The 72,089-nt window shown below is 43.2% G+C and overlaps 1 long non-coding RNA gene across 1 annotated transcript; it reads right to left on the reverse strand.

Annotated features, from left to right (window-relative positions):
* Positions 1-9,110: 9,110 nt before the first annotated feature.
* Positions 9,111-55,740, reverse strand: LOC103887275. Its single transcript, XR_002524166.2, has 3 exons — positions 53,510-55,740; positions 11,610-11,690; positions 9,111-9,417 (listed from the first exon to the last, which is right to left on the reverse strand). It is a non-coding gene; the product is annotated as an uncharacterized LOC103887275 (long non-coding RNA).
* Positions 55,741-72,089: the final 16,349 nt, after the last annotated feature.

Raw genomic sequence — 72,089 nt, forward strand, 5'->3', positions numbered from 1 at the left:
ATGGAGGGTTGAGGGCAGGTGAATTGGGAGTGGTGAGAAGTGCAGCTCTTGGGGAATCCACAGGAGCATCTCCATTTCAATTTAACTGGCCCTTTGGGGGACAAGGAGGCACTTCTGCTAATACAAATTGTTTGTTTTATGACTTCATTAATCTCTAAAAACCCAAGTCAAGACATCATTTTGCTGCCAGATAGTCCTTGTTTCCTGTTTGATTTCCATTTTCGCAACACAATCTGGTTCACTCTGTTTACAGATTTTTTTCTTAACTCCACAATCTGAAAAATGGATCCAGATGCTAAACTGCCTCCGTTTTCAGGAATTATGCAAAAGATTCTGCAACCAACTGACCTTGCGGGATGCCCTACGTAAACGGCTTCACAGCAGAACTGGCTTCCTGGGGTCTGATTTTCCTCCTAAACAGCTGCTTCATCTGCAAAAGTACTGCTTCTCAGTGAAGGAACACAGTGGTGGAACAGGTTTTAGAGCCAAAATGAACTTCAAAAGGCCCTCCTACCTTTTTTAAAAATGCAGGTGGGGGCATTCTTAAATCACCCTCCCCACGATTCTGGTTCCAAGCCTACTACACCATGTCCCTGCGTTACCTCTTTGCCATTAAAAGGGAAGTTTAATCATCTTTCACCAAATTTGTTTTCCAAAGCCAGAGGATTTCACAGATAAGAAACGATCAATCTTGAGCAGCATAGACTCCTAACAGATGGTAGTAAACGGGTTTGAAAATATTTCAAAACCTGCCCTAATTTCCATTCCCCAAATGTTTCTCCCGCTCAGCTTTTTTTTTTTTTTCATAATAGCAGTTTCCTTCATTGTCTCCAGTGGTCTCATTTTGGTTATAATTTATGCTTCCTTATGCTCTACGACTGGATCCAAATTACCCACTAAACATGGGCGACTCCAGAAAGAAAACTTGCTGCATTTCAAAATGTTTCCATTCATCCTATTGGTTGAATATTCCATTGAAGACAAAGAGAAGTGGCATGCTGCTTTTATGCACATTTCTCGGTAGAAGAGAAAATGCTTGTATCAGAGAGAAGGTTTGTGCTTTAAAGGGTAAAAGTCCACCTCATTCAAAGAAAGAGTGTTTTGTTTTTGCCTCAGACACAAAACAAATTAACAGCATCTCACAGAAAAGAGGCATTATATAGCAATAAACATTCCATACCTTCATGGACATCCTCTCAGGATAATACTATAATGTAGTGGAAATAATTTGGGTCCATTAATCTCAGTGCTATCTACCATTGCAGTACTTCAGTGCTCCTCTCTCGTAACAGAGGCATGATTTTAAATGTATAAAGTGTATAATCATGTCCATATGGTTAATGTTTATAAAAACCCCTTGCCTTTACTTTCTCCTTTGAGCCTAACAACACCCCCATGATAATGAATGGATCCATGACCTTGTTCCCATTTTACAGATGAGGCAACAGAGAGAGGACAGAGGTATCAGGCAGCTAGTTCAAGGTCACACATCTGGGGCCAAGACAGCCAGGACGGGAACTCTTATATTTAACAAACGTCCTTTATCTTTTTTTTTTTTTTTTTTTTTTTTTGAGACAGAGTCTTGCTCTGTCGCCCAGGCTGGGGTGCAGTGGCCGGATCTCAGCTCACTGCAAGCTCCGCCTCCCAGGTTTAGACCATTCTCCTGCCTCAGCCTCCAAGTAGCTGGGACTACAGGCGCCCGCCACCTCGCCTGGCTAGTTTTTTGTATTTTTTAGTAGAGACGGGGTTTCACCGTGTTAGCCAGGATGGTCTCGATCTCCTGACCTCGTGATCCGCCCGTCTCGGCCTCCCAAAGTGCTGGGATTACAGGCTTGAGCCACCGCGCCCAGCCACGTCCTTTATCTTTACAACATTTGTCTTCTTTTGGATTGTGAATTCATATATATTTGTAATAAAAATTGTCAGGAAATTCGGAAAGGTGAGGGGAAAACCTTTGAAGCTTTACATAGTTTTACCACCAAAAGAAAATCATTAACGTTTTGCTTTGCTTGAGCCTGTATCTACTATTTGTTATTACAAAACTCAGATGATACTGTTTTGTAACTACTGTCTTTTTCACTTAATGTCTACATGATAATCCATCAAAATGGCTTGACCATAATTAATTTAATCAATTCCCTTTAGAGGTTTTTCCCCCATTTTCTCCTGTTTCAAGCATACTTGTCATCAATTAAGACAGGGATACTTAGGGAGAATAGATTCTTGATGATTTCCAGAAGATACATTCCTAGAAGGGAATCTGCTAGGGTAAAGGGCATCAACCATTCTAAGACTTTAAGTCCACACTGACAAAATGACCCATCACCACATTTATTACTGGAGATCCTGCAATCAGTAGGGTCTCGGACCCATTTCCTGGGAACTGTCTCAGCTTACTTGCTCTTTCTCTGGGCTTGACACCACTATAAGTAACATTTTTCACCTGTAAGTGGAAGACATAACAAGCTGATAGATGTGTGAACCTCTTTGAGAATAACACTACTCAGTAATGTCCAAGGCCAAACTCTTCTGGCCACTAGAATGGCTCACTTGGGCTAGAGGAGAGAAGGGAACTCTCCTAGAACTAACATGTTAGTGAGGAAGACACAGTAAACAAATCAGTAAACAAAATATGATGTAATCAATGTCATAGGGTAGCAAGCACAACAGAGAAAAATTGAGCAGGGTAAGAGGAGAGAGTGTCATCCTATTAGCCCAAAGAGGTTAGGAGGGAGCATGACAGCTCAGAACATATGGACTGAAAGAAGTGACAGATCACCTGGCCCCATCCACCAATGCCAAAGACAGAGACCAAGGTCCAGATGAAACAGGAGAGTTCCCAGGCCCCCTTCTCAGGGCATACAACAGGGTGCAGCTCTCTGTTTGACCACCATGAGCTCAAACCCCTTGCAGGAGGGGGAGCATGCAGACAGGCAGGTGCAGGAGCTGGGGCGAGCTCTTTGGGCTTTGACTCTGCAGTAGTGTCTAGGGGTGGGTGCCTACAACTCCAGTGTTACAATGCTCTTTTAGCTCTGCCATGCACAGACAGCTTAAGTGTTAACCAGCTCAGTGCCCACTCTGCCTTTCTGCAAGGGCAGAGGGCCAGTGGAACAGCTTTCTGTATCCTGAGCTCTTGTCCAGTGTTCCAGGAGAATCAGGTCACACATGGACTCAAAGGATGAATGTGGGGTATTGGGGGAACCCACCCCCAGTATTTCAACATAGGTTCTTTCTATTTTCCATAATTGTTGGCCAGCTGAGAAATAAAGAGAGAGAGTACAAGAGAGGAATTTTACAGCTGGGCCACCGGGAGTGACATCACATATTGGTTGAGTCTCAGACCAGCAAGTTTTTATTAAGGGTTTCAAAAGGGGAGGAGTGTAAGAACAGGGAGTAGGTACAAAGATCACACACTTCAAAGGACAAAAAGCAGAACTACTAATAAGGGTCTAACAAAGATCACATGCTTCTGAGGTAACAGGACAAAGGGCAAAAGCAGAACTACTGATAAGGATCCAACAAAGATCACAAGGCAGAGGGCAAAAGCAGAACTACTGATTAGGGTCTATGTTCAGCTGTGCACGTATTGTCTTGATAAACATCTTAAACAACAGAAAACAGGGTTCTAGAGCAGAGAATCGGTCTAACCACAAATTTACCAGGGCGGACATTTTACCCACCCTAGTAAGCCTGAGGGTACTGCAGGAGACAAGGGCGTATGTCAGTCCTTATCTCAACCACATAAGACAGACATTCCCAAAGTGGCCGTTTAGAGACCTCCCCCCAGGAATGCATTCCTTTCCCAGGGTATTAATATTAATAGTCCTTGCTAGGAAAATAATTTAGCAATATCTTTCCTACTTGCACCTCCATTTATAGGCTCTCTGCAAGAAGAAAAAATATGGCTCTTTTTGCCCGACCCTGCAGGCAGTCAGACCTTATGGTTATCTTCCCTTGTTCCCTAAAAATCACTATTATTCTGTTCTTGTTCAAGGTGCACTGAATTCATATTGTTCAAACACACATGTTTTACAATCAATTTGTACAGTAACACAATTATCCCAGTGGTCCTGAGGTGACATACATCCTCAGCTTATGAAGATAATAGGATTAAGAGATTAAAGTAAAGACAGGCATAAGAAATTATAAAAATATTATTTGGGGCCAGGCACAGTGGCTCATGCCTATAATCCCAGCACTTTGGGAGGCCAAGGCGGGCAGATCACAAGGTCAGGAGGTTGAGACCATGGTGAAACCCCGTCTCTACTAAAAATACAAAAAATTAGCCGGGTGTGGTGGCAGGCACCTGTAGTCCCAGCTACTCAGGAGGCTGAGGCAGGAAAATGGCATGAACCCAGGAGGTAGAGCTTGCAGTGAGCTGAGATTGCGCCACTGCACTCCAGCCTGGGGGACAGAGAGAGACTCCATCTCAAAAAAGAAAAAAAAAGAAAAAAGTATTATTTGGGAACTGATAAATGTCCATAAAATCTTCACAATTTACGTTCCTCTGCCACGGCTCCAGCCGGTCCCTGCATCGGGGTCCTTGACTTCCCACAACAGTGGGATTTTATTGAGTCTTGGAGGAGGCTCTCAGTGAGATGAATGGGGAGCTGGAAGGGGGATGAAGTGGGAAGGTGATTTTCCCTTGGAGTTTGGCCAGCTGAATGCCTCTCAGCATTCAGACATTCCATCTCTTCTCTCTTTCTCTGCTGTGCCATTTGACTGCTTATGTCCTGGTCTCCTCATCTGCTTATCTGCTTCTGGAGCCTGGGGTTCAGGGTTTATATGGGTACAGGATAGGAGACATGACTGGCCAAAAGGCAACTTTCTGGACATGAAAACAGGAATGCCTGTCCCCATTTAGGTTCACAAGTCTCCAGGCCTGAGGGTGGGACCTTTGTTGGGGAACTATCCTCTTCTCTCCAGTGCTGCCCTGTCTCCTGTTTGTATCATAGAGAGTCTAGTTGCTCTTGCTGCCATGACTTGGCTGAGAGCATTCAACACCTTATTCATCTTTTCATGGTGCCTCCACTGCACTGTGCCACGCCATCCTGACTTGTCTCCCAGGAGTGTTCAGCATTAAGAATAGGCCTGGGATTTTGGAATATCCTTGTTTCTTCAATATTTCCAATCCCCCAAATAGCCTGGAACCAACCCTGATATCATAATCATGTGTAATGTGCCTTCCGTCATGGGCTACACTCTCAGCATTAGTACATTAGTATATTAACTCCTTTCAATTAACAAATGTCCTCTTTTTAAAGTAAACATGTCTAGGAAGGATAGAATATTAAGCTGTTAATAAGCCATTAACAATAGTATGAGTTATTTTACCCTGTAGTTTTCCTATTGATTAGTAACTGAGATCCTGGTACTTGGAGGATGAGAGTTTCAAAGAAAGAAGAAAAAACAGCAACGTGATTCGGAGCACAAGGATATAACTGCTCAATGCCTGTCGACCCAATGCCATGGTGCATGCTGCGGAACATCGGGGTCAGAATTTGGGCTTAAGTAGCTGAGAGGTAGGGGTTTGAAGGGAACAGATGCAAGGTCCACTTTGTGGTTGGACCGCAGGATAGGGTTCATTGTTATCTTGATCTACTTTGTTTTTATTGCAAAGTGACTAGCACAGACCCTTGTACATTCTACATACCCAGTAAATGTTAGTCACTGTTTTTGTTATCTTAAGTTTTTTTCACTATACCCACTGGCCTTGTTTCCTCTGGAAATAGAAAACAGGGATTAGGAGCAATTGACCAGAAAGTTGGAACTAAGGGAAGCTTATGGATATGGTGTATGTTCATAGGAAGAAAGGAACATGGGTTTGGAGACTACCACACAGTCCCTGCCAAATCTCTCTGATGACTCTTCAGGTTGGGAGGCTCAAGAGGTCCTCTCTCCCAGCTCCAAACTTGAAGAAAAGTGAGTAACCTTTCTCCATTTCACAACTCAGCAGTGAGATCCAAATAGGTCAACCACTTCTCTAAGGTCTCATCAAAAAAGTCAAGATGACCAGAGTTGAAGATAAAGGGTGGGGGTTCAGTATCCAGAACACAGACTTTCTGCCATCAACGTATGAGGATGGATACACATAAGTTAACCTCGCAGCAAGCCTAGGATGTGTGTAACACAGTGCTCATGTAATGAGTCCATGGCAATGGCAGTATGATACCGCATGGTGGTTGAGAACTTGTGCTTTGGAGTTAAAGAGGTGGGGATGTAAAATCCAGCTTTGCCACTTTCTAGCTGTGTGATCTTGTGCAAGTTACTTAAATTCTCTGAGCCTCCATTTCCTGTCCATTGAATAGAAAACATCACGTCTACTTTGAGGATTGTTACGAGGATTAAATGAATGTAAAGGAACATAAAGTAATACAAAATGCTCAACAAATGGGAGCTCTTATTACACTTTAATGATAATTATATTACCATTAATCAAACTGTAATTTAATTCAATTGGGCAGATAATGCTTCTGTGATATTCTCAAGATCAGAAAATCAGAAAATGGCAAGAGCCAGACTGAAAGCCTAACTCCCTTGGTCCTGGAACGATGCTCGCATGAGTAGGGAGGTATTAATTCCTTTCCAGTACAGATTCTAGCCAAGTTTAAGTATCCTTATTAAAAATAATTCATTCTTCCTTATGAAAACTTGATCAATCTTCTGAGCCTAGAACAAATCATTGTTCTGAACCCAGATGTTCTTGGTGGTGTATTCACTGTCCATTTTCATTTTTGATACAAGGGTTTGGGGAATTTCCCTAAACCACGTGTCACATTGGGAAGAAGTAGTACCATGGTCCAGCTTCCCTTAGGTGCACCTTGGCACATTTGTAACTCCTGATGTCTGTCACCTACCAGATACAAAGAAGAGCAATATGCTTTGAGGGAAAGAAGGGGACAGGTCCTGGCCTGTGGCTCTGTCCTTCTCTGTGTCTGAATAAAGTATTGCTTTATCTCCCTGGGTCCCAGTGCTGCTCTGCAGTAGGTGAGGTTGGACAGGGCATCGCTAATCTGTGGGACTACCCGGGCCCTGCCACCATGGGTCTCTGAAAACAGGAAACTTTTTGCCCATAGACCTACAACCTCTGTTTTGTGTTCTTTTTGTCCCAGTCTCAACACAATGCAGTCTGAGGTGCCAGAGTTTCCCTACCCAGCAATTCCAAGTCTTCTATGAAAACTCCTAACTCCCCTCTGCCATCCAAAGCAGACCTGACCACATGGGCAGGTGGCCTCAGAGACCAAGTCTAAGTGTCACCTGTATATGTATCATCTGATGTCTTTAGTGCCAGAAAGGACCAAAGACTCCAAACCTTTGACTTCATAATTGAGGGGACTAGAGTCCCAAGAGGGAGTGAAGTGACTTATACATCTTCACTCACATTACTGACAAAACAGGAGAAGCATGAGTGTGCCCTCTTCTCATCAGATATTTCTTTTAAAATCCACACAGAAGTACTGGAGCCATCCAGATACTTTGAAACATTTTTGTCCCCAGGACTTTTTGCACTAATTCAAAATGAGAGGCTGTGACATCAGGCCCACCTTAAGTGACTTGCATCAAGTCCTACTAATACAAACAGGAGGCAGGAAAACACTGGGTAGAAGAGGGAAGTTCCCTGGCAAAGGCCCCACTCTCAAGTCTGGAAAGCAGCATCCCTAAATGGGAACAGGCATTCCTGGTTTGGGGCCCAAATGTTGCCTTTTTGCCATCAGAACTCCCTATCCTATACCCATATAAAGCCCAGGCTCCACAAGCAGACGAGCAGATGAACAGAAGAGCAGAGGAGCAAACGAGCAGTGCAGCAGAGAAGGAGAGAAAAGAAGGAGTACCTGAACGTTGAGAGGAGTTTGACTGGGGGTGCTCAGAGAGATCAGCTGTGGCACAGCCAATCATTGGACCTTCCTTGATGAGAAGATCATTTTCCCACTCCATCCCTTTCCAGCTCCCCATCCATCCCACTGAGAGCCACCTCCATCACCCAGTAAAATTCTCTCATTCACCATCCTTCGAGTGGGTGTGTGTGTGACCTGATTCTTCCTGGATGCCAGACAAGAACCCGGGTAACAAGAGGGCATTGAGCTGGTTAACACTTAAGCTATCTTTGGAGGGCAAAGCTAAAAAAAGCACTATAGCACAGCCACTGGGGCTTTGAGAATTGAAGACACCCACTACTAGACACTACCATGGGGTTGGAACCCAAAAGCCCTTGCCCGGTTCCTGCACCTGCCCATCTGCATGCTCCCCTTCCCATAAGGGGTTTGAGTGCACACAGTGGCCGAACAGATGAGCCACACCCCTGTCGCACATCCTGCGATGGGGGTCAGGGAACTCTCCCATTTCACTACGTCATTTTAGAAAATGTTCGGGACTTACAAAGTCAGACGGGTCTCTGGTGCTTCCCTGGTCACCCACCTGTTGTCCTTCTACCCGAGTAGACTGCAGGCTCTTTGGGGGCAGCGTCCAGGAAGCTCCCAGGAGCTATACCCCCTCTGGAGTCTGCCTGCAGCAGCTGATCACTCACTTCCTTGCAGGTGAAGGATTTCATTTGCCATTAGACCCTGAAGAACAGAAATCCCAGAGGCTTTGTGAGCTAGGGGCAAACCCAAACACTTCCTCTTGGAAACATTTGCATTTCATGAGTTCCATAAAACATGTTCTTCCCTTGTCCCTCCACACCCCCACACTCCCAAAACTGTTCTTTCCCACTGCATTTCCATTAATAATTCCACATGTGAACTTTAATGAAAATGCATTCCATATGTTTCTGATGGATTTATATGTAACACAGAAAATTATTATGTAAGTTCCATTGAAGTCCAGGCAGTCTTCTGAACCTTTCTTCATGCCTCCTTCTCCTTCTTTAAAACAAGAAATTCAATGGTTGCCAAGATTACATTAAAGAATGAGTCCATGAAAAAGAACACATTAATGGCATTCACAGCAACCTGGATGGAACTGGAGACTATTATTTTAAGTGAAGTCACTCAGGAATGGAAAACCAAACATCATGTGTTCTCACTCATAAGTGGAAGCTAAGCTATGAGGATGAAAAGGCATAAGAATGATATAATGAACTTTGGGGACTTGGGGGAAAGGGTGGGGGGGGTGAGTGATAAAAGACTACACACAGGGTTCAGTGTATACTGCTCGGGTGATGGGTGCACAAAATTTCACAAATTACAACTAAAAGAACTTACTTACGTAACCAAATACCACCTGTTCCCCCAAAACATATGGAAATAATTTTTTTTAAATGACCCCAGTTTCCAAGTGGGCTTCCAAATGGGTCGGTTTACTTGCACCATCTCTGCTCCCACTCTGCAAGGAAATTGTGAACATGGTGCAATGCAGCTCTTTCATTGTGGGTTCCCTTTTACTCTGCGACTTCTCTGTCAGCGCTGTGCAGCTGTGTTTCTGTGAAAACAAGGGCACCAGAAAAGGAGAAAAACACTGTTTATGAGGCTGCTTAGATTGGTGAGTCACAGCATTTCAACAGCCCTGAGATATACACAGCTGACTACTTATGCAAATTTCAGACATCATGTTTGAACAAAAGGTTACATGGTAACATAACCTAGAGCCTTTATTACTAATAAGGCACTTATTTCCATTTGAATACAGAAATGTGTATTTTTTTTTTACTTTCTGTGGCTTCTCATAATTGTGTCTAATAATATAAAAAAAATTGGGTCTTTATCTCCACGAGGCATAGGCATCAGGCAGATTTCATGTTATTCCAGGCATTAGGAGAACATGCATCATTCTGATTTCTCCCCACTTTTCAGTGCCGTTCCAAGACGCTAAGCCTCAGGTGCGTTTTTGAAATGAGAAATTTCATTAACTTTTTTCACTTCCGAGGGCTGGCTGTTCTGTAGGCATGGTTTTCAAATGTATAGTAATAATAATAGTAAAGGAAGATGATTTTTAAAACTTAGCCATGTTCGGTTTTATTATGAATTATGTAAGACAAATTTGGCAAGATTAATAGCAGCTTTCTACCTGCTAGAGTGGTTTGTATTTTGGCACAACACAGAAAGTTAGAATTGACAAGAGGGGGAGTTTCTTAATGAGATCTGTATTTCCAGATGTGGGCCTTAATGCTACAGTGAATTCTGTTTTAATAAATAAGATAAATGAAAAAGACAGTTGAATATATAAATATGAAGACAAGTGACTTGAGTAAACCATAAGAATCAGTGAAAACTTGAGTTCGCACCAGTATGTTTACACACACACACACACACACACACACACACACCTTCTCTTATTTGAATTAACCACTTCAAAGACTGAGATCGAATTTCAAACAATGGAGCCCAAGCCCAGACCCCTTCTTTCAAATCTAAATTTAGCAAGTATCTGTCAATATTACACTTTTCTCCTTTGAAACTTGAAGACTTTGGGCATTTAAAAATCAACGTTTCAGCTGCAATGCTTCTGGGACGGAGGGGGTTTTTAAAGAGCATTTGTCAGCCCAGGAGTGAGTGAGTTAATCCATCCACCTGCCCCGACTGAGAGCAGAAGACACTGTTTATAGGACTGAAGCCAGTGGTGCTGGGTGCAAGCACTGAGACTGAGAATGGAAATGGGAGGACCAGGATTCAGGGGTGAAGTGGTGGGTTTGGACCCAGTAAAAAAAAAGTTAGAGGTCCCTCCAAAAATGCAGATGGGCCGAAAGTCTTCAGAGAGCATTGCCTGGAACCTCCTCCTGCACCGTCAGCCCTGGCAGTCCTAGTGACCTGGCTGTCTTCTCAGCGACCCACTAGGCTCTCAGGAAGGCTCTGGTTTAGAGTTTATGAGCACTTCAGCATCCCCCATCCTGACCCCGGCTTCCACAATTCTTGTCCTAGAAGGAGATGGGAGAAAGAGCTCAGCCTCTGTCTGGCTCATTGATTTGAGCATGAGTGCTGTGATAGTCTATTGTACGCATCAACTTGTCTGGGTCATGGGTGCCCAGATATTTGGTCAAACATTATATGAGTGTGTCCCTAAGGGCGTTTGCAATGAAATTAACATTTGAATCAGTAGACTGAGTAAGGTGATTGCCCTCCCAGTCTGGGTGATCCTCATCCAATCAGATGAAGGTCTAACTAGAACAACAGGCTGAATAGGAAAGAATTCTGTCTCTGCCCTTGAACTGGGGCAACAGATTTTTCCTGCTTTGGGATTCAAACAGATACAGCAGGTCTTCTTGGGTCTCAAGCCTGACAGCCTTCAGATTGAAACCACACATCAGTTCTCCTGGCTCTCCACCATGCCAACTGCAGATCTTGGACTTGGCCTCCATAATCATGTGAGCCAATTCCTTATGAATACATGTATTTACATGCACGTACACACACATGTGCACACACACGCACACATAAACATGTACACATATATACACATCATGCACGCATACGTGCACACATAAAAACATGTATACACACATATGCACATACATGCACGCACACATACATGCACACACACACATACATGCAGACATATACGTCCTATTAGTTCTATTTTCCTGGAGAATTCTAATCAATACAGGTGTCCAAAAGACAAAAAACAAAAAACATGTGATCTTTACTACTAGAAAAATGGAAGTCATTTATGTAACTTACAGAAACCAAGTCCTTGTTCTCAGCCTTTAGGATCAGGCAGTCAGCTCCAACGTGAATAAAAGGAAGCAGAGCTATGGAAACCTGACACAGTGGGAAAAGATTTAGAGAGTAACACCACATTTTCCCTCTCCAGAGACCCACTGCAGAGAGGCCTCCCCTCTAAGCCTTTCACACGGTGTCACTTTAATGTTCCTGAACAGGCGGAATAATGAGGATGATGTGGGCGGTCACTTCCCAAAGCAGGGACACCTGCGAGCGGCCCTGGCCGCCAGGGCTGAAACCGGACCTTCCACGCAGGCAGAAGCGCCCGGCTCAGAGACAGCCTAGTCCTCTGGCCAGGGCGTGTGTCAAGGTGAGGACTCACCCCCTTTCATTGATTTGATCAAAAGGAGACATGCACACATCTCTGACCAGGTGATTTCCAAAGTAGATGCTGGCAGAGATATCATTTGGCTATCATGCAATGATTTGATTTTCAGTAGAAAGAAAGAATGATGGAAGGTAGGGAGGGAAAGAAGGAAGGAAGGAAGAAAGAAAGGGACAGCAGGAGGGGGAGAAGAAAAGGAGGGAAGGAGACTATTTCTAAATGTAAATGCACAAAGACATACCAATCTCTCACATATACTTGTTTTGTTTTGTTTTTTGCAGAGAGGATCTCTCTGTCACTGGAGCTAAAGTGCGGTGGTGCGATCACGGCTCACTGTAGCCTCAACTTGCCGGGTCAAGCCGTTTTCCCACCTCAGCCTCCCAAATAGCTGGGACTACAGTCACGTGCCACCATGCCTGGCTGATTTTTAAATTCTTTTGTACACACAGGGTCTCACTGTGTTGCCCAGGCTGGTCTTGAACTCCTGGGCTGAAGTGATCCTCTTGCTTCAGCCTTCCAAAGTGCTGGGATTACAGGCATGAGCCACCACACCAGGCTATCTCAGATATTCTTAAATTGCATTTCTCAAAGATTAGTTAAGACGAGAAACACTGGCGTGTTATCCTTATGTTATCCTCAGTCAAACGTCACATATATGTATTGACTCCAGTGTGGGAACACAAATTACCAGGGAGCACCTATTAATTATTTTCTTAATCACACGCTCGCTTTAATTTAAAAACCAGACACCACCACCAAAGTGAGAGCCAAACAGGGCAGACAATGCCGCATTGCTGGAGATAAGGTGTCGTTCACAATCCCTTCCTAGCCGAGGAATTCTACTCCTAGGTAGAACGACCATTTCACCAGTTTTCCCATTTTTAAATTTCTGTTCACCCTCTCCTAGACCTTAATCCCAAAGGGACACATCCTGGCTTTGGCAACTTGAGTCCCCCTTCCCTCAAGGCCTTGTTCCACTATTCTCAATAGGACACTTGGCGGCTACTAGCATTGCACCTTCAGCTGGGGCAAAACCCTCTGTCTCCATGGTTCTTAAGCCATTTGTGTTTCTCATGACATTCCCAACGCCTGGGTGAGCTCCAGAATGACAGAAAAATAGAGCGTCAGGGCCCAAAATGACCTCCTATGACACTCTGTCTAAATCCTTTCTGTTACAGATGGAGGAAAAGGGACTCAAAGAGACCTTAGGCTGTTCTCAGACTTCCATGGCTGGTGAGTGGCAATGTTAGGACTAGAAAGCCAGTCTACTGGCTCTCCTCCACTCTCTGCTTTTTCTGCAATACCAAATATCCATGTGTCTGTGTGCCCAGAGTTCTCTCAAGGAATGGGCCATGGCAGAGGACTAAAGACACAGTGGATTAGTGCTGAGGCGGGAGGCTTTTTAAAAACTCGGTGTAAAAGTCTCATTCTGAGCCCTCTGTTGCAAGCATATTAAAGTCGTCTCAGTGTTCAGAATGAGGATGAAGTGCTGGGAATGGAGGAATAAAATATCACAAGACACTCAGTGTTGCCTCCTTGCAAGGGGCTCCAAGCAGGCTGAGTCCAGCCTAGAAAAATATGCAGACCTTGAGCCCAACACAGCAGGCGGGGTGACGGGTAGACTCCCTGCTTTCAGCTCTCCGAAACGTTTTCAAAAAACAAAATGAGCTTAAAAGAAATGAGTTCATGAGCTTAAGGGAAATGTAATAACCACCTCACCTTTCTGTTCCTCTTTTATTGGGCTTTTTAGGGATTTGCGCTGGCAAGGAGACAAAGGTATTGTCTCCTTCTGTGGAGAGCAGGCGAGGAAGGTAACGTGGAGTCAAGGCAAACGCTGCCAATTAGTGAAATGCTGTTGAGTCCAGAGATTGTTGTTAATCTGCTTGCCCTGCTCCTCTGAGCCCTGGCAATTGCTTCGCTCTTTGTTAAATTCTTTTAAATTGGTGGAGACAATTGCAGTCATCAGACACTTTATACACACAAGTAATCCACTTCTGTCTCCCCCAGAGCACACATGCATGCACATACACACACCATGCACATCCTGTGTCTGGAATTGTGAGAGGAATGGGGAGCAAACTGTTCCCCTCTGGCCCAGTGGACTGGTGAACCCAGAGGCACCCTCAGCCACCGCCAGGGCATCAGTCACACTGTCTCCTTTTCCTGGGCCCTTCTTTGATGGTATCTCTCTTCACTGATTTGACTTTGTAAGGTAACTCATCCCCTGAGCTTTTCTTTTTGTTTGTGTTGTTTTAGTGGGTTGTCTATTTGTTCTGTCTTTAAACCAATGAGCTATAAAGTGAATATTGGGACATGGGGTAAAGTCATCCCCCGTCGGTGGTGTTTAGCACGAGTCTAGACCCAGCAATGCCCCAGATACTCCATTGCTCAGCCATATCTGAGCTCAGAAGTTTGAAGCAGTCTTCACCTTTACAGGATTGGTGATATAGTTTGTCTGTGTCCTCACCCAAATCTCATCTTGAATTGTAGTTCCCATAATTCCCACATGTTGTGGGAGGGACGTGTGGGCGATAATTGAATCGTGGGGGTGGGGTTTCCCCATACTGTTCTCATGGTAGTGAATAAGTCTCACGAGATCCGATGGTTTGATAAGGGGTTTCCCCTTTCGCTTGGCTCTCAGTCTCTTTTGCCTGTGGCCTTGTAAGATGTGACTTTGCTCCTCCTTGCCTTCCACCATAATTGTTAGGATTCCCCAGCCATGTGGAACTGTGAGTCCATTAAACCTCTTTCCTTTATAATGACCCAGTCTTGGGTATCTCATTCAGCAGCATGAAAACAGACTGATATAGGTGACCTCCTCTCTTTGTCTCTGCCTTTCTCTCTCTCTCTCTTTTACTGTGTGTGTGTACAAGTGTGTGTGTACAAGTGTGTGTGTCTCTCTCTGCCTCTCTGCTTTTCTCCTATTAGAACTGTAGAATCAGTTGAGGCTCTTGCCTTGCCTTCTAAACAATGGAGGGATCCCATGGACTCCTGGGCTAAGCCCATCTATCTCAAAAGTAATCAGTCAGACTCTGGGCTGGAGGGTCACAGGCCCCAGTGGTACCACTAGCCCACCTGACTTCAGGTTCTCTAGGGTGGAGGGTGCCAAGCTGGTCCTTACCTCACCCAAAGAGCTTAGCTTTAGTCCAGAACTCTTTATATTCCTGTAATGCATACAACCAGATTCCTGGCTACAACTCCATGTATCCTGACCAGCGCCTTCAGCCTGGCTAACTCTGGTTTTGTTCTTTTTCCAATCTAATAAGATGTATCATTATTGACGAACCAAGCAGTCTCTCCTTTTTGCTGTCTTCCTCCTTTAAATGTTATCTGTCCTTGCTAGCAGAAAGCATGCATTCACGTCTATACCTCTTTCCTAGAATTCTTTAGTTGGCTTTTCCATCTGCTTCTGAACTGTAAGTCATTTGAAGGCAAAAGTTACATATTTCTTCTCCTTACGCCCCCATGCTGAGTGCCCAACTCATAGGAGAGGCTCACTCCTGAGTGTCTGGAAGAAGAAAGGCTAGAAACGGGGAAGTGTGGACAGATGCTGGTTGAGGAGGAGGAGGAGGAGGAGTTGAATGTGGTCCCAGCCATTTGGATGATGGAGACTGATCGAGGTGACTAAGTGGAATTGCCTTGGGCCGCTGTAGACAGGAGCCCAAGGCTGGAGGGAGGAGCTAGAAGCAGAAGAAGTGAGCATCATCAGCAGAGGTGAGAGCTGAGGAGCCGAGGAAAAGATGGCTCTCAGAGGAAAGAGGGAAGGGAAGGAAGACGTCAAGGACAGATCCTGCAGGATTGTCTGATTCTTTCCCCCGCAGGAGAAGGACAAGTCAAGGAGGACGCAGCAGAGAAGGACTGTCCCGTCCATGCGTGCAGGGTCTGACCTAGACACAGAAATCATAGGTAGAGCTAACGTTTATTGAAAATGTATTCAATTACGTGTGCTACATATTGTTCCAAGTGCTTTATGTCTGTTATTATTTCAGTTAATCCTTCCAACAACTCTCTGTGGTATGAGTTTACAGACAGAGATGAAGCTCAGAGAGTTTCAATATGCCCAGAACCATATACACCCCTGGGGCGCTCCACACCCTCTCCCCTGGCATCTTCTGACCTGTTTTAGTCACTGAATTGATTTCTATAATCAACTGATCATCCTATTTCAATGGATTCACAGAAATATCTTAAGAAATCCTTTTTGATGTTCTAGCTGTTACTTTCTTCGAGCAAATCTGAAAGCCAAACATGAATGCAATGACTGTTTGTATCTGGAAGAAAAATAATCTATTTACATTGCATTCGTTATTCTCTGGTCACCAGGGAGAGACGATGTTCAGGCAAAACAAGAACTACACCCAATTAAGGGACACGCTTCCTTGAATGTCCAAGGCCATGAGTAATTGAAACCCTCCAGCCAGCACAGAGGCAGCTCAGAGCAGGGTTGCTTAGTACATAAATAAGGCCATGGCACCTGCTTGGATAACATACTCTCTGTGGCTTCAATTGCCACTGCTTTCTTTAGAATCTTGATTGCAAGAAGAACAGGGGTTTTCTTTAGTCCAGGCCTGTGATATAATTTTAAAAAACAGAAACATATTTGATCTTTGTCCCTGATTCCTGGCACAGGGCTTTGAAAACCTTGGCATTTCCTGAGTGATAGGAGTGTCTTTTGTCACTTGTAACAAGCCCTTGTCACCAGATTATAGATGAGTTTAGCTAACGAGGTGACTCAGTGGTTCTTAGATACTTTCAAGGGAAGGCTTGGTCATGTCAGAAAAATCCAACATGAGATTAAAGGTTTGGAACTCTCAGTACCACTCTCTGACCTCAGGGGAGGGGAGAAGAGCTAGAGACTGAACTTAGTCACCAATGGACAATAATTTAATTAATCATGCCTGCATAATGAAACCTCCATAAAAACCCTGAATAATGGGGTTTGGGGGGGCTCCCTGTGGGAAATACATCCATGTCGGAGGGTGATGCACCCTGGCTTCAGCCAGAGTAGGGGCAGAGGGTCCTGCATGCCTCCCTTGCCCTGGACTCTGCCCAATGCTTCTCTTTCACTTGGTTGTTCCTGAGCTGTAGCATTTACAATCAAACTGTAGTTGTAAGCACAGCGCTTTCAGTGAGCTCTGTGTATTGCTCTGGCAAATCACCAAGTCTGAAGTAGGGGTCATGGGAACCTCCGAATCTGTAGTTAAGGCAGCAGAAGTGGGGGTACTTTGGGGACTGACACTTGCTTCTGGTATCTAAAGTGGGGACAGTCTTGTAGAACTGTGCCCATCACTTGGGGGGTCTACACTAACTCCAAGTACTTAGTGTCAGAATGGAATGAATTGTAGGACACCCAGTTAGTGCCCAGAGATTTGGTGCTAGAACCTGGAGTCCATCAAATGAAGGATGATGAGGTTCATAAATTTGGAAAGGAGAGCTTTATTTCTCATGAAGGGCTGCAGCCTGTGGGGTGGCCATTCTGACAGGCTGGGAAGCAGAGCCTCTGGTTAGAAGACCAGAGCAGGCACGTCCAGAGTGGGAAGAATAAGAAAGGGATTTATGCTACATGGGGTGGCCCAATCTCCATCTTCAATAAGCCATAGGAGGAGCATGAGTATGCATGAAAGGAGAAACATGCACACACAATTGAGCTTCATGCCTCTTCATGAGTCATATGTTCAAAACATGGCAGCATTAGCACAATCTGAGGGTGGAATTTTCAGCCTCTGACTTTAAAAGGTGAAGCAGAGGGCACAAAAACCCTCACTGGGTGTATTAGCCTGTTTTCATGCTGCTAATAAAGACATACCTGCGACTGGGAAGAAAAAGAGGTTGAATTGGACTTACAGTTCCACTTGGCTGGGAGGCCTCAGAATCACAGCAGGAGGCAAAAGGCGCTTCTTACATGGCGGCAAGAGAAAATGAAGAAGCAAAAGTGGAAACCCCCAATAAACCCATCAGATCTCATGAGACTCATTCACCACCACGAGAACAGCACAGGAAAGACTGGCCCTCATGACTCAATTGCCTCCCCCTGGGTCCTCCCACAACACGTGGGAATTCTGGAAGATAAAATTCAAGTTGAAATTTTGGTGGGAACACAGCCAATCCACATTACTGGGCATCCTCTGTAGACTGGCCAGAACCACTCTGTGGTCAGTGGTCTCTTATCAGGAAGGAGTGCTAGTCAGTTGTGTCAAAACTGCAAAAAGAGAGGCACAGCATCTGCCATTCAGTTGAAGTCAGGAGTGGAGTCTTTACAAAAGGCTGCTTTCTGGTCAGCCTTTAGGAGAGAACGCCTAATGGTGGAGGGTATAATGAGGTGTGTCCAACTACGCATCCCATCATGGCTGGGAACTCAGTTTTCAAGGTCTCGCTGGGATCCCTTTGGCCAAGAGGGGGTCCGTTGAGTTGGCTGGGGTTTAGAATTTTGTATCTCAAGGCTAAGATGGAATGGACAGTGAATATGTATTAAAACGCAGCTCAGCATGGTGGAAGTACACACATGAATGGCAGGTTAGTAAACTTATTTACAGTGTGTTCTCCATTTGCTTGCTGGGAACCAAATAAGATTTGCTAAGGCTCCTTCTGGAAACCTTTGCTGACCCACCAAGCTCGCTAAAGGCAACCTCTCTGGGCTCCCAACACACACATCTCTCCTTGCACATGTCTTGTGAGATATCCCAGCTGACTTTTTTATGAGTACTCTCCACTCACTGATTCTCTATCTGATTCATTTATTCATCCACGCAGCAAACATTTTATATATACTAAGGCTATAGGAATAAATAAGACATGACCTCCATCCCTAAGTGGTGAGATATCTGATTCTCAACTGATTCTCACTGATTCCCCTCAGTTGATCTCAACTGAGGGCAATTTGGCCCCTGGAGGACATTTGGCAACATCTGGAGACACTTTTGATTCTCACAACTATGCAGGAGATGTGGGCCAAGGCCTAGGATCCTGCTCAGCATTTTACAATGCACAGACAGCCCTCCAGGACAAGGAATGATCCACTCAAATGTCAGTAGTATTGACATGGAGAAACTCTGGGTGTCCACTGGACTGTGAGCCACTTAGGGATGGAAGTCATGTCTTATTCATTCCTGTAGCCTTAGTATATATACAATGTTCGCTGCACGGATGAATAAATGAATCAGATAGGAAACTAGGACACTTCTCTCTGACAACTCTAAGTGAAAGGTTGGTTTTGCTTGTGCACAGGCAAAGTTAACACTGGGAATATTAACATCTTAACACCTTTCCATGAAGTGGATTAGGGTCAGTGCTTCAGGGCATAGTCCAGGGTTCCCAGAGAGCAGGCATTAGGAAGGATCTGGAGTGGACTGAATAACGAAGTGTAGTGCAGTGGGGAGAAAGGGGGCTTTGGCATCAAATGGTGACTGACATAGTTTTTGGTATTAACAGTATAATATTGAACAAGCGGGTCTTCTGAGTCTGTCATCTATAAAATGGTAATAAGCATACATACTGTTTTAAGAAATAAATAGCCAAAAGATAGAATCAACCCAAATGCCCATTAATAGATGAATGGTTAAACAAAATATGGCATATCGTGGTATATACATACAATGGAATATCATAGAGTCTTTTAAAGGAAGGAAATTCTGACACCTTCTACAAGATGGATGAACCTTGGGGACGTTATGTTAATTGAAACAAGCCAGTCACAAAAGGACAAATACTGCATGATTCCACCTATATTAGGGACCTAGTGTAGTCAAATTCATAGAAACAGAATATCAAACGGTGGTTGCCAGGGGCTGGGGGAAAGGGAAGGGGAGGAGTCAGTGCTTCATGGGGGCAGAGTTTCAGTTTGGAATGACGCAAAAGTTATGCAAATGGATGGTGGTAATGTTGCATAACAATGTGAATGTTCTTAATATCACCGAACTGTACACTTAAAATGACTAAAATGGTCAATGGTCAATTGTATGGATGTACATTTCACCACAGTAAAGGAAAAAAAGAAAATGCCTGGCATACAGTAAGGATTTATCACTCTTCCTCCCTTTCCAAGAAGAATGTGTTGCCCATGAGACTTCTAGTTGATCTTAAGATGAGGAACCAACAGAGAGTATCTGCAAGTAAGGGATGGGTGCATATGGACACAGATTTGATCAAAAAGAAACATTTCAGACTCATCCTTCCTTTTGAACTTTTTTTTTTTTTTTTTTTTGAGATGGAGTCTCTCTCTTTCACCCAGGCTGGAGGGCAGTGGCGCGATCTCAGCTCACTGCAACCTCCACCTCCCAGCTTCAAGTGATTCTCCTGCCTCAGCCTCCCAAGTAGCTGGGATTACAGACACCCACCAACATGCCCTTCTAACCTAGTGTTCAACTCCCTGCAAAACTTTCCCAGAGCCATCTGAAGCCCATGGCATTCTGTTCCAAGATGAGTTAAATGAGAAGCAAAGGCTATAAAGGACTAATGCAGTCTATGTAACTAGAAATAAATTATTGTCTATGTGGAAACTATTCTTTCCTGATCAGCTCTGCCAATGTGTTATCCAGAAAAATAGTTTAATCACTCAATCTCTCTTCCTCTTGAGTACTAGTAATAGACTATATTGGACAAAATTCAGACGACTAAAAGCAAAAGGAGAGAGGCAAATATGTAGTGATCAGGGTATTAACATTTGCAGACAACCCCTTACTCACAGGAGTGAACGTTCACTAAGGCTATGCTAAGCCAGATGTTGCTCTCTGTGTAGGATTTCATTTCATAACCAGACAACTCTACATGGAGGGACTAGCACCATACCCATTTTAAAGATGAGGAAACTGAAGCTCAGGAAGATAAGGAACTTGCTTCAGGATATTACTAGTGAGGGGTGGAGCTAGAATCTGAACCCAGGAACCTCCATATTACACTACCTCCCCCTGTTTTTGAAGACAATTATTTCTGTCTAAAACAATGTCTATCCTGTAGACTATAAGCTCTGTATAGCATAACTCATAACTTGGTGAGTTCCTCAAAGAATTTGTTGAATCATTGAACACTATTGTTATTCCACTTGTGCTTTGGACCTAGTCTTTAGTTCACACAGGCATGCAAAATATTGAGCTAAGTGACATATCTGGAACGGAGGAGGTGTGGTTAACCATGAGATAGGCATCTGTCAGTGTCCCAAAGCCTGACCCAGCTCTCTAAAGGATGGCCACTACTGTACACGCACCCTTACCCCACCTGGACCTTGCCTTGAGTCTGCTGGGATTTATAGGAGGGATTACCAACCATCCCTTGCAGTTCACTGGTCAGAACATTTTCTACCAACATCACCACCCCCACACTCACCCCCACCTTGGAATTGCACGGGATTTATTCCCTGCCTTCCACATGTGCTCAGATAATACACAAAGCTCTTTCTCTCCAAAGGGTAGGAAACATTAGGAATGGTAATTCAGTTCAGATAATAGAACGTCTGAAATTTTATTTTATCTGCCAATACTGATGATTTATACAAACTCAGGAAAGATTCTTATCCCATCGGTACCTCATTTTCCACTTAGAAAATTGAAATTTTAGCACAAACTGCTATTAATCTGGAATCTAACCAACCGGAAAATTCATTACCAAAATGTTTTTAAAATCAGCAGTCGGGAAGCGCAATCAGCCATAAGAAGACCCAAGATCAAGCCGAGCACTCGGGTGCTAAGGAAGATTATGATTCCCTGTTTCCTTAAGTGTTTTTATTTTTTTATTGGAGAATGCCCATCATTCCACAGGGTGTGGGGTGGAGGCAGGAAGTTGATATGAAAAAACCTAGAAAACATGGAGCAAGTCTAGGAGGAAGAAAAGTATCCACAGGAAGGAAGAGATGAAGAAAAGAGAGAAGTCTGGGTATACTCCACTTGACGTTAGCCAAAAGACTGAAAAGCGATGAGAAATCCAAGTACTAGAAGCAAACTGAAGGAAATGGAGGAGGAATGAAGTAACTGAAGACAAAAGAAAGTAGTCAATAATCTAAATGAAACAAATCTAAATGAGGCAAATGAAAGCTGGAGAGTATATTATTATATCAGCCAAAGCATCTCCAACTGGGTATAATGGAAAGCAAACAGGAACAGCTTAAATGAGAGGCATGGCCTCTAAGCAAGTGCCAATATCAACGCAGCCTGGAGAAAAGGTGGAAGTAGGAGAGCTTAATGCAAACCTGTGCTGAGGTCTCACTTGTGTTTCTTGGCATCAAGATTCACATAAGCGCCAGGTATAGAGACTCACAGCTATAATCCCAGCACCCTTCTTACAGGTAGACAGGCATGAGTAGGGCAGGCTCTCCCCCTACACACTAGGAATATCGGTTGGTGGTTTGGCAATTATCACATTGTCTCTCTGAAGGAAGTCATGTACACAGAGGTCCATTTCCAAGATAAAGTGCCTTGAATTGGCTTAGGTCAGCAAACTACATAAGAAATAGGATATACTAGGCCCCTGCTTGCCCTGCTTGAATAGCCAATGCTTGCTTGTCAGCCTCCCCCTTCCCCGCCTTCCCCCCTCCTAGTTGCCCTCACCTAAACCAAAAAAGTTTAGTCTAAGAGGAAAGTCGACTGCCCTGCAAAATAGCTTGTTTTGTCTGTTCTTATCAGCCGGCCCAGCTACTTGGGTCATAAGTCAAATACTTGAAGAACCCCTGAGCTAACTAGGATTGCAATGCATTGCAGGCTGCAACAAAACACAACAAGACAACCCCCAAAAACCAAAACAAAGCACCTGAAGCTCCTATTCAACAACCAATAGGCGATGTCCGGGAAGACTGTGACCCCATAGCACTCAGTCTATGAGGAACCTGAGGAGGGACCTATGTACTAGGGAATAAATTGCTTGTTGAAACTGTGCTGGGTGTGCCTGCCTATCAGACACCCAATCTTGCAAGACCATCACTAAAAGTCTCCTTTTCACTGTTCTCCAGGTCTCTGAGTCCATTCTTTGGGTTTGGATGGGTGAGCTTCTTTCTCACACTCTCTAAAAAGGGTAATTCAGCAGCACCAAGGAGAAGCCATTTCCTGATGGTCCACACCTGTTAACATCAAAATATTAATTGAATGCAGACCCCGGGGCGAAGCAACTCTGTGGCATGCACATTAAAAGACAAAAATTGGTGATGATTTCTGGGAGCACACTCTACCAGAAAAAGGAAGAAAGAATCAGATGGGCATGGGGACAGCTTCCTAAACATACTGCGCATGCTTAGTTCCTAGGGGTAAGGAAAGCACTGTGCACGCTTAGTTCCTAGGGGTAAGGAAAGCACTGCGCATGCTTAGTTCCTAAGGGTAAGGAAAGCACTGCGCATGCTTAGTTCCTAGGGGTAAGGAAAGCACTGCGCATGCGGGAAGCCCAGCCTAAGGGAAGAATCACGGGAAATCAGCTTTTCTCTCTTGCACCTTCAGGCGCCCATTTGGGTCGCTTCCAAGCCGATTTTCCGTCCTTTCCTGTTCTAAAGCCTTTTAAAATAAACTTCCACTCCTGCTCTGAAACTTGCCTTGACCTCTTTTTCTGCTTTATGCCCTTCAGTCAAATTCTTTCTTCTAAAGAGGTGAGGACTGAAGTTGCTACGGAGCCGTAGGGATAGGCCACCAGTAACTCAGGAGAACTCAGATCTCTGTTTCCGGTAAGAATTTGAGATACTGAGGTGGGAGGATCACTTGGGGGGAAGAGGTCCAGACCAGCCTGGACAACATGGAAAGACCCCATCTCTCCAAAAAATAAAAATATTAGTCAGGCATAGTTGCAGCTATTTGGGAGGCTGAGGCAGGAGGATTGTATGAGCCCAGAAGTTGGAGGCTACAGTGAGCTATGATCACAGAACTGTACTCCAGCCTGGGTGAGAGTGAGACTCTGTCTCGAAAGGAGGGAGGGAGGGAGGGAGGGAGGGAGGTTGGTTCATATAGGAATATTCCCTGGGTAAGCCTTCATTTTCAGGTGGTCACTGTGGTCCAATGGACTTAAGACTGAAGACCAAGTCTTGGGCCTGACTGCGTCTCTTATTACCTGTGTAATCATGAACAAGTTACTAACTTCAGATTCGATTGCTTTGTCCTTAAAGTGGAAGTATGCCTATTTTATTGGAGTTGTTGTGAAAGCCAAATTAAATTTGTGAAAATATGTAACTTATAGGTGACACACAGAGGCACTCAGGAAATGTCAACATTATCAGGCTGACGGTTTGCCTGTGCCTAAGTTAGCTGTTGCCAAACACCGTTCAGTACGTGCGGCTTTCAGTGAACAATCAGAGAATCTCTGGTCTCCGGCACAAGCAAAAGATTTACATTAGGGAGTGCAATTGACTGGCTGGCCATGTGTGCTTTCTGAAGGATGGTATTTTAAAACGGGAACAAGTGTATTGCATGCAAGATACATTTGGTGAAAAAAAATATTTAGACTACGAAACTGCAGAAAAAGCTTGTGAATTTTTTAGAAATGTAATTGCACAACATGGCCTAACTCCAAAACAATTTGAAAGGCAGATAAAAACAGTATGTTTTGGAGATACTTGCTGAAATTTATATGAATCCTATTCCTTGTCTTAGGGCTACAGGCTCAATAAAATAAAACTGTTGGGGTGTGAAAACCAGGACTGTCCTGGAACTGGTGCAGCACACATGAACTTGTTGCTCACAGAAGCCGAGTAAACTATGTATAGTCAGAGACATTAGTTTTCCTGATTTGTTTCATATGTATACTTCCAGCGAAATCACAATTTTAAAGCACAGGTTAGACTTAAGTAGAATGCTATGTAGATTTCACACTGGAAAGCAGGATTATTATCTGAAATACTTTCTCCATCTCCCTACTTGCCATTAATATATGTCATTGATTCAATCTCTGTACCCAGATGTTATCCAAAACATAAGATTTATGATTACAAAAACTACAGCACAAAAAAGTTGATCAATCAGAACATTTTTTTTTATCTTGCCTGAACACAGGGTGTTTTAAAAGGTTTTTGAACTTCAAATTCTATTAGAAAGAAAACGAAGACAATTAGGTGTTATTTTGCAAAAGTGTATTCTAATAAATAATCTGAAGACTTTTACCTTTCAACCAATCCCTCAAGTGAATTCAGTTAATGCAGGAGTCAATTTCCAGTGATAGAATTTTTAATCAAGCAAGTTTCAGAGCATTTTTTCTGAATAATCAGTACAACCACAAGCCAATTTCCTATGATGATATGTTAGTTTGAAACTAGACTTTATTTGCACTACATGAAGCAAAGCTAGGGCAGGTAGGACTGTGCATTTTATCCAATAGTGTTAAATAATTGGAAACCAGCTTACCAGTGACTCCCAGCTGGGAGTTACTATTAATATAATTTCCAGCCAGCTCTTTGGGAGTTCAAAGCTGAATATATACATATACGCTTGAATATTTTCCACATGTAAGACTTGTTTCTTTGAAATGTGATAGGACATGAACTTCACTAAATAGAACCTCATGACTTCAGAGAAGATTAAGAAATGAACTCTTTTTAATTGATGTTGAGTTTCATGACTCAAAGATACCCTTATCCTCCTGACTTGAAAACACACTATCATTAGAAGCGGAAATTCATAATAGAAAAAAGCAAAAATAAAAAAATTACTTTTATCATTTATTAATTATATTGTTCTCTGTTCAGCAACAGGGAGATATGTACAGAAGCCACCAAAGCTCTAGATAATTACATTTTCTAATTACAAGAGTTTTAGTTTTTGAGACTATGACATTAGAATATTTCAGAATGAGTCTTCAGTTTAGAACTAGGGTTATTATTCTTTTTATATCGGATTACTTTATGTGTATTTCTATGTTGCTTTGAAGGATTCCTGAGTAATTTCTATGCATGTGTCACAGGTTTTTTTTCTTGTCACGCCTTCCTGGCGTCTGACTTGCCCCCGCCACTGCCCCAATTAACCACTCGCGCCCCTGGTCTGGATTACTGGGTCTAAATGGCACAGGTGTTCCACTTTTATCCCAATTACCCTTGAAAGGATAGGAAGAAAACATTGGAAATTGTGTCCCACATGGGGTCAAGGCTGCCATGAGCTTACGGCAGGAAGTTAAGTAAACACTAGAGACCAAAGGACCAGAGGCCATGGCAAGGCCCAGTTGGAACAAATAAGTCGCAGAGAATTCGTCTGAATTAATTCCAGAGACAACACGTCTCCACCTGCAGAAACTTCTTACACGTTCCACACGGCATTCCTAAGATTCGGTGCCATTTAAGGGAGCTGGATTGAGGTGCAGCCACCATCTCCTCCTGGGCACCCTCCATGCAGCCGTGTGAACCAACTCTATCGGCAACAAGAACGCACCTTGGGCCTCTGCACGCCGACCTGTTACTTTATGTAGTTATAACTGTGACTTTCTTTATGCAACGTTGCTTTTATTTATTTATTTATTTATTTATTTATTTGAGACGGAGTTTCGCTCTTGTCACCCAGGCTGGAGTGCAATGGCACAATCTCTGGTCGCTGCAACCTCCGCCTCTGGGTTCAAGTTATTCTCCAGCCTCTGCCTCCCAAGTAACCGGGATTACAAGCGCCCGCCACCACGCCCAACTAGTTTTTGTATTTTTTAGTAGAGATGGGGTTTCATCATGTTGGCCAGGCTGTTCTCAAACTCCTGACTTCAGGTGATCTGCCCGCCTTGGCCTCCCAAGGTGCTGGGATTACAGGCGTGAGCCTCCACGCCCGGCTAGGCAAGCTTTAGATTGCTAAACTTGGGGCCATTGCACAGAATAAATAGAAAACAATAGATCTGAGCAACAGAACCTGAACCAGGGGGGAGTCTGAGCTGTGTGCCTCTGGTACCGTTCACTGATCCAGCTCTATCTTCTTCATAAGGGAGAGCAGTGGCTCCTCCTGGCCCAGACCCCACGCTCACCTGTGAGATGAAACTTTTCCCCAGCCAGGGCACAGTGCGGAGGCAGGGATGGAGATGCTGGTTGGCATTGGGATACTACCCTCACCATTGCCAAAATAAGAAGCGCTGAGGTATTTCTTTTTTAAAGGTATGTTTTGAAAGGCATTTTTTGAAAGTGAGATGTCTGATCTGCTTAGGGGAACTAAAAAGACAGAAGAAACTATAGTTAGAAATAAAATGTTGAGAGAGAAAGAGGCAGAGAGAGTGTGCCAGTCAATCAGATTTCCAAAAGTCAATCAGATTTCTAAATCCTTTAGTCATTTGACTGACAATATCTAAGGATCAATTACATGCATGACAGAGTCAATACAGGATTTAGAAATTGCTTAAGAAACTAACAACAACCCGATCCGGGCTGCAGTGGAGTCTGAAGCTCCACAGTTGGTCTGTCTTATTCCCTGGGGTTCCCATCCCAGCCCTTACAGAGTTCCCTGGTCCCCACACCCTCTCCTACCCTAGGCCTTGCAGGACTGCAGGAGATTATTTATGCAGCTGAATCAAGATGCTGACTTCAGCACTGTAAAACCCGGCTAGCAGGGAGTCCAAGCGTAAGGGCTGCTTTGCTGACAGTTTTACAAGCTTCAGTAAACGCCAACGGCCCCCTCTTCCTTTCTTTGTGTGGCTTGAATTTCGGGGTCTTGCAGGCTGGAGAGTGGGGGATCTGTGGTCGGCGCTGGGAGGCTCACAGAGGAGCTACCCAGATGAATGAAAGCACAGCACCATCCTGGAAAGCACCGTCTGTTGTTCATCCAATTGCATCCGGGCTACTTCCACACGGGCACGTAGAGGACATTGTTTAAAAGCTGGAGGAAGACAGACCAGCATTTCCTGCCATTGTCTTGTCTTTTAAACGTTGACTCCAAGAAATGGAGTGCCCAACTTTATGCAATAACAGAAACACAGACGAAGGTTTTATGCAGAATTTTCAAGAAGCAGAAATATTTCCCATCTTTGCTCACATTCCAATAAGAATAAACATTCGCATTGCTGTGCACATGTGAGCTTGCACATACACACAGCCCGGATCATTCTGTCAGGCTGGGCATGTTCAGCATGTGGAAGTTAATTCAGCTGAACAAGTATGCCCATGCTGCTTTCAGCACGTTTAACTTGTAAAATATGAAAACTACAGAACCAACTGGTGGGCACAGGCCTGTGGTGAGCACCCGATGCAGAGGCCTCTGCCTGCAGAGCCCCTCCCCAGGCACAGGGTCACCGCACAAGGGCTAATGTAACACAACTGGTACCAGGTGCTGCAGAAAGCCCTTACCAGCATTATCTCATTTAATTAGCACACAGAAATGCATGCACCTTCTAAAACATTACTTTCAGGTATTTTTATTTTGCTGTCTTTTGTGACGGATATTGTGATTTAGAAAGTTGAAATAATGGCCAGAGCTACTAAGTGACAAAAGTCCATTGGGGCCCACAGCTCAAACATTGTTTGTATTTATTAGTTATTGCTGCAACAATGCAACATCACAAATCACCCCAAAACCTAATGGCTAAAAGCAACAACAACTTATTCTCATGTGTACTAGCTCTGTTCTGGGTGACACGTTCTTTTCCTAGGACCCGTGAGCTGGCTGAGCAAGTTCTTCTGATGGCAGTGGCAGATGCACATATCGGCAGCTGCAAGTGGAGATATGGGGGCCCCCGGTCTAGCCTTGTAGCCGGTGCACCACCTCCTTCTCGTTCTATTGAGCAAGGAAAAGTCACACAGCCAACCCAGAGTCAAGGAGACTGAGGGAGGAAGTTCACTTCCCCCATAGGGGAGGAACTGCAAAGTCACTGGGCAAAAGGTGTGGACAGGTAGGGTGAAGAATCGGAGCTAATGCGTAACATAACTCCTCTGTTCTTAGCCTCTGCATCGTCCCCCTGGAATTCTGCCTGTGAGCTGACATTTCTGGGAGCTTCATTAATTCATTCTCGAGTACATTAATTAATGCTGACAGACAAAAATAACTGAGTGGTTAAGAACACTGGCTTTGGCGGTGACACCTAAAAACTGTCTTCATGAATCTCAGCTGTCATTCACTGCTGCAACCTTGACCAATTTCCTTAACTGTCAGCCTCATTTTCCTAGTGTATGAGAGATGCCGTGTGCCCAGCATGGTGGAGTCAATGTTTTCTGCTATTTTAGAGTTTACAGCTCAACAGGTGGTCAGTTCAGTTTAGTGGATGTTCTTTTTTGTTTGTTGGTTTAGAGGCAAGGTCTCACTCTGTCGCCCAGGCTGGAGTGCAGTGGTGCAATTACAACTTACTGCAGCCTCAAACTCCTGGGGCCAAGCGATCCTCCTGCCTCAGCCTCCTGTGTAGCTGGGAATACAGGTGTGAATGTTCTTTACCACCTGTGTAGGATATGGAACTTCATCATGAGACTCCGCCCCTTCTGCTGCTGTTGTCCTCTGTCAATCACCTGCCTCTGAAGCCATCTCCCACATCAGTGGGGTGATTTTTTTTTCGAAGGACAAGCTGACAATGACAAGACTTCCCGCTTCCCCTCTAGGGTGCAGAGACAAGAACTGCAAGGTGCTGCTCCCTCCCGTGACTCCTAAGCTGCTAGATGAGAGCTGTGCTTCTCTTATCTGGGCCTCAGGACATGGCCCTGTGTTTCCTATCCTTCAGGTGAGGTTCCAGGATAGTGTGCAATGGTGGCACCCAGGGTGGACTTGGTCCCTCACTCTACAGAGGTAAGCCTGCAGCCTGCAACTGGCTAAGACAGCTGCAAAAAGGATTAGAAATGAACCAGTGAGTTCACCATGTCGCCTCCTTCATTAAGCCCCTCAGCTGCAACATAGAGCAGGTGGCAGCATTGTCTGGTGGTTAGGGACGCTGGCTCTGCTACTTCTTCACCGTATGACCCAGAGCAAGCCGTTTAGCCTTCATGCCTCTTATTGCTCATCAATAAAATGCAGAAAGCCCTAGGGAAGTTGCCAGCCACCCACTCCCTTTGGGGCCAGCATCTGCCTCGCTGGAGCATTGAGACAAGGCCCATGCTTGTGTGACTTGGTGTCTCTGCTGGCTCACTTTTCCGTTTAGTGTGCACACATACAGTCATTGTCCGACGCTTCCATTGGACGCCTTTGGAGATGGATTCTCTTGCTCTGGTGTGAGTCCTCTACAGGTTGGGAGACTGCTGCCGCCAAAGGGAGAAGACGGTGGTACCGTGCACCTCCCTTCCCCACTTCTCAGGTCACATTAGCTGAACATGTGAAAATAATTAATGGACCTAATGATTGAGCAAATGGATCAATCATCCATCAGATGGAAATGACTTTATATGTTAATAAAGGATGGCAAGAACGGGCAAATGGTTAACTCCATGGGATAAGTCACAGTGATACAATTTCAGGTGAGCCAGAAGCAAGGCGGGGGTGGTCTGGTCTTTTGTGGAATTCTTCAAACCCTTCCCCTTCAAACCAGTGGGTCCCCATCCTGAAGGATCATAGAGTCACCCAGGAGCTTCTAAAAATGCCACTTGCCAGGACTCGTGCCTTACTCGCCAGCTCGAGGTTTCCGGGGCTCTGGATTATCAGGTGAGTCCAACAACCAGTGGCAGCAGGAAGCGAGGGGAGGTCAGGAGTGTGGAAGGACAGGGGTTCTCAAACTGCAGCCAGCATCTGGATTCTCTGAGTGTTTAATGAGGTACCACCTCAGATCAGTCAGAATGGCCATTACTAAAAGTCAAAACCGACAAAGGCTGGCAAGGCTGCAGGGAAGAGAAAATGCTTATACCTTATTGGTGGGAATGTTGATTAGCTCAGCCACTGTGGAAAGCAGTTTGGAGATTTCTCAAAGCTTTGAAAACTGGGCTATCATTCAACTGAGCCATCCAATTACTGGGTATATATCCAAAGGAAAATAAACGATTCTACCAAAACACACACGTATGCAGATGTTCATCGCAGCACTGTTCCCAATAGCAAAGATATGGAATCAACCTAAATGGCCATCACTGGTGGACTGGATAAAGAAAATATGGTACATAGACACCATAGAATACTATAGAGCCATAAAAAAGAATGAGATCATGTCCTTTGCAGCAACATGGATGCAGCTAGAGGCCATTATTCTAAGTGAATTAATGCAGGAACAGAAAACAAATACCGCATGGTCTCACTTACAGGTGGGCCTAAACACAGAGCACATGTGGACATAAATGTGGGAACAATAGACACTGCAGGCTATTAGAGTGGGGAGTGAGGGGGCAAAGGGGTAAAAGCTAACCCATCCTGGGTGACGGGATAACCTGGACCCCAAACCTCAGCATCATGCAATATACCCAAGTAACAAACCTGCACACGTGCCCTCTGAATCTGAGATAAAAGTTGAAATTATTTAAAAAAAATTTTTTTTTTAATTAAAACCGGCCAGGTGTGGTGGCTCACACCTGTAATCCCAGCACTTTGGAATTTGGAATTTGGCTTTATGAATTAGAAATAAAATTTTCAGAAAATGGACAGAGTCCCAGGCAGGTCACTGTCTCAGCATGCAGAGAGGAGAGGCACCGTCAACATCTGACCTTGATGGACCTTGAGGTCCCATCCATCCTTGTCTGACGAGAAGGTGAGACTCATGGGGGTCTCAGTATTCATCAGCCTCAGGTAAGATTTATTTGTTTGTTTGATTTTTGAGACAGAGTCTCGCTCTGTTGCTTAGGGTAGAGGGCAGTGGCATGATCTCCGCTCACTGCAACCTCTCCCTCCTGGGTTCAAGCAATTCTCCTGACTCAGCCTCCTGAGTAGCTGGGACTACAGGCATGCGCCACTAGCCTGACTAATTTTTGTATTTTTAGTAGAGACAGAGCTTCTCCATGTTGGCCAGGCTGGTCCCAAAGTCCTGACCTCAGGTGATCCACCCACCTCGGCCTCCCAAAGTTCTGAGATTACAGGCGTGAGCCACTGCCCCAGCTGGTAAGACGCTTCTTAAGGCAGAGAGAGACCAGGCAAAGGGTAAGGCAGTGGAATCAGGAGCTAGGTCTCTAGCTCCTTTCTGAACTGCATCAATGACATCAGAGAAAGAAAACAAACTTCTGCCCACGCCATGGAGCAAATAGGACCTCATATCACAGCCTCCGCATTATCGTGAGCTGGCCTGATGCTTCCAGCTAAGCTACGTGCTCTCCAGTTGGACAGAAATAATTTCCGAGAATGTCCTCTCAGGCCAGATCACGCTAAATCCCACACATCTTCCACTCTTGCTAAGTAAGCAACTGCTGCATCTTTCCCAGTTCCAACTTTGGTCCCCCACTACTCTGCCCTCCCTAGAGATGAGAGATGTATTGAGATACTCCCTCATAGAATCACCCCTGGCCTCTGGCAACTCCCCACTAGAGAAAACCTCTGCTTCCTTAGACCCTCCCAAAAATCACCCAACCAAAGCCCAAACCCAGTAGTAGGTCGTTTCCAACATCTTCTTACTCTGAGACCCCCTGCAGTTCTCAAGCTGTGTGTGCTCTCTCACTGCAACTTCTAATAAACCCAACTTGTTCAACTACAGATGTGTTCCTGGTGGCTTTCGGCCACAGGGCAAGTGGTCAGTATGAGTTAAGTACCATTCTCCAAGCTTGTTGAAATATTCTTTGCTGACAGACTACTGAACACTTTCTATGTCAGGAACCCCCGGGGTATCTCAGGCCATATACAAGGTCAGGATCATGAGGAGACTCCGCCCCTTCTGCTGCTGTTGTCCTCTGTCAATCACCTGCCTCTGAAGCCATCTCCCACATCACCAGTCAGGGATCCCCACAGCAAGCACATCTTCAATGAGCACCTACAGGCTAAGCTCTGGGCTAAAGCTTATGGGGAAAAGCCTTGCCCCTATATAATTTTGATTACCCACCAAGTACTAAATGTGGTGTGGACACAGTACACTTCTCATGCGGTCCTGAAAGCTTCCATCTGTAGAAAGTACAAGATGAACACATTCTAATAAACGGGAAGTTATGAACCAGCTACGTCATCCATCAGCTCTTTCTTATCAGGGAATTGGCAGGATACATGAACAAAAGGATAATTATTTATTAATGGTTACTTGAAACCTGGGGTTTCCTCACCTGATTTCAAAACACACAGGGCCATTTATTTTAAGTGGTTTCCGGACTTTGATAGCTTGAATACTCGTCTGTGCTGGCAAAGGCATACACGCAGTGATGCTAACTAGAGTAACTATAGAAACTATCCTATCCTGATACAGCCTTAGAACATCTCCAAACAATCATCCGCATAAAGGAAACATCAAGGGAATAGAAAAACCATCTGTTCTCTATAGCTAGAACACTTGAACAGCTTGTAAAGGGAAAAAAATTGAAACCTCACAACAAAAAATCTGGCAGATGATAAACACAAGATTTGCGAGTTTATCAGCCAGTTGCTGCAGACCAAGATCAATATACAAAGAAAGGACACAGTCATAACCCAGGACCTCTGATTGGAATGAAAAGACAGACAGAAAAACTTGAAAGGTTTGAGGCTGATTACAGCTATACTACCCCAAGCCCACTACTCACAGAAAGCTATTTATTTTCTTTACAGATGATGGAAAATTCCAAACAGAATAAAATTATACAGAATGTTGCAAGATAAAGCATTTCTTTGGGTGTTTCTAGCTCAGCTGCAAACAGAATATAGTGAAGTCCCACGAGGAAGGTATGCTCTGTTGTAATGTCTAAGTCGATTTTGCAGATTTGAAAGTCACAGCCAATCCAAAGACGATTTCAACCCAAGTTCTTTCGTGAAATAAGCAAAAGTTCCAAATAATTCCCAGCTCCTAAATCCCAGATCTGACTCTTTCTAAATGTGTCTTTTTTCCTGTCTCTTCTTGTTCACCTCTTCTGTAGCTGCGGGCATTTTTTAGCCAACAGTTTGACTTCAACGAAGTCAGCAGCATCCTGAGTCAAATCCGGCTGGAGTCCCTCTGCTCAGAGCAGCGTTGCGTGGGTGTGTCACACAGATGGGCACAGTCACCCAGGCCACAGGGCTTCTCTGGAAGCTGGAGGGAACCTTGGCTAGGGCTTAACCTGCTTCGGTTCACCACTTCTCTGCCAAGCCCTTTTCTGTGGAATTTCCATCTGCCTCTCCACAGCAATGACTTGAAAACTGGCAACATAAGGTACTAGTTACTGAATAGGGCATTTTAATTTCTTTCAAAGTCCTTCTAAAGCCGTTTAATGTGTGTGTTTAGGCATCTCTCCCAAAATACAATGTCCTATTTTGGCTCCCCTTTGTTTTTCTCTACGTCCTAATCCCATTACCCAAAGGGAACCACTGTTAGTAGTTTTATGTGTCTGTTTACGTCATCAAACATTTACTTAAGTTTCAAACCAAAATTACGTCATATCTTTCATCTTGTTCTACAACCTGCTATCTTACTTTACAAAGGTTATGGGTGTCTTTGGAATACACTAATTGCAAGTATACTTAAAGGTTGCACTGCCATCCATTGCATCAAGACATCCTCAGATGTCCATTCAGTCTCCTAGTTTCTCCCGATGATACAGTGTTGCAGTCAACAGCTTTGAACATGAAAGAAAATGCAATGTGCTGGTATGCTTGTAACTGTGTTATTTCAAGATGTTGAGATGAATGTAGATCATTTCACCTACCTACGGCCCTATTGCCTTCTCCCCAGACATGAGCACCTCCCAGTTAAGTGAGCAGCTGAGCTTGGCAATAACTGTCTTTTACCCCTACATGTAATTGAGCACCAAGTGCCATCTTGTCTTGCTTTTCAATACTTCCCAAATGAATCTGTCTCTCCTCCCATCTTGAGCAACTACCATCTCTTATCTGGGATATCACACCATCCGCAATGTGGTGCTCTCTATTCCTCTTACGTGTCTGTAATCCAGCCACCTGGTGATACTGATCATACTCAATTTACCTGTGATTATTCCCCTACTAAGACCCTTCACAGGGGTCCATGGTCCTTGGGATACAATAAACACTTCTCAGCATTCACTTCTCAGGGTACCTTGCTTTCCTTCTCAGCCCTCTCTGCTGCCTTTTCCCACCTGGCAGCCCACAGTCCAGACAGGAATGTGGAACGACGTTCACCTCTTCAAAAGTGTCACTTTCTCTCCTCCCCTCAAGCGTCTGCACCTGCTATGCCCTAAGCTTGGATCAGTTTGCCATTTATTCATCTCCCTCAAGCCCCCTGAGACTGTGGCTTTACGTGGAGTAAGTTCAAATGCTCCTCTCCTCAGGAAGTCCTTCCTGAGCTCTCCACTAGTCCAGGCTAGATCTTCTCCTCTCCCCTTCCCTCCTGCATCACTCCTGACATTTTCATAATTGCATGTTGATTTATGCATTCACCCTGACAGGGGCCACTCTCAGGAAACCCTCTCCACAAGGCACTCTGGTCTCCAGTGGTCCCCACGTGTGCAGATCTCTCCTTCTATGGGAGCTAAATGAGAAGAGTAGACTTCTTAATTTTTAAGCTTGGTACAAGATATGTGCACCCCTTCCCAGAGATAAGCTACCATCTGTCTCGTGAGAAGACAGCACACGAGCCTATACCTATGAAAGGTTTGTCATCATTTAGACAAACCTGACAAAAACAAGAAATGGTGAAAGGATTCCCTATTTAATAAATGGTGCTGGGAAAATTGGCTAGCCATATGTAGAAAGCTGAAACTGGATCCCTTCCTTACACCTTCTACAAAAATTAATTCAAGATGGATTAGAGACTCAAATGTTAGACCTAAAACCATAAAAACCCTAGAAGAAAACCGAGGCAATACCATTCAGGACATAGGCATGGGCAAGGACTTCAAGTCTAAAATACCGAAAGCAATGGCAACAAAAGCCAAAATTGACAAATGGGATCTAATTAAACTAAAGAGCTTCTGCACAGCAAAAGAAACTACCATCAGAGTGAACAGGCAACCTACAGAATGGGAGAAAATTTTTGCAATCTACTCATCTGACAAAGGGTTAATATCCAGAACCTACAAAGAACTCAAACAAATTTACAATAAAAAACCAGACAACTCCATCAGAAAGTGGGCAAAGGATATGAACAGACACTTCTCAAAAGACATTTATGCAGTTGATAGACGCATGAAAAAATGCTCATCATCACTGGTCATCAGAGAAATGCAAATCAAAACCACAACGAGACACCATCTCACGCCAGTTAGAATGGTGATTATTAAAAAGTCAGGAAACAACAGATGCTGGAGAAGATGTGGAGAAATAGGAACACTTTTACACTGTTGGTGGGACTATAAACTAGTTCAACCATTGTGGAAGACAGTGTGGCGATTCCTCAAGGATCTAGAACTCGAAATACCATTTGACCCAGCAATCCCATTACTGGGGATATACCCAAAGGACTATAAATCATGCCGCTATAAAGACATGTGCACATGTATGTTTATTGTGGCACTATTCACAATAGCAAAGACTTAGAACCAACCCAAATGTCCATCAGTGACAGACTGGATTAAGAAAATGTGCCACATGTACACCATGGAATACACTGCAGCCATAAAAAAGGATGAGTTCATGTCCTTTGTAGGGACATGGATGCAGCTGGAAACCATCATTCTCAGCAAACTATTGCAAGAACAGAAAACCAAACACCGCATGTTCTCACTCATAGGTGGAACCTGAACAATGAGAACACTTGGACACAGGAAGGGGAACATCACACACCGGGGCCTGTTGTGGGGTGCGGGGAGCAGGGAGGGGTAGCATTAGGAGATATACCTAATGTAAATGACGAGTTAATGAGTGCAGCACACCAACATGGCACATGTATACATATGTAACAAACCTGCACGTTGTGCACATGTACCCTAGAAGTTAAAGTATAATAATAAAAAAATACCCCCCCCAAAAAAAAGAAGAAAAAGAAAACATGCTTCTTTCTCTTTGTTGTTGTTTTTAATGTTTCTGTTGAAGAGACAACACAGCAGCCTATGAAGTGAGGGAGAGAGGATCAAGTACCCCTGGGTGTTCCGACTTTTTTCCATAAATCTAACCATATGGAACAAAACTCCCAATGGGAGAATCACCACCTGGTCCCAGGAGAACAATGCCAGCATCAACCAAGCTATACCACTTCTGAAGTCCAAGACTGGACCAAAGAAAAACCCAAACAAGCAAACACACACACAAAACGTAGCAGAGGGCTGAAGCCCGTTGTCTAATACCTACAACTTGCTTAGCAATGAACTTTTTCAGGAATAAAGGGATCGTGAATCCCTTTGACTGGTCTCTGCATCTTGGAGTTCTGAACTGAGAGTCATATTAGTGTATTAGTGTATTGCCTGGCGAGTATGAGCTCTGATTTGGGCAAATCCTGGAACACGCCCGCTCTGCCAGCTCCATACATTCAGGGATCTAACTGTCTCATTTATCATGAATCTCCACACCTCGCACAGTGCATAAACCATGGCAGGTGCTTGAAAAATAGTGCCGGAATAAATTAAAAACTGACTGAGAAGAGACAATAAAAGCCATCAAGAACAATTGTCCCACCCAATTTTCCCCCGTAAATGACAGAATGTTCTAGAATTCCATAACTGGAGAATTCCCAGATCCTTTCTAAAGTGACAGGAGGCAAAAAGACAGCGGGTTGGAAGCTCAAGGAGTGGACTATTGGGTGGAGGCAGTAGGGACACGGGTCCTATCCGCCTTCCAAGGTAGTCCATTGGTATGCATCACTGATAAAATGATGGAGGGAAGGCATCTCTTCCAGCTTCATTACGGGGAAGACCAGCACGCAGAATCACAGGCTGGCTGGTGTCATCCAGACACAAAGACACTACTTGAGGATGCTGCCTAGAATGGAGGGAATATGCTACATCAGTCAAAGGCCCCAGGGTTTATTTCATTTCTGTGCGTGCTTTTAACATCGTAAGGTGAAGCTGCAGCACCCTGAGAGAGAGACAGCCACATCTGCATGCTCCACCGCATAGGACACTGAATCCCCAGACCATACACTTCCTGAGTGAGCCAGAGAGAATCCATTTAATGAAGACTTGGATCAGGATTTCCCATACAGTGTTTCATGGAGCATTGTGCTTTGAGCTACTCCAGGAAATCAGTGGTTACCTGATCAGACAAGTAAAAAAAAATGCTGCACATTCTACTTCCTTATTTTTATTTATTTTTTATTTTTTTGAGATACAGTCTCTCTGTGCTGCCCAGACTGGAGTGCAGTGGCATGATCTTGGCTCACTGAAACCTCTGCCTCCCGGATTCAAGCAATTCTCTTGCCTCAGCCTCCTGAGTAGCTGGGATTACAGACGTGCACAACCATGCCTGGCTCATTTTTGTGATTTTAGTAGAGACAGCGTTTCACCATGTTTGCCAGGCTGGTCTTGAACTCCTGACCTCAAATGATCCACTCACCCTCCTCGGCCTCCCAAAGTGCTGGGATTACAGGCGTGAGCCACCACACCTGGCCAGATCTTACTTCCTTCCTTAAAAAGAAATAATCTAAATTAAAAACTCATTCACCCCTTAAAAAGGAAGGACATTTTGACACATACTGCAACGTGGAAGAACCTGGAGGACGTTAGGCTCAGTAAAATAAGCCAGTCCCAAAAGGATGAATACAGCACCATCTCACTTGTATGAGATCCGTAGAGTAGTCAAATTCATAGACAGAAAGTAGAATGGGGGTTGCCGGGAGTTGGGGGAAGAGGGAACAGGGAGTTATTCTTTTAGTGGGGAAAAAGTTTGTTTGGAATGATGCAAAAGTTCTACAGACAGATGATGGTGATGATTGCACAGCAATGTGAATGTAGCTAACACCATTGAACTATACACCTAAGGATGCTTAGCATAGTAAATTTTATGTTATGTGTATTTTTACCACAATCTTTAAAAATTAAAAAAAAAAAATCTCATTAACCCAGAGTTGACCCAAATTTTCCTTCATGGAATAACTCTCAAAAATTCTTTTAACCTATCACCACCTCCCTCCCAACAACTGCTGTTGCCATGGGATATATCAACTAGTCTAGGGCTTGAAAGTGAAATTCTAAGCTTGAGGGTTTTCGGGGAGGTGGACTGACACTGTTAGGAACTGATGGTCCTAGATAACAAAGCTAAACCTGTTTTGAATTGGAGTGGGACTAAGGAAATGGACTTGCCTGCTCCCTAGCTGTTCCCCAGGATATTGTCTTTGTTGGAGAACAGATCACAGGCCACAAGGAGGTGGCTGCCTCCAACATTTAGGAGAGGATCCTATGATATTGCTTAGAGCTGTAGAGATCCTGTGGCTGACAGCTCCGTGGCTTCTGCCTTCCATTTTTTCCTTTAATCTAGTTCCCACCTAAGACAGAGAAAGATCATTTGCTCCATTTCCACGTCCTTGGCCAAATTTCACACTTGCTCAAAGGAAAACGATTTTATTTTTGTCACACGCAGTGTCCCACATTTGCTATTACAAGAAGACCTGTGTATTATTCTCACACTGCCATAAAGACATACTCAAGACTGGGTAATTCATAAAGAAAAGAGGCTTAATTGACTCACAGTTCCACTGGCTGGGAGGCCTCAGGAAACTTATAATCATGGCAAAAGGGGAAGCAGGCACCTTCTTCACAAGGCGGCAGGAGAAAGTGAAGCAAAAGAGGGACTTTCAAACACTTACGAAACCATCAGATCTCATGAGAATTCACTCACTGGCATGAGAACAGCATGGGGAAACTGCTCCCTTCATCCAATCAGCTCCCTTCTTTGACATGTGGGGATTACAGGTCCCTCCCTCCATATATGGAGATTACAATTCAAGGTGAGATTTGGGGGAGGACACAGAGTCAAACCATATCAACCTATTTTTACCAGTTGTTTTGAACCACATGAAATTGTCAAATTTGACCATCTTTGACCTGCTAAAATAGCAACTTCGAATGGTTTAAATTAAAAAGCTGTGTGCTGATCCTGCCTCCTAAACCCAGCAGAAGTTGTTTTCCACAAAGTATACTCTAGGAAATGCATCTTTGAGCACATGATTTTTGATCCAAATGTCCTCTAGCAATATCAGCCATGACCTTGTATTCTACGCTAGCCTCCACCCCACATTTGTCTGCTTACGATCTCCTTTCCTGCCCACCTCACAGACATCACCTGGACTTTAAATGAAGCACCAGACATGGAGCGGGAGCACTCAGCTTCCTGTGCGGGAACACTCAGCCTTCCACTCTGCCACTCTCTCCATGCTCCCTGTGTATTTTCTCTTGAGGTGGGGCAATGGCAACCACATCCTCTAGGCTCAAAGGGTTTTTCTTTTCTTTAAAACACCTAGCATTAAACGCGCACACACGTCTTCATCCCAATCGCCTGCTACAACCCTCAATTCTTTATTATCACTATTATTATTATTTCAATAGTTGTGGGAAAAACAGGTAGTGTTTGGTTACATGGGTAAGTTCTTTAGTGGTGATTTCTGATTTAGGTGCAACCGTCACCCAAGCGGTGTACAAGCGCCCAATGTGTAGTCTTATCCCTCAGCCTCCTGCCACCGTTCCCCCAGAATCCCCAGAGTCCATTATGCCTCTCCATCCTCATAGCTTAGCTCTCACTTATAAGTGAGAACATACGATGTTTGGTTTCCCATTCCTGAGTTACTTCATTTATATAGAATAACGATCTCCAGCTCCATCCAGGTTGCTGTGAATACCATTATTTCATTCCTTTTTATAGCTGAGTAGTATTCCATGGTATATATATACCACATTTTCTTTATCCATTCTACAATACCAAATGCTTAATTCGCCTTTCTTCCTCCCTTCTTGTTCTAAGTAATTCCATAGTAAGATTATTCCACCTTGGTGTGTCTGCACAAAACTTCCCTCTCCTACCTCTGGTGCTTTAGTACCTGCCTTTTCTACTTGAAATATCTCCCCACCTCCAACCTGAATCCCATGGGAAATTTGGAACTTATTTCTAAACCACCTCCTTCTGTGTGGTTTTCCAAAACACCCTACACCTTTGCCTTCTGCATCAGAGGGACTTCACTTGTACATACAAATGGAAATACTATTTGTTACCCAGGCCTGCTATGCTAATACAGATCAGGAAATGCTTATTTATTTTACATATCTGCTTAACCATTTGGTTTTCCTACTCCACTCTAAACACCTTTAAAGCAATAAATTCATACATATATTATGTATTTGTATATATAATAAATGCATACAAAATTACAAATGTAATTTTGACACTTATATTTGAAATTCCTTAAGTTTCTGTTGCTAGCCAATGTCTTAGTATGCTTGGGCACTTATAAATGACAGAAACTTATTTCTCTCAGTCTAGAGGCTGAAAATCCAAGATCAAGGTGCTGGCAGATTTGATATCTGCTAAGGGCACACTTCCTTCATGGGAGAGCATCTTCTCACTGTAACCTCCCAGGTGGATGGGGCAAACAAGTTCCCTCCTGCCTCTTTTATAAGGGCCCTAATCCCACGCATGAGGGCATCACCCTCATGATCTAATCCCCTTCCAAAGGCCCCACCTCCAAATACCATTCCCTTAAGGATTAGGATTTCAACATAGGAATTTTGGGGAGACACAAACATTTAGACCATAGCACCCAACTAGTGAACCATCAGGCCCTAGGTCCCCCACAAACACCCCCCCACCACACACACACACACACACACACACACACACACACACACACCAGTCTCTTCTTACTCAAACCAGGAAGAAAAAATATTTTATTCATGATAGGCTCAGCCAGCTTAGGCAGATTCACCATGAAACTCAATGAGCTTAATCTTTCCAGTCCCTCCTTTCCTCCAGTCTCTTTCAAGGTCCTGTACCTAATTTTAAATTAATAACTTATCTTTTGCTTAAGGAAGGCCCCCCAAATTCTGTAAACTCCAGGCCCCACAATCCTGAATTCTGGCCACTGAACAACACGGCTAATCCCTACTGAATTTGTTCCTTCCTCTCCCTCCTGAATTGTTCTCCTTTTGCATTTCTACAGCCTAATCTTCTGCAGATCAGTGGGCTGCTATTTTCCCAGGTGGATCCCATTTCCTTCCTTCCTTCCTCCTTCTTGAGCACACTTCTAACCTCTTTGTTTATCCTTCTGCACTAAGACTTGATCTGTGCTTCCTCTAACACCAGCCAAGTTCGTATTCCTGGAAGAATTCATGTGCATCCTGTGACTAGTTCTTCTGACTCATTGATAAAGATTTTTAATATACTCCATTCTCACAGTTACCCCAGGGGCATTCTGCTAAACACCTTCTTGCAGATAGATCTGCTGCCATTTATTTATCAGTTCCATTACATTCGGTTTATAGTTTTGGAGGCAGGTTTCAAGCTGCATCAGAGTTTTCCTATTCCAGCCAATTTGAACTTGTTTTGCAAGTAAAATTTCATGGGACATTTTCATCAAGCGCTTTCCTACAGTCCAAATAGATGACATCTGTTGTGTTTCTTCTGACCATCCATGTATTGGGTTGTGTGTGTGTGTACAGACGTGCACATTTCTTTTCAAGAAGCAAGCCTTTAAGCCTGCCTGGCATCACTGGTACCTAAAAAACCCACCCACGTGGCTGTCGGTCCCAGATTTCATTACTCTCTGGTTTGGTGCTAATTAGTTTGCACGGGTTAGGATTTTTCTTCCCTCTTATAATTTGTCTTATACTATAAACAATTGTTTTAGCTTTAACAGTGAAGTTGAGCTTATGGAACTAGATTTCACAAGATCACCTTATCCTTCATTCTATGACCTCGGGGATTCACTCTTTGCTCCCAGCTGCTTCTCATCAAAGCTAATTCCCTCCCACAACATTCCCCCAGCTCCCAGTGCTGACACCAATCTCCCCGTTACACACGATGACTCAGGGTGCTTGGGAAGCAGATTCTCATTTCCTGTCTTTTCCTGCAGCTTGCTGCCGCCTCCCTATGGTATGTTTCCCGGTTGGACAAGCAGCTCAGAATGCCCCCTGCCCATCTCACTTCATAATTTGTGTCAGTACTTCCTGGAGTGGGACTGCTTCCCTTGGAAGTTGCTGGAAGTTGGAGTTAATTCAGGTCATGGTGTTCCGGCTGCAAAAGGTCCCGCTGGACCAGAGGCTTCATGGAGGGGTGGGGCTAATGGAGCAGAGATGGAGAATGGAAGCTGAAAAGAAGATTCCAAACTGAAAGGAGTTTACACTGGCAGTGATTTGTACAAGACAAAAGGAGAAAAACTGGAAAAACGGAGATCATATTAAAGTGAACAAATAAGGATCAACAGCTTCAGAGAAATGAAGACATTGCTAATAACAATCAGCGATGAGGGAGATATGGTTTGGCCATGTCCCCGTCCAAATCCCATCTTGAATTATAGCTCCCATAATTCCTACATGTTATGGGAGAGACTCAATGGGAGGTAACTGAATCATGGGAGTGGGTCTTTCCCGTGCTGTTCTCATGATAGTGAATAAGCCTCGTGAGAACGGATGGTTTTTAAAAAGGGGAGTTCCCTTGCACACACACTCTTGCCCATCACCATGTAAGATGTGCCTTTGCTTTTTCTCCACCTCCATCGAGATTATGATGCCTTCCAGTTATGTGGAACTGTGAGTCCATTAAACCAGTTTCCTTTAGAAATTACCCAGTCTTGGGTATGTTTTTGTTAGCAGCATGAGAACAGACTAATACAGGAGGTAAATTTCTTCCCCCACCAAATGAACATGGAAGGCCTTAAAGGCTTTGAAGTTAAAGGTAGGAAGCGTGCTGGATGTGAAAAGTGTGGAAGCTTCTTTCTCTCAAGGAATCCTGACTTCTGCAGGTACAGAGGACAGAGAAGCCTAATGATCACTCAGAGAGTGAATGAAGGCTGGGAGCTGGTAGAGGATAGAGGATGCCACTGCCACCAGCCCTCACTGCACTTCCTTCAGGTAAGACAGGGAGGAAGTGAGAGGGCACAGAGGCCACACATTCAGTTTTGCTGTCATCAATTCCTAGAGTCACAAGTTTTATCTCCTGACACATTTCTGATACAGTGCTTAGGACATCCTGCCCTTCAAAAACAGCTCAGGAAATAAACCTTGTGACTTCAGGCATTGAGCCATTCTTGGGATCTAAAATCTGTGACCTATAGAGTATGGATGATAGACACTGGAGACTGGGAAGGTTGAAGAGTGGAAGTGGGTGAGAGATGAGAAATTATCAGAGCCACTGGAACCACAGTGACTCCATCTTGAAGAGGGGCTGGGTAAAATGAGGCTGACACCTGCTGGGCTGTGTCCCCAGGAGGTCAGCCATTCTTAGTCACAGGAAAGATGGGATAGGAAGTAACAAAGACCCCTCTGATTAAACAGGATGCAGTAAAGAAGCCAGCCAAAACCCATCAAATCCTAGATGGCAATGACGATGACCTCTGGTCATCTTCACTGCTCATTCTACACTAATGAAAATGCATTTGCACACTCAAAGACACTCCCACTGCTGCAGTGACAGTTTACAAATGCCATGACAATGTCCAGAAGTTACCCTATATGGTTTAACCCTCAGTTGCAGGGGAATTGCCCACCCCTTTCCTGGAAATTCATGAATAATTCACCCCTTGTTTAGCATGTGATCAAAAAGTAACCATAAAAATAGCCAACCAGTAGCCCTTGTGGCTGCTCTGCCTATGGAGTAGCCTTTCTTTTGTTTATTTACTTCTCTCATAAATGCTTTCACTTTACTCTGTGGAGTCACCCCAAATTCTCTCTTCCAGGGAGATCCAAGAACAGTCTCTTAGGGTCTGGATCAGGACCCCTTTCTGGTAGCAAAATTACTTAATGGATACAATGTACATTATTTGAGTGATGGTTACACTAAAAGCCCAGACTTTACCTCTAGCCAATATATCCAGGTAACAAAATTGCGCTTGTACCCCTTAAATTTATACAAACAATTAAAAAAAGAAAATCACAACCTCAGGGGAGACTGCTGTTACTCAGCCCTCGGCTTTCCACCTGTCGGTGTTACTGTGAAGAATAACCCTAAAATTATCCCAGGAGTGTCTAAAGGAAACATTCATAGTACATTTGATGGTCTGCTGTTGGAAATTTTCATGCCATTTTTTTTCTGGTTAAGTGTCAAAATGAGCATCATAAAATTCTGCGTAAGAGTCTAACTGATAATATTAGAATCATTAACATGTTACTGCTCCTTTATGTTTGAGACTCTTCACAACCATTCAGACCATTCATTTACCGAATACATAGTCATGAAGTTTGTAGGAAAGCTCCCTTCAGCCTACCTGCTTTGAATTTAGTTCCTCACTAATTGTGTTCTAACTCATCTCCCTGTGCCTCCTCACCTTCCAACCCTACCATCAGCGCCTTCCTGACGAGAAAGTAAAAATTAGCTCAGAACAAGAAAGTAAAAACATGCCTGGCCATTCATCAGGCGGGAATAACAGACACAGATAAAGCCGTCTTCAAAGTAACAGGGAACAGTATTTCTCCCAAGGACATACTGCAACTCTAACAGGTCAGAACAGCCTCTTCTTTGAGTCACTCCTGCTTTTTTACTCGCTAAGAAACTTCATTCTCTAAAATTGTGGACTCTCCAACGCTTTGCTGTTTAGAATTGTATCAGTAAGAATGAAACCTCCACTTCTGGCTGGAAAACCTAGTCGCTTTTTGATGCAGAGAAACAGTCTAGGTTTATAACGCGGAGGCAGAGCTTCAGAGAAGGGGTTTCCACATCTATCTCACAACTGCATTGTTTCCATAGAAACAGGATCCTGGGTCCATTTTTCAGTGCAGATCTGATACTGACCCCTTTATACTACCCTGCTTCACTGTGAGCCTATCAAAACACTGCTTCATTCAAATTTCATCTAAACCCCACCCTTCCCCAGAATCCTAGAATACTTCTGTTTCTTCTTTGCTTGGTGAAATGCCCTCTAGAGTTCCATTTACCCAATTGGATTAGATCAATAAACCCAAATGTACCAGGCTATTGGTTTGTTTCTGGTGGTCTTCGGTTGATGCAGCTAGCACATTGAGCAGCTAATGCTTATTCTGCCACAAACAGAATAAACTTTTCAAGAGGTTGGCAGAATGGCTATAAGAGTCATCTCCAGCTGGGCACAGTGGGCACAGTAGCTCACGCCTCTAATCCCAGCACTTTGGGAGGCCAAGGCAGGTGGATCACTTGAGGCCAGGAGTTCAAGACCAGCCTGGCCAAGGTGGTGAAACCCTAGCTCTACTAAAAATACAAAAAAGAAAAGAAAATTCTTGCGTGTGGTGGCAGACAACTGTAATCCCAACAACTCAGGAGGCTGGAGCAAAAGAATCACTTGAGCCTTGGAGGTGGAGATGGCAGTGAGCCGAGAGTATGCCACTGCACTTTAGCATGGATAACGGAGAGAGACTCCGTCTCAAAAAATAAAAAGAAAAACTAAAATTCGTCTCCTATCATTATGTATAGTTCGTTTATTTTTTTCAAAGTATTTAGATGATGGAACTTCTGCCTTTGTTAGGGGTATTTGTACAGGACATGGGGTATTTGAATTATACAAATCTTGTACTCAAGGATCCAGGACCAGTCAATACTTTCATATAAACTTGGAAATAATTACCCTAGACCAGAGATCACTGGTAATTATTATAAAACTGTTTCTGTAAATGGACGAATAGTAAATATTGCTGAAAACTATGTAACTCTGTTGTTGTTGTAGCCCAAAAGTAGCCATAGACAATATGTAGTGATGGGGCTTGGCTGTATTCCAACAAAACTTTGTTTTAGCAAAACAAGAAACGGGCCAGATTGAACTCAAGGGCCATGGTTTGCTGACCCTCATCCTAGACCATCGCAATAAAATAGAATCAGTGTTCGTTAGTTGGCTATTGTCCTCTCCATTGTGGATGGACTGTCCAGTGTTACCTGAGCTCCTAGGGAAGGAAGGTGGAAACTTGAAGAACTTGGGGAGTGTCCCCTGAACAAGATACATTACTCATCAGTGGTGGTGGTGAAGGGCAAAGAGATATTTGGTACCTACGCTGTGCTTGGTACTTTGCATAAATGGTAAATCTGTACAGTACTGCCAGCTAAGTATTTAAATGCCCAATTTATATGTATGGAAATCTGAGGTCTGGGTCATGCTGCTTCTTTCTGTCACTAAATTGTCAAATTATGGCACCAAGATTCAAAACCAAGTCCATCTTACTCCAAACCTGCTCTTTCTCATACGTTTTCTTTAAGAAAAAAGCAGGTCAAATCTCCTTTGCCCATCTATCTCTTTTTACTCACAAGTTTTAGCAGAGCCAGTGTGTTACAGTTCCCTCTACATTTCATTAGAGCCTTCTCCAGCAACTCTTAGTAAAAGGGAAGTTTTATAACAGTGAGTCAGGGCCTGCTGGGGGTGTTGGGGGAAAGGGGAGGGAGAGCTTAGCCCAAACACAGCCTACCCTCCAAAACTGGCTATACTGTCATCTGTGACGAGGGAGGAGTGCAGTGGTGCAACCTCCCTACCTCCTTCAGCACCTTTACAAGAACCAATGAGAAGAAGCTGGAACTTATTGAATACGCAAGCTCAGAGCGGTTTGTAAAGCTCTGTTAGCTGAGCCAGCCAATGGAAAATCAGCAGCAACAGCCCCGGCTCATCATGGGACACACAAATAGAAGAGATTTCACAAGCCGGTGCCCTGATGCTAACAGTATTTGGCTTAATTCTCCTAACACCCTTCAAGGTAAAACACACACACACACCCCCACAGACACACACACACACACACACACACACACACACACAAATTATTGAAATGACTTGGTCTCTTCAAAAAGTGCCATTTGAAGAAAAGCAGACAATATCTAAAGAAATAACAACCTACACTCTGTTTGAAGACCTGAATACAAATAAGCTATTTTGGCAGAAGCACTGAAAGTTTTTCCCTTTGAGTGCTCAGACAACAAAATTTGAATCCATTTCTAAACTAGAGCAGGCTGTTTCTTTTTGCTTCTGGGAGTATGCACTTGCCTTACTATTAGCTGCAAACCATGAAAAGACTTGCCTTTGTGAGCCACGTATGTGGCTTAAATACCTATTTTAAGAATTGCTGAAAATCTAGCTTCTTTAAAGAGTACACTGATAATAATTACCATCCTTTTAACATACATTTTAGCACCATCTTATTTTTCTTTTCTTTTTTAAAAAAATTTTTTAAAATGTTGCTTGAAGTTCTGGGGCAGGTGCAAAGTGTCCAGGTTTGTTACATCGGTATACATGTGCCATGTTTGTTTACTGCGCCTATCAACACGGCCCCTAGGTTTTAAGCCCTGCAAGCATTAGGTATTTGTCCTAATGTTCTCCCTCCCCTTACCCCCAACCCCCCCCCCCCCGCCCCCGCCAGGCCCTGAACATCATCTTATTTTTCTTGTTGGAGAGAGGATGAGAGGGAACAGCTGATGGAAAGAGTAACTGACTTTCAAACTGTAGTTCCCTGGAAATAAGCCCTACAATATGATGCAAATAACAAGTCACAGATGACAGTATAGCCAGTTTTGGAGGGTAGGCTGTCTTTGGGCTAAGCACTCAAGAAGCCCTTCATGTCAAGCAAGCCTCAGCTTGGACAATGTGATAAGCTTTTTTTTTTTTTTTTTTTTTTTTTTTTTTGAGACGTAGTTTCAACCTGTTGCCCAGGCTGGAGTGCAGTGGTGCAATCTCAACTCACTGCAACCTCCACCTCTGGGTTCAAGTGATTCTTGTGCCTCAGCCTCCCAAGTAGCTGGGACTACAGACATGCACCACCATGCCCGGCTAATTTTTGTATTTTCAGTAGAGATGGGGTTTCGTCATGTTGGCCAGGCTGGTCTTGAGCTCCCAACCTCTGGTGATCCACCTGCCTTGGCCTCCTGAAGTCCTGGGATTATAGGTGTCAGCCACTGTGCCTGGCCTTTTTTTTTTTTTTTTTTTTTAGACAGAGTCTTACTCTGTCACCCAGGCTGGAGTGCAATGTTGCAATCTCTGCTCACTGCAACCTCTGCCATCCACATTCCAGAAATTCTCCCACCTCAGCCTCCCGAGTAGCTGGGATTACAGATGTCCACCACCATGCCCAGCTAATTTTTTTTGTATTTTTAGTAGAGACAGAGTTTCACTACGTTGGCAAGGCTGGGAGGCCGAGGCGGGAGGATCACCTGAAGTCAGGAGTTGATAAGCTATTTCTTATTGCACCTGTGTACGGCATACTACCATGGCCATCCACTCAGTATACACAAGACAGCTGCAGTGTTTCAGAGACACTAAGCAAACTGAGGTTGCCACAGAATTCCTGAGACTTGATCAAAATTAAAATTCTCATTTCTGGGCTAGCAGGCTTTCTTTGGTTCTCAGGTAAGCCTTGGAATTTTCTGGAGAACTTCTGACAGGAGAACATCTTGGCAAATGACCATTTTGTTCAAAAAATAAACTAGAGCTATTTTTCCTCCTATGGCATGCTAGAAACAAGCTTCATGAGTTACCTCAAGCCCTCCCTGACAGTAGTGCTGCCATTTAACAGTGGAGGCAAAAGGGCCACGACCTTGGCTTGAGTTGTTCAGTCTCTACCCAGATAATCTTTGGCAAGTTACTTCATTCCTCTAATCCTCTTTTGCTGGTAATTGTTTTACCGTCAATGTCTCTGATTCCCATTTACAGATGTGGCTGGTAATACCTACCTTAAAGTACTGCTGCGAGGGATAAATGAAAGGGCTTGGTATAAACCAAGGATTTGGTAAATATTCTGCCTCCGTTATTACAAGGAAGATGAAAAAGAGAGGACAGATCTCCTGCCACAACTTCCATAGTGGCAAAAATGACCCTGTTTCCCACTGTTTTTAGGGTAAAGGGGATGGGATCAGAGCCAGAGGTCTTTCCATGGGCCTTGTGAGTCAAAGCTGCCCACAGAGTAGAACAAAGTTGCTGCCTGTATTCTCTTCCCTACACGCATTTGCCAGGGCTTTAGATCTTCGGGGGCAACTCTAAGCTCTTGCTCCCTGTGGTGTGCCCAACTTCTAGGGCAGAACCGTGGAGAGGGCTTCTTCCCTTCGTTCTGAAACTGTATGGTGGCCCCATAAACGTGGTGACACATTTAATCAGTGTAGAAGTCCTCTTAGTGGCTATTTGGAATAAAATGGAAAGGGGGCTGGGTGCGGTGGCTCACGCCTATAATCCTAGCACTTCGGAAGGCCCAGGCAGGCAGATCACTTGAGGTCAGGAGTTCGAGACCAGCCTGGCCAACATGGTGAAACCCTATCTCTACTAAAAGTACAAAAATTAGCCTGGTGTGGTGGCACAGGCCTGTAATCCCAGCTACTTGGAGGCTGAGACAGGATAATCACTTGAACCTGGGAGGCGAAGATTATAGTGAGCTGAGATTGCACCACAGCACACACACACACGCAAAAAGAAGTGTCTGCACACTTGAGAATAACAATATATGTGGGAAAATTAACACATGGATGGGCTCTAGCTATGGAATAAATCCCAGTTAAAATCTCTTCAATGTATCTAGGAGGCACACCCTAGAAAGATAGTCTTTTCTGTACTAACCTTCTTTTCGATAATAATTTGGGTAGCAAAGATCCACTGCAGATGAATTAAGAAGGGAAGGTCTACAGTGAATGAACATCTTCAGCCTGGAAAGCCCCTCTAAGGATCCTAGAATTAAAAAGCCAGCCTCCAGGGCAAACCACACCTAAGCCATTAGGAGGAAATGAGGGAAGAGTGCAGAGACAAGAGCAGAATTCAGCTCTCCTGGCTCTCAGCCCCTCTTCTGACCACTGAAATGAATTTCCCTTCAACCACAGAATAAAAAATAATTGGATTTCTCTAAGTCTTATTAAGGTGTAACTTGCAGTTCAGAAGAACCTGTATATTTAACTGTATTTCTCGCCTAACCCAGGGGGACTGAAATGAAATAAAAGACTAAGACAATAATGCTGGAGCTGGGAGTCCTTGCACCCCCTCCACTCCCTGCACCCCCTTCCCCTCACAGCACCCCCTTCTCCTCTCCGAAGCCCCTCCCTTGTCCGCACCCCCTCCCCGCATGCTCCTTGTCTCCACGCACCCCCTTCCCCTCCCCAAAACCCCTCCCTTCCCCACACCCTCCTCCGCTTCCCGCACCCCCCTCCCCTCCCCGCGCTATAATTGCGCTGCTGTAGCAGATAAGAGGACGGAGAGCACTGCAGCGCCGGCTGAATACAAAACCAAAGCTTCCTCTCCTCCTCCCATGATTAATCATTTCTGCTTTCCGCAGGAACCATCCTCTGCAGTGTTCGGCATTTGGCTGGGACTTTGACGTTCTGTTATTGCCATCACGGTCTTTGTTTTTTTGGAAAAGAAGAAAAACCCATCCGTGGCACATGGACCCTACACGGGGGCAGCATCCCATGTAAAATTCATGTAGCTGTCTTCCCCTAGCCACCTGAGCATCCTTTTATCCCTAAAGAACTTGGGAAAGGCAATGCCAAGGGGCATTCTTTCCTAGACGGTAGTCCCAAATATTCATACTGATTCATGACTCAGATTACTCTTTAATGAGCGGAATACTTTTTTCAAGCCACCAAAAACATCGTGTGCATGTAGACATTCCATTCATGCACCGAAAGAAACCAATATTTCTAAACTCCTTTACCCTTCACTGATGTGGTTTCCATGGAAACCATAACATTAAGCCAGGCAGTTACTTACTTCCACATTACATAATGTTATCTAATGCTTAGTTACTCCTGAACAAACGTGTTTGTTCAGTAGCTTTTTGTCCATGTAATCAACCATATCTACTTTGATTTGATTAAACAGGGAACAGTGGCCTAAAATCATTTACTGCAATATGCTTTGTGTCTGCTACTCATCCAGAAAATGACATGCTGTGTATTTGCCAAAGAGGACGATGTGCACGTGAAGTTGTGGGAAGAGATTCTGGCAAGGCTGATGCAATACGTGGTTATGGATTAGAGTAATTAAGATTAAGAGGATAGGAAGTTAGAAACTAGAGCAGAAATATGGCATATGAAATTGTAAGAGTTTTGATCCTCTTCCTCCTCCTTCTCTGTATATATTGGTAAAATACTGCAGGAAAAAAAAAAAGGTTGCCATTAAAATTCTTGTTGCAGTTAGGAACATTACTTCCCATATTAGCAGTAGGCTCTGTCGAACGATTACTATTGATTTACAAGTGATTTCTAGAACATAATAGACGACCCATTCTCCATCATCCTGGGGCTCCTTCCTTTTTAATACGGCATTAGGCAGTCGCTTCATCCCACCTCTGGCTCCTTTCTAACATCAAAACTTAGAAAAAGATTTTCCCCATCACCCAACAGAGTTACTGTCTTCTTTTTCTTTCAAACTATTAGGTGCTTTATCTATGATTTTTGCTCATTAAAAAAACACACATTGGCCGGGTCCCGTGGCTCATGCCTGTCATCCCAGCACTTTCGGAGGCTGGGGCGGGCAAATCACGAGGTCAGGAGTTTGAGAGCAGCCTGGCCAATATGGTGAAACCCCATCTCTACTAAAAATATAAAAATTAGCTGGGCGTGGTGGCGGGCACCTGTAATCCCAGCTACTCGGGAGGCAGAGGCAGGAGAATCACTTGAACCTGGGAGGCAGAGGTTGCACTGAGCTGAGATCACGCCACTGCACTCCAGCCTGAGCAACAGAGCAAGATTCCATCTCAAAAACAAAAACAAAGTTGAGTTATTCCTCTATGAGTGAAAAATGATGGATAAAGCTCTCAGACATAAATAATGCTTGTTGAGAAAAAATTCTTTAGGAAGTGTTGATGCCTGATTTTACTCACAGGTAGGGTCCACTGTCTACACACAGCATGACCTGGAGGAATTTATTTTTTCCTTCTTTTCCTTCCTTCTTGTCTCTCCCTCACCTTTTTTTATTTTCTTTCTTTCCCTCCCTCCCTCTTTCCCTCCCTTCTTACCTTCCTTCCTTCCTTTTTTCCTCTCTGTTTGTCTTTTAAAAATAATTAGTGTTTTAGATCGATGTTAAAAGAATTCATTGAGAAATAAATTAAATCCATAAGCTGACTTTTTAAAAACAACCAAATTTCTTTATAACTGTATAATCTGTTTAATAAGTTTCTGCTTTGTTCTCATAGAGTGTAGTCTTATTAAGGACATGATGGTAATATGAAGAGTTACTTTAGAAAAAATAATTTATTTTGGGAAAAGAAAGAGACAGACACACTAAATGTCCATTAAAACTACTCCAAAATCCCACCCTCTCAAAAATGGCTTGTGCCATTTTCATGCAAAAGGCAACAGCATTTAGCGAGAGTTCCTGAAGAAATAATGCTTCCTGTAGTTTGTTCTGTATCCCTTTCTTCCCACATTCCTCCTATCTCTTGATTCTCTCCCACTCTGCCCTGACCCATCACTTTCTTATGTCAGCATCCTAATACTTTTTATACGTAGTTCTTCGTTTTTGTACTTGTAAAAGTTCATAGTTGAATTTCCTAAGATTCTAGAGGCTTCACTGTCCTACAATATTGTCTGTCTCCTGCTCCCTCTTCTCGTTTTGCTCTTCCTAACGTCTTCAAGCTGGCTAGCATGAGCTGTTCTCCTCATCTTTGTCCTCTGTTGCATTCTTCCTTCCCCACTTCCTTCCCCACCCTCTGGGCATCACAACCTCCCAGCCCACTCACCTCTTAACAGAAGGTTCAGTTCAGGCATCAAATCCTGAATCCAGTCTCCGCCGCCGGGCATCCTCCCTGCAGTCCCCATACCGGACTGGATTTTCCCCTCTTGCTTCCAGTAGGCTCTCCAGCTTGTATGCTGCTTTCACAGCACCTGTAAAATGTTACTTTGTCAGTTGTTGATCAGTCTCTATCCATTCATTTATTGAACAAATCCTTATAGGGTGGTTCTCTGGGTCAACCCAGGACATGGGTCTACAGAAGTGAGGAAGCCAATGAGGTCCCCATCCAGAACTTTCCCCTCCTCTAGCTTGCATCTCTTTACGTATCCTTTTCCCTAGCTCAATGTCCACAAATCGGGGCCTAGCAACATTTGTTTGTTGAATTGCCTTTAAAAACTTAACTTAAAAATTAACAGAGTATGGGTAAATAACAATTCACTCATACTCTCACTAGCCAGAAATTAACACTGTCATAGTTTTAGATATATGTTTTCCAAGCAAATTTCTTTAGATATTAATATAAATCTTTTTAAAATGGAATCATACACTGCATGTTTTTTAATACTCAATTCGTAAGCATTGCTGTCAGCATTCTGAATGGTTTCATGTCATGTTGGAATAAATGTTTCTGAATGAGAAGACACTCCAATGGACCAAGTGACTTTTTAGCAATTTTTGTCTTGGGCCTGGTTCAATATATTTTACAACTGTATCAGCAGTGAAGTCTTCCCTGATTTTCCCACTTGTCTGGAAACAGGAACAAGAAGGAACCTAGGAACTTGAGTCCCTGAAGACAGAGCTCAATTTCAAGAAAACAGATGAGGATTAATCATGCTTTGTCTGTGGTTTCTAATCCAAAGTTTCCATTTGCAATCAGTCTGACACCTTGAAAGTCTGATATTTAAACCCCTTTATCTGAGTGGTATCTGATTTTTCACTCAGAAGATTCTTGTAAAAGCAAATTTCAGAATGTAGAATCAGGTACCTCGACTTTCAAATGCTGGTCCTATTTGGGAATGCTGGGAAACCTTTAGAAAAGCTACTACATATGTTTTGTAAGATGAGACTAATAATAGAAGATTAATTGAACTAAATACATATATTTGTATTTAACAAATATAATACTGTAACTCTCTCTCTCTCTCTCTCTGTCTACACACACAGACACAACCCAGGGACACAAAGATCAATACTGATCTCCTTTGGAAAATTTTTAGGTGTTTTTCCCCTAAAGTAATGCAATATTAATTACATTCCTCCTTTATGTCTCACTCCCACCACCTTCTCTTAAAATGTTTTCCACTGACTGGATATCAAATCAGCTTATTCTTTTCTTTATAATTCTCCATAATTTACTTGTCTTCTAGTATAAGCGACTTCCTCCCCTTTAAGCCTCAATGTTCGCTGCACTTAGAATTTTGGTAGTAACCATTTTGCCATTGTTCAGTCATATAATCACATAGGAGAAAATTTTGACTTTTAATAGTCCTAAATGATCCTAATCCTTTAACACTTCTGTGATATATCTTATTTAAGGAGATGAATTGAAACTATTTTGTAAAATGAAATTTAATACAGAGAATTGCAAAATAAGAATGTAAAAATAGTGGGCATTGCTAACATTACCCTAATTCCCTTTGATTGTTCAGAATTTTGCAATTTAGCTCAGTTGGGAAATGCAGTATGTACAATGACAGACGGCTCGGGGACTGCCTTATCTGATATTCCAAAATCACAAGGTGGAATGATCTAGTTTTCACATGCTCCAGCAGGAAACCCAGAAATTAGACAAAAAAAGAAACAAAGCTGACCCTTCCAAATGTGGGGTTCTGAGTGAAAAGAGCCCCAAGCAACCAGTCCACCCGTGTCAAAGGGAGAAGATAGTCAAGAGTGTGAAGGAGACAAAGCAAAGGAGGCTGTCCATCTAGATTTCCTTTTTCTTTTCTTCATGGCTGCACTACACCTCCAGTGGCCTTTGCACTGCATCGCACTCATTAAAGAAAGGATCTGTGTATTTCTGCTGTTAACAAATCCGGACCTCTTACTGAAATGTTTGCGTTAGTGTGAGAAACATTGCGATTGACAGATAAGGTCAAATCCGACACAGTACACTTTCTGTGGTGGTGATACAGGTGGGAGGATGATGATGATGATGATTATTATTATTATTATTTTTATTATTTTTGGCGAGGAACATTGGATAGATAGATAGATAGATAGATAGATAGATAGATCAAGATTGATGATAGATGGATGGCTATATGGATGAACAGATGGATGGGTAGGTAGATAGATAGAAAATATATATATATATTATATATAATGAAATTTTAAAACTCTACTTTTCTACAATTAGATATCTACATTTACCTAAATATTTTTGGATGTGTTCATAAACCTATTTTCAAAATAAATGGTTCAGATTTTATTGCCTACTGCATTTGTCTTCGAAACATCTCTTTCAGTATAACACACATACATTCTTACGTCTGACTTTTTATAATTTTGGTCTACATGTGAGTCCACATCTAGCCTTTGAAGTAATTGGGGCTTCTTATCTCCACTTTGTAGGAAAGGCAGCCGAAAGGTCAGAGAACGTGCCCAAAGTCCAACAGTTAGTAAATCAGTGATGTTCCTTTTGTAAAATGAAAGCTATAGAGTCTGACCACAAAAAAAATGCAAAGATACAGAAACCTTACATACAATATCTGAAATTGTAGACTCCAGAAAGCCCAGTTCTGGAACTTCAGTTTAGAAATCCCTGTAATAAATGAAAAACCTAGAATTTGCACCCCCAGTCCTAGATGCAGGTCTTGCATACCTGCCCCCATCCTATGATGTTCCAGTATCTAAGCTCATGTTCACTTGGTCTGTGTCTGTTTATAGATTTTTTTTTTTTTTACAATATCCTTGCTCACTTTTTTTTTTTTTTTTTGAGACAGAGTCACTCTCTCACCCAGGCTAGAGTGCAGTGGCACAATCACGGTTTTCTGAAGCCTGGACTTTCGGGGATCAAATGATCCACCTGTCTCAGCTGCCTGAGTAGCTGAGACCACAAGTGCGTGCCACTAATAATTTAAAAAAATATTTTGTACAGACAGGCTCTTGTTGCCTGGGCTGGTCTCAAATTCCTGGGCTCAAGGGATCCTCCTACTTCAGCCTCCCAAAGTGCTGGGACTACAGGAGTGAGCCACTGTGCCTGGCCGTTTTTTTAAATTCCCAAGCAGCAACACAGTTTTTTGCCTGCCTGATAGAAAAGTTTCTCCAGCCCCGAATCCTGTTGGAACACCTCTGGGAGAACCTGCAGCAACCTGACAGAGGCTTCCGTGAGGATTTGTGTGGAAAGAAGCGCAGTGCTTTATACCCAGGGTGCCCGGAGATTCCCCTCGCAACGCTAGACAATAGAACAGTGAGTCCACATCTTCTGAGCATGAAATCTTCACTTAATCTTTGGCTATTTCTCTTTTCTACCCATTAACCTTTCTGTATAGCGATCACCAATTGTTGTCACTGATCTGCTATTGCCTGACTTGTCTTAGGTATAACTAACAGGCTTCTTATATGCACGTAGATACTAAAATCCTAAACAAACTATGAACAATTAAATATTACGTATATTAAAATAATGACCAAGTCAGGCTTATCCTCATACTGCAAATACTATGCAACATTAATCAGGTAATTGGCTTAACAGGTTAAAGGAGAAAAAGCATGTGATCCTCTCAATTGATGCTGAAAAAGCATTTGATAAAATCCAGGACGATTTGTGATGAAAATGCTTTGCAAGTTAGGAATAAAAGGAAACTCTTTTTTACATAATATTTGAAAGCGACATATTAAAAAATACACATTCCCATTATAATTTTAAAAGCCAAGATAGCTACGCTTGCTGTGACTGTTGCTATCCAACATTCTTCTACCAATCATTGCTAATGCAAAGGAATGAAAAGAAACATTTTGAAGGAAGAGACCAAACAGAGTGTTTTCTCACAAAATGTTTGAAAAATGCATTGGCCTTTCGTTCTCATAACACTGTTGTGGAGGGAGTATAATATTGTCTTCACTTGCCCAAGCTCTTCAAGCCAGCAAGATCTGAAGCCAAGATCTGACCTCAGGCAGTCTGAAGCCAGGCCCACAGGATTCATCACCAGCCTATTCCCTCCTATGTGCTGCTTGGAAATCAAAACAAATAACTGCGTTAAAATGATCAAGATTATGAAAAGCAGGCATCAAAGTTTTCTAGCTATTTATCTTGTATCTCAAAAAAAAAAAAAAAAAAAAAAAAAAGGACTGGGAAGTTTGCTTTTTAAATCAGAGGTTTTGTCCTAACTAAAAATAAAAGAAGGAATATTCTTTATTAAAATAAAAGTAATGGCTGGGTGCTGTGGCTCACACCTGTGATCCTAGCCCTTTTGGAGGCCAAGGTGGGTAGATGATTTGAAGTCAGGAGCTCAAGACCAGCATGGCCAACATGATGAAACCCGGTTCCTACTAAAAATACAAAACAAACAAACAAACAAAAAAATTGGCTGAACGTGGTGGCATATGCCTGTAGTCCCAGCTACTTGGGAAGCTGAGGTGGGAGGATCACTTGAGCCTGGGAGGTAGAGGTTGCAGTGAGCTGAGATTGTACCATTGCACTCCACCCTGGGCAACAGAGTGAGACTCTATCTCAAAAACTAAAAATTAAAATTAAAAAATAAAAGAAATGGCTGGGTGCAGTGGCTCATACCTGTAATCCTAGCACCGTGGAAGGTCGAGGTGGGAGGATGGTATAAGCCCGGGAGTTCGAGACCAGCTTGGGCAACAAAGAGAGACCTTGTTTCTCCAAAAACAAAAACAAAAAAACTACAAAAATTAGCTGGGCATGGTGGTGTGTACCTCTAGTCTCAGCTACTTCAGAGGCTGAGGTGGGGGAGTTGCTTGAACCTGGGAATTTGAGGCTACAGTGAGCCATGTTCACACCACTGCACTCCAGCCTAAAAAACAAAGGGAGACACTGCCTTAAAAAATATAGCTAGAATAGAATAGAATAGAATAGAATAGAATAGAATAGAATAGAATAGAATAGAATATAGTAGCATAACAGGAGGATGACAATGAGCACCAAATCCTCTCTGACTTCTAATTTGTGGAATTCAGACCAAGAAAGGACGTACCTTTATTTATTGTTTTTTATAAGACCTTATGGATCAGTTGAACTCTCACCATTTTTCTAATATAAAATGAAGCGCATGTTTCTTTGTCCTCACTCAGAGGGTCCTGGAGAGCCTAATAAGTGAGTGTCCTCGAGCATGTCCGGTGATTCAGCGGCTGGAAAGGCTGGACAGGCACCGCAGGATCCCTCAGCAAGACGCTTTTGTTTCCATTTCACCTTCTGTCCTGCCTGTCAACATTTGTCCTGCAACTTTTAATAGAAACTACATCAGATGAAGAGAAGGAAAAAATAAACCTATCTGGGCTGCTAAATTTTAATTTTTCAAAATATAGTTGGCTTCACAGTCTCAAGTTAATTTCGTTGCACACAGCTTAAAGCCCTGCTGAATTTTTCACTGTGTGAGTGGTTAAATTGCATTGCCTTTTCTTCTACTGGTAAAAAGCAGTATTAGGTTTGAGTCTTTTGCTGTGTCCTCAGAAAAGAAACTGCATCGCCAAAACCTGGTACTTAGAAAGTAGGCTTTGAAGTTGTCAGAGAAGCTCCGAACTATATTTCAGAAAAAAATACGTGTTTTCTGTATTATATTTAAGTACTGAGTGACTATTACATGAATGTTATGAATATTGTATAGTGTAGGCTTTCCCTGGTTCTTCATTGTCCAGTTTACTAATATAAACCATTGTAATAGCAACATGCAGATTTTCCTACTCATTTTAAAATTCATAGTTTCAGCTGGGTGCAGTTGCTCAAGCCTGTAATCCCAGCACCTTGGGAAGTGAAGGTGGGAGGATTGCTTGAAGCCAAGAATTTGAAACTAGCCTGAACGACACGGTGAGACCCTGTCTCTGCAAAATGAAATAAATTAGCTGGGCATAGTGGTGCATGCCTGTAGTCCTAGATACTTGGGAGGCTGATGATGGAGGATTGCTTGAGCCAAGGAGTTTGAGGTTGCAGTGAACCAGGATCACACCACTGCACTCCAGCCTGGGCAACAGAGTGAGACCCTATCTCTAAAAATAAATAAATAAATAAATAAATAAATAAATAATAAAATGCATGGTTTTAATTTTACCCCTAGACTATCACGTTGAGGTGAATCATGTCTGAACACCTATGGAGGTGAAATGGGAGATTTCAAATTACTTCCACAACAACTTATTTCTGCAGAGTATGGGGGCCACATGGAACACAGGGTGCAGAACTTGTCAGAGGATCCTCTGCCCCACTCAGTTTTGGAAAACATGGAGTTCTCCTGAGCACAGAAGGTTGCCTTGTCTGGTTGCTGCTGTCACTGCACCTCTAGCTTCTGACACTGACAATTTCTGAAACTGTCCTCCTTTTAATGAATGGCAGCACAAATAGCACGAGGAGCCCACACTAGAATATGGTTGAATTATAGAATTTTATATATATAAACAAACAACCTTCCTCAGTTCCATGGTTGTATCATATGGCATGGATGCAGATTTTCTCTGTTATACTGGATTCCTTAAAACTCAGGGTTAAGGGGAGTTGGATTGTGAGCTTAAAAATATTTGTGTATCCTCAGCCTAGTTTGCTCATTCTGAGCTGAGCCCATCAAGACGTCATCTTCTCTGAACACGCTCAGGAATATGACGGCTGCTTGGCAAGGGGAAAGGAGCTCTATCTAATGCTCTCAGAGCTTTCCCAAGAACACACGTTCTTCTTGCAAAATATTTGTTGCCTGGCCTGACTGTTGGATGCTGTCCTCTGACGTGAGTATGAAACTGAGCTTCAGAGGTGCCCGTGTTATGCACCAACCTTGGTATTTACAAGTTCACGGGAACAGATGCTTCCCTGTTGTTTCATTGTGCTGGGCTGTCAGAGGACACAGGCAGCTGTGGTAGTCAGGAGCCGTGCAAACCACGAAGCATTTCAAGCATGTTGTTGTGCCATGTACCTTAGACGACAGTCTGATCTCTCAGAGGGCTATGCAGAAAAGATTGGCAGCATCAGCATCAAGGCCATTGTCATCATCATGCTCATCGTCATCATCATCACTTGTGCGAAGATTAATCAGACACCTGAACTAAGTCAAAAGCCCCAGAAAAAATGAGGTGCACAGCTATGTATCACACAGAACATAGCATTACCCCTGCCTGCAAAAAGACAGCGAAGAGAAAGGAAACTGGCCCTTATTTAGTGTTCTGAGTGCCGGGCCTTGTGCCAAGTACTTCTGTGGCATACACGATACTGGGCCTTGTGAAGAGGTTAATAAGCAAAAGAGAGTTTCGAGGGAAGATCTTGACACCCATGTTTGTCCCAAATGAAGCATCCATTTTCAATCCACTTCTTATTAAGGATGTTACTTGTCTCACATACAGTTCTAGAATTGTCCCTTTCCGTGGCCACAGTACAGAAGCCAACTCAATGATTAAGATAATGTGACCAAAAAAAAATTTAAAAATTTTAAAAATTTAAAAAAAATAAAACAAAGCGAAACAAACAAACAACAAAGATAATGTGACCAAAAATAAATCAAGATTTGTGCTTGGATCGCCTGCGTCTAAATCCAGCCCTGCCTTGCACCTGCCACTTCCCTTCTCTCTCTGGTCGACCCCATCTGCAGATGTGGATGATAATAGGAGGGCTATTTCATTAAGAGTGTTGCAGGACTTAAATGAGAATCCAAGTAAGCACTCATCACATCAATATGTACAGAATGGCCATGGCCTATTTTTAGTCCGAAAGAGATTCAGGACACAAAATGTTCAGAGCAGCACAGGAGATAGCAGATCACGGCATTGTGCAACACAGAACGAGGCGTTCCCGGAAACAAGTGCTTAGCGGCAGGTGGTATTTTGCAGAGCATACTGGAGAAAGGAAACCTACTTAAAATACAAATGACGATGATTATATGTGAGATTCCCTTTGTGTATAGGCTGAGAGTGGAGACTTTGGTGTGAGCAGAGGTACCCAAGCCCAGGTAAGCAGAGACCAAGAGCAGCAAGAGTGACAAAAAAGGATCAGCAGAACTCGGTCCACATAGAGGGAGCAGAAAAGCTGACCAGAAAAGAGGTCATTCTTCACCACGTCCTGCTAAGAAGTTTTCCTTTCCTTTCCTTTCCTTCTCTCTTAAAGCATCATTTAAACCATTTCTTAATGAAGCAGAAACAAAAATAGATAATAGTCCCCCCACAGTACAATAAGCACTCAATGCTTTTGTAAATTGCAAAGGAAAAGAATTGTAGTTTTCATTCCGTTTTTTGATAGTCACTAATTGCTAGCAACAACTTCTGGTCATCTTTAGGCCCCTGGGAGCACCTTATAGAAATATTTTATTCAAGATTCCAGGAACCAAAGGAGTTCAGCTGTGCATCTTATGGAAAAGTGTGTTGTTCCTCCTGGAAATGTCTCACATCAGGGATTCACGAACTTTCCCTCATCTCAGCCCTTCCATAACAGTGAGGCAGGTGTCTCAATTTTCCCATAAGGAAACAGTTGAAAACCCTGTTTCCAACTTTATGTTGCCTTTACTACTCTATCAGTGTCTACGTTATTCTGCTAACACTTCCACATTCTCTGAAATTGGGCTCTCCTTTAATCAATTTGAGTCTATTTCTCTTTATCCCCTAACCCAAAACCTTTCTAGATCGAGAAGGAAAAAGCTGCTAACATCAAACTTCCTGCCTAAACACGAAATTTTAATGACTACTCTCTCTAAGACGCATGCCAACTATATATGTACTTTAAAATCCTGACACTTAAAATCTACTCATCGGAGGCCTAGTGTAATACCAATATTTGCTGCTAAATTGCCACTTGCCTTTGCATGTTTTATTGTGGTGTGGTTCTGGTTTGTATTATCAGCTTGTTATGGGCAGGGAAGCATCATAAAGACAGATAGGTTAGATGTGGACTGTAACATTTTTTCCTGATCATATGAATAATAGGAATGTGTTTTGGGGTTAATAAGCATGGAAAAATTTAGAAGACACTCCAAGATTACACGAGTGGGTTATTCTGTGACCAACACGTGTTTGTATTGAGGATATGAAATATATTTTGCTAACCAGAGATCACTGAAATGCCTCTTCTTGGATGTAGCCCTAAGTTGCCTTTTCTCCTTCTCAATATAGAAAATAAAGAAGCTATGGAAATGTCCCTGCAACTGTGCTCAAGAAAAGGTAGCAAAAGATCATTCCAGCAATTACAGAAAGCACTTCCCGGCATGGCCACTGAGGTCTGATGACGTGGGGTCCCCGGCATCTCCATGAGGGGTAAACATAAAGTCAGTGGAGGAGATGAGACAATTTGCCCTGGAAGGTTTCCTTAGCAAAGGAGGTATCAGGCATTCTTCTAGGAGTTTATTGGAATGAATGAAAGCAGAATTACCCAATTCTGGATTTGCTGTATGCTCTGAGAGCACAACAAAGACACCATATTATACTTAGGACTTTTTCTCAGCTCTTTGTATTTATTTAGTTTTATAAGGAAAATCAAAGGGGAAGAAAATCGTAAGTGGACATTTCTGAGCCATGTTTCAAATTACTTAGAGAGTTTCAGTTATGAAAGATACATGTATCCCAATTAAAAATAGAATGGAACCTCTGAGAGAGCCTGTCTTCTCCCAGAGCACCCATGAATGGTTGCACAGGTTAGGTACGGCACAACTCTAGGGGGCGCCATTCACATTGTGGTCACGATGTAGTCTATGTGAATGACACTTAAAGTTGTGCAGTGTGCAACCTGAACAGATGCTCGGATTACGTTGCTCTTTAGTCATGGTATTGATATGTCTTGAAAATTTCAGAAGAGGGACTTGAAAAACGAGGGTTCCTATGAAAAGGGTAAGTTGGGTATTTTCATAGGGTAGAAAGAAAATGCATATGGGAGAGCTTTCACCATGACATGAAGAGTTTGAAACCCTGTATCACAACTTATAAGGGCAGCTTTGTGCGAGTTACCTGACCTCTCTACACGTTTATTTTGCATTTGTAAATAATGTCTAGATCACATGTTGCAGAATGCTGTGAGGAAGAGTGAAGCACCTGTTCGTAAAGCATATTGTGAGTGGTGAGTGTTAGCAATTATAGCCACTGTTATTTTGATATGCATCTGGTCAATCGGCCATCCTATGGAAATCCTAATGCAATACAGTAGGACAAGGTCGAGAACAGCAAAGAGAAGGTTATCTTGGTGTGGAACCTGCAGAGATCTTCACAGAGAAGCCAAAAAGAAATGATTATGAATTTTCAGAGGAAAGAGTCATCAAGCACACTCACGATATGTTCCATTTACGGAGCAAAAGACCCAAGTGAAAAGCCCGGGCCTTTTACTTGTTTCTATGTATATATGTGTTTATATTTGTAAACCTTGCTCATAAGAAGAGGAATTGAGTTGAGTCACCTTACTAAATACAACTTTTTTTTTCAGACAGTCTCGCTCTGTCACCCAGGCTGGAGTGCAGCAGCGTGATCTCAGCTCACTGCAACCTCTGCCTCCTGGGTTCGAGCGATTCTCCTGCCTCAGCCTCCCGAGTAGCTGGGACTACAGGCGCCCGCCACCATGCCCGGCTAATTTTTTGTGTTTTTAGTAGAGATGGGGTTTCACTATGTTAGCCAGGATGGTCTCGATCTCCTGACCTCGTGATCCGCCCGCCTCAGGCTCCCAAAGTGCCGGGATTACAGGCATGAGCCACTGCACCCGGCCTACTAAATACAGATTTATATTTGGATAGTCTGAGGTTTCTTTTCTCAGTGGGCCTGCCATTATAATAAAATATTTAAAAATATAGAGGATGGAAATTTGCATGGAAGTGAAATAAGGGTAGGAAAATAGGCAATAGGTTTCAGATAGTTGCTAAGATAATGTGGTCAGATGCCAGAGTCATGGTGTACATGAAACAGAAACAGATCAGTTATTACCCAAGGGAACAGATTTTTCTGGCCTTGAGACCCAAGAGAAATTTATTTCTAGGTGCTCATCAAGAAATGGTTAAACAATAACACATTATAAGGACTCTGCATTTGAATAAAAGACAAAGGGATTCCCAAACTGAAGAACTAGGACAAATCAATGTGCATTAGAATTTCTTGCTTATCTTGACTGAGAATTAGGTTACTTCAGGGAACCTAATATTTGCCTTTTTTCCTGGGAGGCAATTTAGAGGTTGAGGAGAGAAAAGGAACAGGAACTTTGCTCTATTTCCATTCTGACCTCGGCCCTATCTTCTTAGGATAAGATTTAATGCACTCCCAATGACGTCACTTTTTTGGAAGCTCAAGACTAGGAGTGTCTCCTCTTGGGAACAGTCCAGGCTGGTGAATAGGGTCTTACCAAGAGCTAAGGATGCCAGCATTTGTGGACTTTTCGTACACAAATGCATCCTCTGCCATTTGCCTACCCTGAAAGGATCTCTGGTTTCCAGATTCTGTGTTCTGTGAATGCAGCAGCTGTTGACTGATGTATTTCACATTGCTTTTGCCCTGAGTCTGTTTAGGGAAAAGGCACAGTTTAGAGGAGTTGAGGAGTAATCAATAAATACAGACTCAGGAGTTTGCTAAAACACCTCTACTAGCTCATTTTAATCCATTTACTCCCACTGAGCTAGTCTCTTTTACAGAAAGGCTAGAATTGGCAGGAAGATCAAATCAGAAAATCTATGACTTGTCTACACAGAATGAAAACAGTAATAAATTGAGACAACTCAGTCTCCAGAATATAGATATACAGAAAATGACATAAAGCATCCATTTTAGTCTTTTAAATATATCCCTCAAATTAAAAAAGAAAGACAAGAGTACAACTTACAGCTTTTTTTTTCCCCAAATAGACATTGCCAATACCCCTTTGCTTTTTCTCATCCACATTTTATTCTAAACCTAGGCCCATACTACAAGAATAACTCTGTTATGAAGCCTCTACGTCTTTTGTATAATCTGTGGCATAACTTCGTTAGATGGGACTTCACTAATTTGAAGGGAGCGATCATTAAGACAGGAGGGGATCACTGCAGTTGTCCTTGGCACTAGCCAGCGATAAAATGATTTGCTAACTAAATTAATAGTGTCCATGAGATTTCAAGGGAAATGTTTGCCTACCTTAGGAAACAAGCTGTTGTCAAGTACATTCGATCCCAAAGCTATCAATTAGGCACACACTGAATGCTGTTTAAATGGAGAGTGTAGCACAGTTTCACACAGACATGGGGAGCGATGCCAGCCACGCTGCATGGAAGCTGAGTGACCTTGGGCAAGATGCTTCATCTCACTAAGCCCAGGTTTCCTCCTTGAAAATCAAAATGAAACTATCTCAAATAAGCTAATGAATCAAACACACTAGACAGATCTTAAGTTTCCCTGCGTATCTGTTGCCTTTCTTCTTCTATCTCTTCCATTTGTTCCAAAATAGCACGTCCACACAGTAGAGAGAAAAGCATTTAGTTACCTCAAGGTAGAGGCCTCCACTTGAAAAGTAATGAAAACTCTATTTCATTTCAAATTTGCTATTTCACAGACAGGCCTTTAAGCCGGATGTATGCGATGTGAGTGTGCTTTCAAGGTAAAATGAGAGTATCTAAAAATATAACAAGATTATGTTTTGTCCTTTTAAAGTGAGTTGTCTGTGGGCATTTCTAGGATGGGCCAAAATAGCTTTAAAAAAAAAAAAAAAAAACTGATTGTCACTATTGGGAGTACATTTCAGCACATATATTCCTTAGGAAAGGTACTCAAACTGTTACCTGCATAAATAAAATGTGGTCTCTAGCAGGGGTGTGGTATTTAAAGCAGGGATGCTTGTGCACAGCTCGGGGTCCTGTTTACCAAGCTGTGCAGCGCTGAGCTAACCATGCCCTAGAGGCCTGCCTCAGCCACCACAGTAATGATTCCTGCATACACAAATTCATTAGTTGTTTAATTAAGTTAAATCATGAATTGAATTTGTTTAATCATTAATTAAGGAGCAAGTAGTGTTGTGCTAAAATTTAGCACCTCAGGAAGAAACCAAGAAAATAACAATTCCAACATCTTTGGACTTTATGCCTGCTACAGGCCTCCAATTCTGCCCTTGTCCCCACTAGACACATACACACATACACACATACAAACACACAAACACACACACACACAAAGCACACCATTTTCAGAAACACTTTTACCTTTCCATTCTAAACTCTTGGTGGTGTTTTCAAAATCAAAGTGAAAGTCATTCATTGACACATCATACGTTTGACTTTTGTTCCCTCTACAGATAACATTTTCCATACCTAAGAGAGAAAAACAAATCTACCTTGCTTCACAGGATAAAAATGTTGGCCGTTTTTACCCTCGAAGGATCCATATTCGGTAGAGGGCTCACGTTTCAAACCCACCCGGATTCTCAGGAGAACTCTACCAATAATCTCAAATCCTTCAATAACCATTTTCAGAGTTCAGATAACAGTACAGCTAGAATCACAAGCAGAGGTATTTTCAGGACTCCACCTTATCATGACATGGAGAATAAGATGGAGCCTCTCACATTTATTCAACACCTAAAATTAAGCTCCTTTTCAGCAACTGCCATAAGCTGTTGGCTGCCACCTGGAGATCCTGGGATTGTGAGAAGGAGAGAAAGTGGTCCTTTTCTCTATGACTATCCGCAGCTCCCCAAGTGTGATCTTAGGCAAGACTTAGGAGTCTTCAGAGCCTCCCAGATGGTTCCTGTGTGGACGTGGTGAAATGATGCACCGTGGCAATTTACACTGGCTGCCGGCACTCATCAGTAAGTCATTTATGGCATCTCTTACAAGTGTCTCCCCAAAACAAGGTGCAAATTCTGATGCACTTGATTTCATTTTACATGTTGCCAAGCGGGCATTTAGAGCATTCTCTTTGGTAGCGTGACTCAGAGGGCTCGTGGCTGAGAATCCCTGCCTTGGCATAATTGTCCACATCCTCGCCAAAGTGACTGGGTTAGTTGTCATAGCAACAGACACACACATTATTCACCTGCTTTTTTCTTCTGGCTTCTCAGGGTACAGGACCCTGAAGTGTGGGAAGCCCTCTCTCTAAGTTGCTCTCAGCCAAGGTAGGCGAGTTTTCTCGCCTATTACTCCTGAAAGCTGATTTTCAAAAACCTTATCTTTCAGGTTGTAGCCTAGTGGATCAGTCAGAGCACACACGCATTCAAATGACACACACAGCCAGACCAAGCAGTCTATACCACGTCAGATCAATGGAGCCCCCGTGTTTGCTAAGGAAGGTGGTGTCTCCATAGACTGGAGGGAGGGGAAGGACAGGTAGAAAAGGGAGACAATCATTTGTCCTCCTAGCTTACTGAATGGCAATAGGGAGCATAATGTTTGGTAAATTGTCTCTCTGCAGAATTCTGATGTTTCTCTGAATGAACGAAAAACACATGGGCAGGTTTAGTGCTTTAGAATTCATACATATAACATATATATATATAAATATTTACGTGGTTAGATATGTGAATCTCTAAATATCCGTCTATTTTAATAAATCAGATATTATTTGAGTTTATGGCCAATACTTCATAGCTAATATAATTCTACAAATCTGTATTTAGGAGGTAAATATGGATTTACTGCATTTACCTGTGAGTTGGAAAACAGGGTTGCCACATGAGAAATAAGGGTGAAAAATTAAAAAAAACCAAAAACAAGAAATGAGTTGTCCTGCAGAGAACCAACAGCAAGGATGCTCATGATTATAACACAAAGCGCACAAATGATGCTCTAAAGAGAAGCATAAAATGCAGGAAAATGCTGGAGAACAGGTTGGCTTCATAACAGAAGAGCTCAGGAAGAGACTCAGATGGGAGAGGCGTTTATGATGAACCATGGAATAAAGAAAGTACTGATGGAGAGGGGATAGCGTGAGCCAAAGGTATCTGATGTAAGGAGAACAGAATAAACAAAGACAGAAGTGTAACTTCGTTGTGTTACTTCAGGGTGGAAGGAAGAGGGTCAAAAATAAAGCTAGAAGGCAGGCTGGTACACAAGGGGAGGTTTGGAATGGGTATCAGTCTGTTTTCGCACTGCTATAATGAATGGGTAATTTATAAAGAAAAGAGGTTTAATTGGCTCACGGTTCTGAAAGCTGTACAGGAAGCATAGCGACTTCTTCTGGGGAGACCTCAGGAAGCTTCCAATCATAGCAGAAGACAAAGGGGGAGTGAAATGTCTCACACAGCAGGACCAGGAGGAGGGGGGAGGTGTTACACGCTTTCAACAACCAGATCTTGCCAGCACTCACTCACGATCACGAGGGCGGCACCAGGGGCATGGTGTTAAAACATTCATGAGAAACTTATCTCCATGATCCAATCACCTCCCATTAGGCTCCACCTCCAACATTGGGGATTAAAATTGAACATGAGATTTGGGTAGGGACACGGGTCCAAACCATATCAAACGGCAATGAAAGGGTTATATTTGATTTGGGGAGTCACTGAGAATTTATTGAGCAAGTAATGACATGATGGGAGAATCACCAAAAAATATTAATGGCACCTACTAACAGGTAAAAGAAATTGAAGTAGAGAGGATGGTGGACAAGAGACATGAGAGTGGTACCCCAGAATGTGCCATCTAACCAATGACCATATGTCTTCAAAGAAGAAGTGGGTTCAAAATGTCTCCAGGGTCCCTGTGGCTAAAGATGGAATAATTTTAACATCATTAAAAATAACTGCAATGGAGTGGGGCATGCAGATACACACACACACACACGTGCACACACATACACATACGCATGCACACACTCACACATACACATACGTGCACACACATGCACACACGCACACACATATGTGCACACACATACATGCACACACACACACACTTCTCTGGCTACCTTTGGAGGATATTGATTAGGCAACTCGTTATTTTGAAAATGGATAAATAAACGAAAGGAATCAAACATGAGGTGGCCCTTCTTCTACAAACTGGACCTCAAGGCCACCAAATAGTGGCCTTGGAAGATTTCTCTTTATAGAAGCATTCCAGCCAATGACTTAAGAAAGAAGGGTAGAATACAGCATCACCGTTTTGCAACCCCTAATGAAATCATAGATCCAGGCTAGTGGTTCTCAAAGTCTGGTCCCTGAACCAGCAGCATCAGCATCACCTGAAAGTTTGTTAAAAATGTACTTTCTCGAGCCTAATTCAGACCTATTGAATTGGAAACTCAGGTTAGGGCTCAACAATCTGTATCTTATCAAGCCCTCCAGTGTGTCTGGAGCATGCTCACGACTGAGAACCACTGACCTGGACAGTCATCATCATCAGTTGCTGATATCACAGGAAGACACGGCCCCGTGTCACAGGTCTCCTGACGAAAGGATATGTCATCATGCAGTAATTTGTCAAATAATGCATACCATGCCTCTATATCAAACTATCAACTTATAGTAAACGTAGGGGAGCACAGACTATGCTAAACAAACTTTCATAGGAATGCACCCAATAAGATCCTGACTGTGGAAAACCCGACAGGACAAGCACACTGGCTGCTTCAGCAAATTAATTGTAGGGGTAAGAGGAGAAAGAGAGAGAGAGACTGGGGAGAGGGCATCGATAGACTAAAGGAGGCTGAAGAAACGTAACAAATAATTGCAATGTATGAACCATATTTCAGTTTGATTCATACAAATGACAACCACAGTAAAAAAAATTCAAGACAATTGGCAACTATGGAAAGGGGAATACTGCCTGGAAATATTGTCTGCTGTTAATTACTTTTCAGAGGAATAATAGAGTTGTGGCTGTTTCTTGTCAAAAAAATAATTCTTATCTTTTAGAGATAAATACTGAAATATTTATAGCTTTAAAATGACCTAAGTGGGGTAGACGTAGGAAAAAAAGCCACAAGACTGGATATGATTTGATCATTAGTTCCTGGATGGTGGGTACAAGAGATTTATTATAAAATTCTGTTGACTTTTGTAAATGTTTGAAATTTTCCAAAACGATTAAGTGGAGAGGTTTAAAAGACATACTATACATACTTCCCCTCAACACACACCTAAAATTGATCTGAGGTCTGCAAGCAGGATGATTAGAAAAATGGCAATGAGGAGAAAGTCCTAGGGTTGAAGGGGAGAGTAAGTATGTTTTCAAGCTTGTTGGACTTACGGCACTGGCAGCTCATTCATGGGAAGAGTTCAATCAGCCATTTGGAAAGGCTGATGTCCAGCCCAGGAGAAAAGCTGGTATTAGAGAATAATCAGGTTAAATAACGTATTTTGTAGATATCAAGAGACTCACCCTTAAAAAGGAACAAAAGAAAATTATTTGCCAAAATAACTACCGTAGCATACTACATTCTATCATAGGAGGAAGGGTGAACAGAAAGGTGCGTGCTGGGTTTTATCGATCCACATGTCACAGCAAATGAATCCTTGACCATTGTGCAAGTCAGGATGGGCTAGGTTATGCACAAGCAACAAACAACCACAAAATATCAATGGCTAAACATTCTTAAAAGTGTGTGTGTAGGCCAGGCGTGGTGGCTTACACCTATAATCCCAGCACTTTGGGAGGCTGAGGCAGGCGGATCACAAGGTCAGGAGTTCAAGACCAGCCTGACCAACATGGTGAAACCCTGTCTTTACTAAACAAACAAAAAGTAGCCAGACATGGTGGTGCATGCCTGTAATCCCAGCTATTCAGGAGGCTGAGGTGAGAGAATCACTTGAACCTGGGAAGTGGAGGTTGCCGTGAGCCAAGATCATGCCACTGCACTCCAGCCTGGGCAGCAGAGCGAGACTCCATCTCAAAAAAATAAAAAGTGTGTGTATAGACATATATATGTACACACATATATACACAGAGGCACAGCTATACATATATGTGTATATATGTATGTGTACACATATATGTATAGATATTTAAAATGCTGCATTCACATTAAATGGACAGCACCAGCCAGCAGTGCTCCACCAAAGAATTGCTGGGTTTTTTCTCTTTTTTTGAGACAGAATGTCACTCTGTAGCCCAGCCCAGGCACAATCTTGGCTCACTGCAAGCTCTGCCTCCAAGGTTCAAGTGATTCTCCTGCCTCAGCCTCTGGAGTAGCTGGGATTACAGGCATGCACCAGCATGCCTGGCTAATTTTTGTATTTTTAGTAGAGACAGTATTTCACCATATTGGCCAGGCTGGTCTTGAACTCCTGACCTCAGGTGATCCACCCACCTCAGCCTCCCAAAATTCTGGGATTACAGGCATGAGCCACCACACCCGGCCTAGAACTACTGTTTTCAGGGGAAGAGAATGTGGGTGTATTAGTCTGTTCTCACACTGCTATAAAGAAATACCAAGACTGGGTAATTTACAAAGGAAAGAGGTTTAATTGATTCACAGTTCCGCATGTCTGGGAAGGCCTCAGGAAACTTACAGTCGTGACAGAAGGGGATGCAGACATCTCTCACACGGCAGCAGGTGAGAGAGAGGAGGAAACG

Source organism: Papio anubis, chromosome 11 (genome assembly GCF_008728515.1).
Source record: "Papio anubis isolate 15944 chromosome 11, Panubis1.0, whole genome shotgun sequence".
Taxonomy (NCBI): domain Eukaryota; kingdom Metazoa; phylum Chordata; class Mammalia; order Primates; family Cercopithecidae; genus Papio; species Papio anubis.